The sequence below is a fragment of the Budorcas taxicolor genome, chromosome 6 (assembly GCF_023091745.1).
Source record: "Budorcas taxicolor isolate Tak-1 chromosome 6, Takin1.1, whole genome shotgun sequence".
Taxonomy (NCBI): Eukaryota; Metazoa; Chordata; class Mammalia; order Artiodactyla; family Bovidae; genus Budorcas; species Budorcas taxicolor.
The window spans coordinates 85,159,254-85,220,201 of NC_068915.1; the positions used below are offsets into that span (position 1 = coordinate 85,159,254).

Here is a 60,948-nt window from a genome sequence, read left to right on the forward strand (position 1 = left end):
ATGCCCACCACGGTGGAGTTCATCCAGAATAACCTTTAAATTAATCCAGTGACTAAAATCCATGGGCCATACAAGTATCTTTCCGGTCCTTCCAGAGTCAAAGAACCATAGATGCAGCATGAAAAGGACATAGAAGCCTTTCACAGTCTTCATAATCAACTCTCTGAAACTAAATCTGGGCTTGAACCAAGTGTATGAAACTCAAAATCCAAACATCTTTCCTTGACTCTCCCAATCAATTTATACTAGGTAGGACTGGACTTTGATTTATGTACTTTGTATTAAAGATTAAAGCCAAATGAAACTGCCTTGATGGGGAAAAAAAAAAAGAAACAGTCTATAATGTCAATAAAATAATTAAGGGGAAAAGAGAAACACCTCAGAATGAGTTTCAAAACTTCTTTTATGAGCTTCTCTGGTGATTCATATGGTAGACAATCTGCATTCAATGCAGGAGACATGGATTCAATCCCAGGGTCAGGAAGAAATAGCTACAGAAAAAACAAAACAAACAAAAAACTTCAGAATGAGATTTTCAAAATTTCTTTTCATGGATATCAAACACAGGGGACATGAAGTTAGACATCAATTCATAGTAATTTCTAAATAATGTTAAGAAAGTTCATCATTATTTGATGAATATTCAATTAAGACTAGATTTTTTGGATCTTTTCCTCTGATTTGATTTGAATGTTCATTGAACAGAATGGTCTCTCTAATATTTCTTTTACTGATGGCAGATTCTTTATCCACTGAGCCACTGATATTTGTCTATAATTTTGTACCCACTCATATTTTGATGGTCTGGGAACTAATTATGTCTTCTTATTTAAGAAGGAATTCACTGTCAAATAAAATATTTTAGGTCACATATTTTGTCTTTCAGAACTTTGAATATACCAAACAATTCTGTCCTGGCCTGCCAAGTCTCTACTGTTGGACACTCAGTTGTGTCCATCTCTTTGCAACCCCATGGACTACAGCACACCAAGCTTCACCATCCTTCACCATCTCCCAGAGCTTGCTCAAACTCATGTCCATAGACTCGGTGATCCCATCCAACCATCTCATCCTCTGTCATCCCCTTCTCCTGCTGCCCTCAATCTTTCCCAGCATCAGGGTCTTTTAAAATGAGTCAGCTCTTTGCATCAGGTGGCCAAAGTATTGGAGTTTCAGCCTCAACATAAGTCCATCCAATGAACATACAGAATTGATTTCCTTTAGGATGAACTGGTCGGATCTCCTTGCAGTCCAAGGGACTCTCAGGAGTCTTCTATGACACCACAGTTCAAAAGCATCACTTCCAGGGCTCAGCTTTCTTTATAGTCCAACTCTGACATCCACACATGACTACTGGAAAAACTATAGCCTTGACTATATGGACCTTTGTGGGCAAGGTAATATCTCTGCTTTTTAATACGCTGTCTAGGTTGGTCATAACTTTCCTTCCAGGGAGCAAGCGTCTTTTAATTTCACAGCTGCAATCACCATCTGCAGTGATTTTGGAGACCCCAAAATAAAGTCTGCTACTGTTTCCACTGTTTCCCCATCTATTTACCATGAAGTGATGGGACCAGATGTCATGATCATAGTTTTCTGAATGCCGAGTTTTAAACAGACTTTTTCACTCTCAGCTATCACTTTCATCATCTGCTTCCCTGGTGACTCAGAGGTTAAAACTTCTGCCTGCAGTATGGGAGGCCTGGGTTTGATCCCTCAGTCAGGAAGATCGCCGGAGAAGGAAATGGCAACCCACTCCAGTATTCTTGCCTGGAGAATCCCATGGATGGAGGAGCCAGGTGGGCTACAGGTAATGGGGTCACAAAGAGTGGGACACGACTGAAAGAGGCTCTTTAGTTCTTCTTTGCTTTCTGCCATAAGGATGGTGTCATCTGCATATCTGCTGCTGCTGCTGCTGCTGCTGCTGCTGCTAAGTCACTTCAGTCATGTTGGACTCTGTGCAACCCCAGAGACAGCAGCCCACCAGGCTCCCCCATCCCTGGGATTCTCCAGGCAAGAACACTGGAGTGGGTTGCCATTTCCTTCTCCAATGCGTTGAAAGTGAAGTCTCTCAATTGTGTCCGACTCTTCGCAACCTCATGGACTGCAGCCTACCAGGCTCCTCCATCCATGGGATTTTCCAGTCAAGAGTACTGGAGTGGGTTGCCATTGCCTTCTCCGCTGCATATCTGAGGTTATTGATATTTCTTCTAGCAGTTTTGATTCCAGCTTGAGCTTCTTAAAACCCAGCGTTTCTCATGATGTATTCTGCATATAAGTTAAACAAGCAGGGTGACAATATACAGCCTTGATGTACTCCTTTTCTATTTGTAACCAGTCTGTTATTCCATGTCCAGTTCTAACTGTTTCTTCCTGATCTGCATACAGGTTTCTCAAGAGGCAGGTCAGGTGGTCTGGTATTCCCATCTCTTGAAGAATTTTCCACAGTTTATTGTGACCCACACAGTCAAAGGCTTTGGCATAGTCAATAAAGCAGAAATAGATGTTTTTCTGGAACTCTCTTGCTTTTCTGATAATCCAGCAGATGTTGGCAATTGATCTCTGGTTCCTCTGCCTTTTCTAAAACCAGCTTGAACATCTGGAAGTTCACAGGTCATGTTATTGTTGAAATCAGGCTTTGAAAATTTTAAGCATTACTTTACTAGCGTGTGAGCTGAGTGCAATTGTGTGGTAGTTTGAGCATTCTTTGGCATTGCCTTTCTTTGGGATTGGAATGAAAACTGACCTTTTCCAGTCCTGTGGCCACTGCTGAGTTTTCCAAATGTGCTGGCATATTGAGTGCAGCACTTTCACAGCATCATCTTTTAGAATTTGAAATAGCTCAACTGGAATTCTTTCACCTCCACTAATTTTGTTCGTAGTAATGTTTCCTGAGGCCCATTTGACCTCTTATTCCAGAATGCCTATCTCTAGGTGAGTGATCACACCATTGTGTTATCTGGGTCATGAAGATCTTTTTTGTATTGTTTCTATGTATTCTTGCCACCTCTTCTTAATCTCTTCTGCTTCTGTTAGGTCCATACCATTTCTGTCCTTTATTGTGCCCATCTTTGCATGAAATGTTCTCTTGGTGATGTAATGAAAGTGAAAGTGAAGTCACTCAGTCGTGTCCGACTCTTTGCGACCCCATGGACTATAGCCCACCAGGCTCCTCTGTCCATGGGATTCTCCAGGCAAGAATACTGGAGTGGGTTGCCATTTCCTTCTCCAGGGAATCTTCCCAACCCAAGGATCGAACCAAGGTCTCCTGCAATGCAGGTAGATGCTTTAACCTCTAGGGGTCCAAATTTCATTTTCCTCCATATGATTATCCAGTTTCCTCAGTACTATTCATAGAGGAGATGACCATTTTCCTATTGTTTTGGGGTTTTTTGTCAAATATTATTCAATTTTATAGGTGAAGGTTTATAATCCTATTCATTCATCTATGTGTTTTTTATGATAATACCATATTTTTAAAATGTCTATAGTTTTGTAATAGTGTTTAAAATAAGAGGTGGCATGCTTCCAGCTTCATTCTTATTTCTCAGGATTCCTGTGGCTATTTCAGTTCTTTGTGACTTCAAGAATATTTAGGACTTTTTTTTTTTTTCCACTTCTGTGCCCCAAAATGCTTTAAAAGCTGGTCATTCAACTCACTCTTCCCAGCTAGGTTCCTAGAGGAACTCTTTCTAGCTGTGAAGTTCTCTCTTGGAGCTAAGCAATGCTGGCTTGAGAATATGATGATGCAGCCAGGAGCAAGCTGTCTTCTTCATTCCAAACTGTGTGACTATTCTCAGGTTTGTTTCCTTGTTTTTGTTCCACAGTGTTGCTGAAATATCATAAGTGGACTTTACATCTCTCAAAGATGTTTTTGTTCATGGATAGCGACTAATTGTTGACCTTAGGGAATTAGTGAGGCTGGGTTATTCTATGTTTCCATTTGTATCTCTCCATTTTACTTCATGAACTTTCTCTTCCTTTAATTTAAATATGTCAATATAGAATATTTTAAATAATTATTAAGTAGCATTGTTCCATTTTTATAATTATTTCTTTTTTCTTTTCTATTTATAAACTAGCACAAAAATATCTAAATTAATATTTCTATACTGGTAATTGGTTATACCTACATGAGGTGAGTTAAGTGACTTTTTTCATTTTTATTTTTCTATATTTTTGTCATATTACCTAAATTCTTTACAGTGGTAGTATCTTTTAAAAAATAACTATTAACAATGAAAAAATATGTCTGTTTAAAAATAGCTTAGTTTCTTTAAATTTCTTTGAGGTTGGAATCTAATATCTAGTAACAGTAGTAAATCTAAATGCTTTCATAGAAGTTAAGACATACAAGACAATTCCATTTGATTTTAGCTATGTCCTGGAGATTATGTAAAAGTACGAAATTTAATTGAATGAAATGAATTATCCTTCTAAAATACTGATGCTTCTCAGAAAAGCATACATCCTATACTCACATAAGGTTGTTAATAACTTCATTCAAAGCATTAAGCAGATCAGAACTCATCATTCTTTGCAAGTCTAATTCAACAGTTGTCCTTTTGGCTTTTACTCAAGCAACATTATCAAGCTGATCACCCAACAAGGGAATTCCCACCATAGGGACCTATGGTAAACAGTTTCATAGATCCCATTGGTTCCACAGTGAGTGATAAAAGCTCTGGTTTTGGAATGGCCTAAAAAGAAAAAAAAAAAAAAAAAATATATATATATATATATATATATATATATATATATACACACACACATATATATATACACACATATATATATATACACACACACACATATATATATATATATACAAGTGTTTAAATGGTAAATGGTAATAGCTCCACAAACAGAAAATCATGGCACCCGTATAAATCATTAATTCAATTAAGTAACATCTTCTATATAACTCTGTGCCATGAGGCCATATATAAATTCCTATAAGCTCCAAAGAAGGCAGTAATTGATTGGCTAAGCATCATTTAGTAATTCCAGCAGTTAAGTAATTCCACTAACCTCTGAAAGTTTTCTGTAGAGTTAAATGTGGAGAGTACTTGCCACTGGACAGGTTGTTGGGGTGAGGATACTTTAATAAACAGGAATGGAGGAATTTAAGTAAACAAATGCTTGTGTGAATGGGAAATTGAAGGTGAGATATGCAGGGTTTCAATGAGAGAATGTTGGCATCACAGGCTAGAAAGATCAACTAGTGAAAGTTCACGAAATACATGTTTAAGAAAACAGGATTTTGTATTTGAATTTATAGCAATCTGGTCACTAGGTCATGTCCAACTCTGTGACCCCATGGACTATATGCATGGAATTCTCCAGGGCAGAATACTGGAGTGGGTAGCCATGCCCTCCTTCAGGGAATCTTCCCCACCCAGGGACTGAACCCAGTCTCCCACATTGTAAGTAGATCCTTTACCAACTAAGCCACCAGGGAAGCCCATAGGAATCTGGAAGCATTTATAATGTGATAGATAATAAAATAGTGTTTCACTTTTTTTTTTTCCCAGATACTTACTGTGGGGAGAGTGCAGAGAGGTGGGAGAGAATGGATACAGACAGTCAAAGAGTGCTGCAGTATTCTGTACAAAAGTTAATGAGAACCTGATTTAAACATATTTTCCTTTACCCTGATGCTGGAGTGGGAGAGTTTGCATCATAAATGGGAAAATTATAAATTTCATATTTATGTTAAAGCTTGATAAATATTCTGTCCTTGACCAAAGTCTAGTCAGGCTCTTCTGAACTCTCTTCTCAACCAGGTCCTGATTTGGAAGCTTGATTGTTAATCCCTGCATTACTCAATTTTAGCAAACATCCTACTGAGTCAGTTTAGCTAGACTTCTCCAACCTTGATATTTTATCACCTTTTTCGCTGTTGATTCATCCTTACCATCTTCCACCCTGGCCTGCATTAAGCATGCATCTGATTAGGTTGGTTTTTGCCAGAGTCCCCTTCTCTGTGTCAGTCGTTCAGTCAATCAGTACAACTCTTTGCAACCCCTTGGACTATTGCCCCATGAAGCTCCTGTGTCCATGGAATTCTCCAGGCAAGAACCAGAGTGGGTTTCCATTCCCTTCTCCAGGGGATCTTCCCAACCCAAGGATTGAACCCAGGTCTCCTACATTACAGGCAGATTCTTTACCATATAAGCCACCAGGGAAGGGAGTAAACTTTGAGCAAACTCCAAGAGATGATGAAAGACATCATGGTCAAGGAAGCCTGGCATGCTGCAGTCCATGTGGTCACAGAGAGTCAGACACGACTGAGAAACTGAATAACCCATATCTCTGATGTTTCCTCTCAGGAATTTTCTATCTGGTGACTCCCCACTCTGCACTTTGACCACTTTTCCCTTTTGTACTCAGTTGAATCCAATCTCTTCGACTTACTGTAGTAGTAACTATATTTATCATAATGGTCTTGAATAAAGTGTGCCTTACAGTCTTAGCAAGTGTCATGAATTTTTTTTTCTCTAGAAGAAATGTGAAAAAGACCAAAAAAAATTTTTTTTGCTTATTTTGAATGAAAATTTGTTGAATTTATTTGTTATTGAGCAATTGTTCACATTATCCCTCATTCAGTTCTATTTAATATTCTTTTCTTTGGTCTTACTGAGAAGACCATTCTGTAGAATCCATTCATATAGCTGGGTATTGGCTCCTAATATTTCTGATTTCTTTCCTGTGTATCTCCACAGAACCTGTTAAGACAAATGTCTTTACACTATTAGAAGATTTTTAGGTTTTTCATATCCTATCAGAGGAAGCCAACTAACCTAGAATTAATTTGGTTCAATAACTCCAAGTAATACACAAGCAAACTGAGGCCCTATGTAAGCAATTAATGTTTTTAAATATTGACCTTATAGACATATTTTCAAGTGCTTGCAAAAATCTTAATCATTAGGCTGTCATCATCAGATTAATTCTCATTTAGGAGATAAAGAATAAAAAGGTAATCTGTACCAGAGGGAGATCTGTACCTTTATCAGGCTTTTGTATCAGGGTGAATCTGATCTCATGAAATTATTTAGAACATGTTTCTCTTAAATTTTTTTGAAGATTTGAAAAGGATTAGTTTGATTATTTAATTTTTTAATAGTTTAATAGAATTTACCAGTTATATTATCTCTCTAGGATTTTTCCTTTTTGGGAGACTTTTACTTATTTATTAAATCTCTTAATTTGACATAAATCTGTTGAAGTAATTGACTTTTTACTCAGACTCACAGATACAGAGAACTAGTGATTGTCAGCGAGATAGGGGGTAGAAGTGATATATGAGTAGGGGGAAGGGGGAGGCACAAACTGTTGTGTAAAAGACAGACTCAAAGATCTCCTGTTCAACACAGGGAATATAGCCAATATTTTGTAATAACTGTAAATTGAAAGAAACCTTTAAATTTGGACAAATTTTTCAAAAGTTAATTAATTTGAGGATTCTTGAGTTGGTAGACAGGTAATTACATAATTATGATGCAACCATTTTGTTTTATTTCTACCAGTATAGAAAAAACACTTATAGTAATAATAAATATAATACTGGATCTAACACTATTATGTAGATGGATGATCAAAGCAATTCAATAGTTGCTATACAAATAAATTATTATAAATAAGCAAAAAGCTTAAGTAAGGTGAGTTTTTCAAGGTATTTATCCATAGCCTTTAGCTTGTCCAATTTTGTTGTACAATTTTTATAATAGCCTTTTTTCTGTTCTAGTTGTATTGATATATAACTGACATACATGCATGCTAAGTCGCTGAGTCGTGTCCAACTCTTTGCGATCCTATGAACTATAACCCACCAGGCTCCTCTGCACATGGGATTCTCCAGGCAAGAATACTGGAGGGGAGCCATTCCCTTCTCCAGAGGATCTTTCTGACCCAGGGATTGAATCCACATCTCTTATGTCTCCCACATTGCAGGCAGATTCTTTACTAGCTGAGCTACCTGGGAAGCGCCATCTGTCATGTTATATAGGTACAAATTTGCAGAAATAATTTTTTTTTTCCCTTGAGATGAGAACTCACTCTCCTAACAATTTCTGTGTATAACATACAGCAGTGTTCATTAAATTTATGGTGTATATTGCACCTTTGGTGTTTATTTGGTTTGGAAGTTTGAACCTTTTAGCCACCTTCTTCCAGTTGACCCTTCCCCAATCTTCTGCCTCTGAGTGCCAAAAATCTGATCTATTTTTCTCTGAGTTTGTTTAATTCTTTCTTGTTTTGAAGTATGATAGCTCAGTTGGTAAAGAATCTGCCTGCAATGCAGGAGACCCTGGTTCAATTCCTGGGTCTGGAAGATTGGAAGATACCCTAAGAAGGGATAGGCTACCCACTCCATTATTCTTGGGCTTCACTTGTGGCTCAGCTGGTAAAGAATTTGCCTGCAATGCAAGAGACCTGGGTTCGCTCCTTGGGTTGAGAAGATCCCCTGGAAAAGGGAAAGGCTACCCATTCTAGTATTCTGGCCTAAAGCTGAACACAACTGAGTGCCTTTCACTTTCACTTTCTTTCACAGCAGTATGTTTCTGGTAGACAACATAGTGATTTGGGTTCTCTATATATTTCAAAATGATCACAACAGTAAACCTAATTACAATATATAACAATATTACATAGTTACTGTGTATACTCCCCTCACTCTGCTTGGCAAAAATATACATATATATGTAAAAGATATGATTATTTTGAGTTCAAATGCATTTTAAGAATCTTGCATTTTTACTCCCCTACCACACTTACTGTTTTTGAAATTGCATTTTAAATCTTACTCTTTTCTGTATCCCTTAACTACTTATCGAAATACACATGATTGTACTACTTTTGTTTTTTAACCTTCCTTCTAGCTTTATGCTGGCTGATTTACTAGCACTATGGTATATTTCTCTTCACCATGAGATGTTTGCTTTTGTAATTTTCATGATTCTAGATGTAGTCTTTTCTTTCTCACTTAGAGAAGCCCCATTAACATTTCTTGTACACCTGGTTTGGTGGTACTTAATTCTCTAAGGTCCGTCTAGTCAAGGCTATGGTTTTCCCTGTGGTCATGTATGGATGTGAGAGTTGGACTGTGAAGAAGGTTGAGTGCCGAAGAATTGATGCTTTTGACCTGTGGTGTTGGAGAAGACTCTTGAGAGTCCCTTGGACTGCAAGGAGATACAACCAGTTCATTCTGAAAGAGATCTACCCTGGGATTTCTTTGGAAGGAATGATGCTAAAGCTGAAACTCCAGTACTTTGGCCACCTCATGCGAAGAGTTGACCCATTGGAAAAGACTCTGATGGTGGGAGGGATTCGGGGCAGGAGGAGAAGGGGATGACAGAGGATGAGATGGCTGGATGGCATCACTGACTCGATGGATGTGAGTCTGAGTGAACTCCGGGAGTTGGTGATTGACAGGGAGGCCTGGCATGCTGCGATTCATGCGGTCGCAAAGAGTCAGACACGACTGAGCGACTGAACTGAACAGAATTCTTTTAACTGAATTCAGTTAAATTATGAATAGAATAATTATTATGAGCATTCATAGCTTAAAATTACATGTAATTCTTTGTTTTAAGTAAGGGTAACGGAAAACAGGTCCCCAGTTGTTTAAGAACATCACTTAGTTATAACATAAAAAGGTATCAATAAGACTTTTAATTTGTCAGAACATCAGAGTGAACTGCAGAACTCTTTACTGTATAATTAAAGTTTTCAATTGTTTATATACAAGTAGAGCTATTGAGGCATATTCTAGTAGTCTAAATTGTCAGTTTCAGGCTCAAACAGGGCCTGGTTCAAATTCATTAATTAAAAGGGAATACAGTCCCAAGGTATTCTGTGAACCAAAATTATATTTTAAAATATCTATTCCTTAATTACCCATGATGACAGTTGTAACTTGTGTATAGGTCTCACATTTGAAAAAACAAATAGGAACAACAGAACAATATTAAATTACACAGAAGCCTTAAAACCTAGGCACAAAGCTTACTGATTAACAGTAGTGAATGATAAGCTTCATTCATTATGTAAAGAAACCTCTGCAATATGCTTCTTATTTGTAATGCCAAGTTTAAATTAGGATACAAATTAAATATCCTGTTTTAACATTTAATACTTTTTTTTTTATATTTTAGTTAAATTGACATTGTATGTATGTGCTTAGTCTTTCAGTGGTTTCTGACTCTTTGTGACGTCATGGACTATAGCCCACCAGGCTCCTCTGTTCATGGGAATTCTCCAGGCAAGAATACCTGAGTAGGTTGTCATGCCCTCCTCCAGGGATCGAATCCAGGTATCCCACTTTGTAGGCAGATTCTTTACCACCTGAGCCACCAGGGATAATGCCAAAAACTTTTCCTACATTTTAAGCTCAGTTTTAAGGAGAACTTCATGGATGTTAAAATAACCGCCCCTCAGAAAATAAGATTATCTGACTTTTGTGGAATCTGGGCAAGGGTTGATGCAATCATATTAGACTTTTTTCTGTGAGGTTTTGGACCACTGACCCCAGAGTAAACATCATGACTCCATCTTTTCCAGAGTTGTGCACAAACTCTTGTAACTCCTAGAAACTAGCCCATGAAATATCAAAGTTTATGTTATAAGAATGAGTCACACACTTTTCACAATGTGTCTGAATTATTAGAATAACCATTTAGGAGTATAAAATATGACCTGAAATCATTGGTTTTTAGGAAAATTCAGTTCAGTTCAGTCATTCAGTCATATCTGACTCTTTGTGACCCCGTGAATCACAGCACACCAGGCCTCCCTGTCCATCACCAACTCCTGGAGTTCACTCAGACTTGCGTCCATCAAGTCAGTGATGCCATCCAGCCATCTCATCCTCTGTCATCCCCTTCTCCTCCTGCCCCCAATTCCTCGCAGCATCAGAGTCTTTTCTGATGAGTCAACTCTTCACATGAGGTGGCCAAAGTAGTGCAGCTTCAGCTTTAGCATCATTCCTTCCAAAGAAATCCCAGGGCTGAGCTCCTTCAGAATGGACTGGTTGGATCTCCTTGCAGTCCAAGGGACTCTCAAGAGTCTTCTCCAACACCACAGTTCAAAAGCATCAATTCTTCGGTGCTCAGCCTTCTTCACAGTCCAACTCTCACATCTATACATGACCACTAGAAAAACCATAACCTTGACTAGACGGACCTTTGTTGGAAAGTAATGTCTCTGCTTTTGAAAATGCTGTCATTTAAGTTAGATATATTATAACCTTCAGAGATATGTATATATTTGCAGATGAGAAAGCTATCTCAGAAAAGTTGAGTAATTTGTCCAAGGCTACAGAGCAGTAATTGGCAGAGGCAAATTTCTAAGTTAAGCTTGTTTTTTGTAAAGCCAGTGAGTATATTCAGTACACATTATTCCATTCTGACACTCTCTCCACAATGCCTGAATGAAGAACTTTTGATTTCTGCTTTAAGTTAAATAGTTCTGGTGCTGCACTTTGTTAGCCTTTGGATGTTAATAAGATTATATTTCTTTCATTTTTCAGTTTAGTCACAGTGAGTATAATGGCATACTTTTGAGGTATTTACATTTTTTCTGTTGTCTAAGTTTCAATTGAGTCTACATTATTTATACTTCTCTCTTTGTGTGAGCTACCACAAACACAGTTAGAAACAAAGTAGCCATATAATTACTACAGAGCTTACAATTGTATTCATTCGTGCTAGCAAGGTTATGCTCAAAGTCCTTCAAGCTAGGCTTCAGCAATAAGTGAACTGAGAACCTCCAGATGTACCAGTCGGCTTTTGAAGAGGCAGAGAAACCACAGATCAAATTGCCAACATTCCTTGGATCCTAGAGACAGCCAGGGAGTTCCTGAAAAACTTCTACTCCTGCTTCATTGACTATGTTAAAACCTTTAACTGTGTGGATGACAACAAAATGTGGAAAATTCTTAAAGAAATGGGAAAAACAGACCACCTTATCTGTCTCCTGAGAAACCTGTATGAGGGTCAAGAAGCAACAGTTAGAAACAGTTATGGAACTGACTGGTTCCAAATTGGGAAAGGAGCATGGCAAGGCTGCTTATTGTCACCTGTCTAATTAATTTCTATACCGAGTACATTATGTGAAATGCCAGCCTGAATGAATAACAAACCAGAATCAAGATTGTTGGGAGAAATACCAGCAATCTCAGATATGAAGATGAAGCCCTGATACTTTAGCACCTGATGGGTAGAGCCAACTCACTGGAAAAGACTCTGATGCTGGGAAAGATTGGAAACTAAAGGAGAAAGGGAAGCAAAGAATAAGTTGGTTAAATAGCATTACTGACTCAATGGACATGAATCTGAGGAAACTCTGGGAGATAGTGGAGGACAGAGGAGCTTGGCATGCTTCAGTCTGTGGGGTTGCAAAGAATCAGACACGACTTAGTGACTGAACAACAATAGGAGCCACTCTACTGAAAGAAAGTGAAGATGAACTAAAGAGCCTCTTGATGAGGGTGACCAAGCAGACTGGAAAAGGTAGTTTGAAACTCAACATTCAAACAACTAAGATCATGGCATCCAGTCCCAACACTTCATGGCAAATAAAAAGGGGGAAAAAATAGAAGCAGTGACAGACTATTTTCTTGGGCTCCAAAAATCCCTGAGGATGGTGACTGCAGCCAAGAAATTAAAAGATGTGTGCTCACTGGAAGGAAAACTATGATAAACCTAGATAGTGTATTAAAAACCAAAGACATCACTTTGCTGACAAAGGTCCTTATACTCAAAGCTATGGGTTTTCCACTAGATATATATGAATATAAGAGTTGGACCATAAAGAAGGATAGTTTAGTCACTAAGTCATGTCCAATTCTTGTGACCCCATGGACTGTAGCCTGTCCATGGGATTCTCCAGGCAAGAATATCAGAGTGGGTTGCCATTTCCTTCTCCATGGGACTTCCTGACCCAGGAATCAAACCCGGGTCTCCTGCATTGCAGGCAGATTCTTTACCAACTGAGCTATGAGGGAACCTCAAATAAGAATGAGCACTGAAGCACTGATGCTTTTGGACTGTCATGTTGGAGAAGACTTGAGAGTCTCTTGGACTGCAAGGACATCAAAACAATCAATCCTAAAGGTAATCAGTCCTGAAAGTTCATTGGAAGGAGTGATGCTGATGCTGAAGCTCCAATACTTTGGCCACCTGATGGAAAGAGCTGATTCATTGGAAAATAGCCTGATGCTTGGAAAGATCGAAGGAGCAGGGGCTGGAAGAGGATGAGTTGGTAAATAGCATCATCAACTCAATGGACAGCAATTCGAGAATACCCTGGGAAATAGTTTGAGGAGCTTGGCATGGTACATTCCACAGGGTTGCAAAGAGATTGACAGGACTTAGCAACTGAACAATAACAAGTCGACAGAGTAGCAACATTGGGACACATCCTGTTGACATCACAAAGGATAAGAGAACTCTGGAGTATCTAGCGAGCTAAGTCGCTTCAGTCATGTCTGATTCTTTGCGACCCTATGGACTGTAGCCTGCCATGGGATTCTCCAGGCAAGAACATTGGACTTTGCGACCCTATGGACTGTAGCCTGCCATGGGATTCTCCAGGCAAGAACACTGGACTTTGCGACCCTATGGACTGTAGCCTGCCATGGGATTCTCTAGGCAAGAACAACTGGAGTGGGTTGCCATACCCTCCTCCAGGAGATCTTCCCAACCCAGGAATCGAACCCAAGTCTCCTGTAGCTCCTGCATTGTTGGCAGATTCTTTACTGCTGAGCCACCGGGGAAGCCCCTGGAGTATCTGGACCTAACAGTTATGTGTTGGACCTGGAAGTGATACATGCCACTTCAGCTCATTTTCATTGGTCAGAGAATTTTGTACAATTGTACTAAATTCAAGGACTAGGGGCATTATTGTTGTCAAATATCTGGCATATTTGTTGAGCATAACAAATGATTACCACAATAATGAATTAAATACTTCTGGTAGCATAACAATCTAAGGTGGATAACTCCCATTAATTCCTGTGCCCAGGTTTTCAGTTTGAGTGTTAAATACTAAAATAATAAACTGGAAATCATTCCAGGAAGTAAGTACTCAGAGAAGTAAAAAGAAGCATGGTTAATTACCTTAGGCAGGGGCTTTGCAGACTTGTATTGCAGTCCTCCAACAAATTCAATGTTAGGTTAAGTAAGGGTATGGAAATTCAAAATTCTGTTCAGATCAACATTTCAGCTTTTTCCCATAATCTCACATAATGTGGTAGGTTTGCCTGAACAAAAATGAAAGATGATAAAGGGAAAACAATCTGATACATGTATTGCCATCAAATTTTCTAAGTCTTTAAAGAACCTATATTAGTCTTAGGCAACCCATGAAAAATCAATAGTTCTTCTCCCACCAAGAGTACACAACACTGAGATTATGAAGAAACAAACGCTGAATTTGAGCATGGAACAAACCAAAAGCCTGCTGCTTTCTCTCTGTTTGAGCTAAACCCGAGCCCCACTCCATGCTCAGAATCAGTACTTGCTTCTAGCAATGAACAAGAAACTCAGCCAGTGATCCTCAGCCCTCTATGGTAGAAGCTCCTTCTCTTCTGGAATTCCATTTTATCTCATCCTCCTCACTCCAAAAGCCTTTGATAGCTTTAATAATGACTTTTGTAATTGACTTTTTTTCTTTCTTTCTTTCTTTCCTGGTGTTTGGGAATGTGCTGCCACAACTAATTACATCCTATCCAGAGAGGAAATCTTACAATAAAAATTTTAAAGTAATTCTTTCATTTTATACAAAATGAAAGTTTCTGTTTCCTACAGCTTTGTCCTCTTTTGTGAAAATAGAGTATTGCATCATAATCTGGCTGCTAAATATTTGCTCTTTTGACATATTTGCTAACAGTACAAAAGAGTTCCCTTCCAAATAAAGTGGAAAGCAAATGAATATTTACAGAATAAGAATGCAAGTAAGTGACTCTGAATTAAATCACTTTCCTTAGTTTGCAGCCTGAGCTTCATTTCTGAATTCTGTATAACTACTGTGGTGTAAGGAACCTTACTCAGAGTTGGTGTCTTTTTGAAATATGCATTCTGTATCACTGAGAGGAGGAAACCGTAGCTCTCTGGTTTCTCACCATAAGGCTTTTTGAATATTTTCCTTGGTGTTCCAAGTGTGCTAAAGTTTTAATTAGAAAATGTGAGGATTTTGATCTGTCAAGAAAATCTATATACATAAGAGATCACAAGCAAAACTCTGTAGTTTAGTGGTTTGATTCTGGTAACGTCAAAAATCAAAACCCAATTTCAGACTCAGTATATATTGCATTTTGGAGCCTTATTGGTGTCAGCCAAGGGTATAATTTATTCTCTTTGTGAAATGATTTATTCCCATGCCTTTAAGCCTATGAAGGTTTTATTAGGATAGAATTGAAATATCATGTAATTATTCCTTTTATCTAAACATCTATATAGCTTTTTGTATATTTATAACACCGTGAAACCATCACCATCGTTATATTTTAGAAAATTTCATTACTCCCCAAAGAAATCCTGTATCCATTGATGGCCATTCCCCATTTCTTCCTCTTCTCAGCCCCTGACAACCACTATTCTACTTTCTCTCTCTCTTTTCCTATTTCAGAAAACCCTTGTTTCACTTAGTATAAATGAAAGCATACACTATGTGATCTTTTGTGCCACTTTCACTTAGCATAACATTTTCAAGGTTCATAGTGTGGCCAAATGTATCAATATTTCATTACTTTTTGTTCCTGAATACTATTTTTGCAAGGATAGTGTACATTTTTTTTCATCCACTCATCAGTTGATAAAGATTTGGGTTGTTTTCTTATTTGGCTACTAAGAATAAGGCAGCTATGAGCATTCATGTATGTGTTTTGTGTGGGAAAATGGGTTCATTTTTCTTGGTTATAGACCTATGAGTAGAATTGTGGGATCATGTCATTGATTTGCTTTATTTCATATCAGGATACTTTTTGGTTGTTGTTAAATCTCTGCTGCTGCTACTGCTAAGTCGCATCAGTCGTGTCTGACTCTGTGCGACCCCATAGATGGCAGCCCAGCAGGCTCCTCTGTCCCTGGGATTCTCCTTAGTAATCCACTGTGCTTCAAACATCTTATTGAAATGAAGACAATATAGTAGGAAAACTAAAAACTATATCAATTATTGATATAATTGATCTGGATAAAGAAATTGTGAGAAAAATATTTCAAATTTGGAAATGTATTTCCCTATTTCCAAAAGTACATACCACTTTTGATACTATGCTAGGGCATTTGTGGAAGAATGAATGATTGAAAGATATTTTACATTTATAGAAAAGTGCACCTATGTTTTATTTTGTATTTATTATTGATTTCATGCAGATTTTTGTGTTTAGACACTGTGAAGTTAAATGTTAACTTGCATATTTCTGTCTGATAAAAAAAATCATCCCTTAAATTATGATTTATTGCCCTATTAGACATCAACTATTTTTGTGTATACCCTAATAATATTATCTTTCAGTCTTTTTTCCCCAAGGTGTTTATAGTTCCTCAAAATATTTTTTGAACCACATGTTATCCTACTTGTTTCTTCCTCAATTATTAGAACATATTGGTACATATTTTAATAATTATATAAATTATAATTTATATCTTTAAATTTTAAAGATATACTTGGAATACATTATATAATGAAGATTCTAAACTGATCCTGAATGACAATCTATATCTAATAGTATTTTTTAATTTAAGAGAGTAAAATAAATGTTTTTCTTCTATTTTACAAGACTGTATTCTTCTTTCTCACATTAATGATATATTTCTCAAAGAATATTTTAGGGGAGAATAGAAAGAGCTAGGAAAGAGAATAGATAAGAATCAGAATCTTATCTCATTAGAATAGATAAGAATCAGAATCTTATCTCATTATTAATGCTTCACTATAAAAGAGGTTCCAAAACTGAGTACCAAACTGCTGGAACCAGAAGTAAACAACTTAGATCCAGGTATAGGTCAGTCACTGGTTGGTCCATGACTCAGAAAATGTCACTAGGATAAGATTTTAAGTCATCTGTTTTCAGTTTTGCCTCTTGTATCGTGGACTCTAAACATGAGTGAGCAATATATGCAGCAGTTTTCCCCTACATTTTTTAAGGGTAAAGACTAGAGAGACAGCACCTATTTCTGTCACAAAATTTCAGGAAACTGTCTCAATGCAACAAGTCAACCTTGATTAGGTCATATGCCTTTTGAACTTATTTCATATTTCTTGACAGCATACTTCATTAAAAGCTTTCATGTTGTTTGTGAGTCTTTGAAGAAATAATTCCTTACAGGAAATTTAGAACAGATACTCAAAAAAAATGGAAAAGGGAAATGGCTATAAAACAAGATGTTGCAACTATCAGGTGCTGATAGTTTAATTTTTGAGAAATAGGTTGTTGTTGTCTTTTAGTAATGATATATTATTAGAGATACTTTTGTCAAAAATATCAATAAATAAAACAATGTTGAAATTCATATGAAATTGAAAAAGACCTCAATAGACTAAGCAATCCTGAGAAAAAAGAATAACCCACAGGCATCACACTTTCTTGTTTCAAGTAATGGTATAAAACTATGCTAATCAAGGTCATATGATACAGGTATAAAAACAGACACATGAACCAACAAAACACAATCAGAATCCCAGAAATAAACTCATGTATATATATACGGTCAACTAATATTTCACAATGGAGCCAAAAATACTCAATGGAAAAAGATAGTCTTTTAAATAATTCTTCCTGAAGAAATGAATATTCTCATGCAAAAGAATAAAAACAGACCCCAATCTTATTCCACTACAAAAATTAACTAGGAATGGGTTAAAGACTTTGATGTATGACCTGAAACCATCAATTTCCTAGAAGAAAATATGGTAGAAATTTTCTTAATACAGATCCTAGCAATGATTTTTTTTAATTAACACCATAAGCATAAACAATAAAATTAAAAATAAACAGGTGGGACTAATTCAGACAAAAAAGACTATGCATAGAAAAAGAAATGATCTGCAAACTGAGAAGGCAACTCATAGATGAGAGATAATACTTGTAAACCATATATCAGATTCAGGGTTATGATTCAAAATGTCTAAAGAACTCAAATACAATTCAGTACCAAAAGTCAATTTTATAAAATTAGCAAAGAATCTGAATATAGAATTTTTTTCCAAAGAAGATATTCAAGTGGGTAACAAGTACATAAAAAGATGCTCATCATTGCTATTCAGGGAAATGCAAATTAAAACCACAGTGAAATATTAGGTTGGTGGAAAAATAATTTCAGTCTTGCATTGTTTACCTTTGACATTTGATATTGGAATACATTCTTAAATGTGGTTATGATATACATCATTTTAATATGTATTTCTTGCTTTATTTTGTGCTAATGAATTATTACTTGCTATTTATTTTATGTATGTTTTAGACTATGGAAATAATGTTAGACAAAAAGCAAATTCTAGTGATTTTCTTATTTGAGTTCAAAATAGCTCATAAAGCAGTGCTGACAACTCACAACATCAACACTGCATTTAGCCCAGGAACTACTAATGAACGTACAGTGTAGAGGAGGTTCAAGAAGTTTTGCAAAGGAGGCTGGAGCCTTGAAGATGAGCAGCACAGTAAGTGACCTTCAGAAGTTGATAATGACCAATAGAAAGGACCAGGAAGCTGATCGTCTTACAACTACACAAGAAGTTGCCTAAGAACTCTGCATCGACCATTCCACAGTTGTTCTGCATTTGAAGCAAACTGGAAAGGTTAAAAATCTCAATAAGTGGGTGCCTCATGACCTGACTGCAAGCCAAAAAAAAATCATCATTTTAAAATGTCATCTTCTTTTCTTCTATGCAGCAAAAAAGAACCATTTCTGTATTAAATTGTGATGTGCAACAAAAAGTGAATTTTATACAATAACTAGCAATGACCAGCTCAGTGGCTGAGAAGAAGCTCCAAGTCAGTTTCCAAAGCCAAACTTGCACCAAAAATGAGCCCTGGTCTTTGTTTGGTGGTCTGTTGCACAACTGATCCACTACAGCTTTCTGAATCTTGGTGAAACCATTATATCTGAGAAGTATGCTCAGAAAATCAATGAGAGGCACTGAAAACTGCAACACTTGCAGCCAGCGTTGGTCAACAGAAAGGGCCCAATTTTTCTTCACAACAATGCCTAACCACATGTTGCATAACCAATGCTTTAAAAGTTGAACCAATTGGGCTACAAGGTTTTGCCTCATTTGCCATATTCATTCTTGCCAACTGACTATCACTTCTTCAAGCATCTCCATGACTTTTTGCAGGAAAAATGCTCCCACAACCAGCGGGATGCAGAAAATGTTTTCCAAGATTTTTATGCTACAGGAATAAACTTACTTTTCTTTGGCAAAAAATGTGTTGATTGTAAGTAACTTTGTGCAATGATGAGTGTTAACTAGAGTTCTTGTGGTGTTCATTTCACAGTGTTGTTGTTTGCATCCTAAGCCACTTCAGTCAAGTCCAACTCTATACAACCCATGGACTATAGCCTGCCAGGCTCCCCTGTCCGTGTGATTCTCCAGGCAAGCACATTGAAGTGAGTGTTGTTGTTTAGCCACTAAGTTGTGTCCAACTCTTTTGTGACCCCTAGGACTGTAGCCTGTCAGTCTCCTCTGTCCATGGGATTTCCCAGGCAAGAATACTGGAGTGGGTTGTCATTTCCTTCTCTAGGGGACTTTCCCAACCCAGGGACTGAACCCATGTCTTTTGCATTGCAGGCTAAGTCTTTATCACTGAGCCAGCTGGGAAGCCTTCATTTTACAATAGGACACATATAAAATCATTATATCATACATCTGTGATAAATGAAAATGATTTTAAGGCAGGACAAGGAAAATTTAATACAAAATTTCCTCTGTCATTTGTGATAATACTCCATCCCCTCCTTCAATTTATCTGCATTATACATTAACTAAATCCCCTTAGAAGATTCAGAGATGCCTACTCACCAAAAAACAAAACAAAAAACTTCTTCCTGCTGCCAGAAAGTTAATGCCTCGGAAGGTAATACTCCTTTCTTAATCACGTAAAGGGTCACAATGACACACCACTTGCCTTGTTGGCCTATGGAATCTGTCAATATTACTCTGATGTATAACCCTTTATATCAAAAACCTATACAAATATTTTTCTGACTTCTAATGGGCAGAGAAATTTCCTCAGTGCTTTCTGAAAGACTATCTTCTGGGTTATAATCCTAAATTTGACTTGATTAAGATTTTCAATCTATTTTGTATACTGGCTATTGATTAATTTTTCACTGACACCTGAAACTAATGCAATGTGTTATGTTAAATATATCTCTAAAACATCAAACTTAGTATAAGCAGGGAACTGCTTTCTCAAAGATATTTTAGGCAAAATCATTCCTAACACAATTATATATAAAAGATCAATTATGCAAAAGGAAAAACAAAAGAGTAAACAGATGTGCTAAAATAGAGGGAAAAAAAAATGTGCTCAGGGTTACAGCTCTCTAGTGGACTGCTAATGCAATTATGAATAGAACACCACCAACAAGAAAAAGGGGCTTCCCTGGTGGCTCAGACAGTAAAGATTCTGCCTACAATGTGGGAGGCCTGGGTTCAATCCCTGGGTTGGTAAGATCCCCTAGAGGAGGGCATTGCAACCCACTCCATTATTCTTGCCTGGAGAATCTCATGGGCAGAGGAGCCTGGCAGGCTACAGTCCATGGGTTCGCAAAGAGTCAGACACGACCGAGCAACTAAGCAGGAGCAGGAGGAATAAGGAAAAATGCAATTAGATTAAAAGTTTATAAACATAGTCCTTTACAGAAAAATCATAATTTTCTTTTCCCTTTTCTAAGACAAGAACAGATGAAAACAAGATATATTTATTTTTTAGTTTCATACTCACCACATGTCAAGCCCTACAACCAGCCAACCAAGTCTAGATAGGATGCAAAAAAAGCCTGAGAAATAGGTTAATCAGAAAGAAAGCAGGCTGTAGAAAAGGAGACGTAAACAAAAAAGAAGTAAACCAAGGTTATAGAAAATAAGCACACTGTAAGGTTCGGGTTTTTTCAGATTTTTTTTTTTTTAACTTAGCAGCATCAAGCAGGTTTTACTCATAAATAGAGAGAGTATTCCTTCTCTGATATGTGTTCAGTACTCAATCATATAAAACAAACACAAAAAGAAAAAGAAAAAAGAAAAAGAAAAAAAGAATAAAAAGAAAGTTAAAAAAGAAAAAGTATTTTCTTCACTCAAAACAATTTAGCAATAGGACCATGTGAGATTTCACTTAAAAATCTTTTCTAAATTTTCATACAATCAGATAAATATTTACACTATACATATGAAATAAGAATCATTCTTACACATAAATTTCTTTTGCCTAAAACCTTGCTGTAATACTCATTCCATTGTAGAAATACATAATATGAGTAAGTCATATCACTCATTGTATACAATAAACAATTAACCAGTCTCTGTACAAAAGTTATGCCATCTGTCAGTCTTGATGCACTGACAGGAACATATGAAAATGGCATAGAAGTCCAGGACACAATTGCTCAATGATATTCCCAAAGGAAACCCGAAAAGATTTTTTTTTTTTTCCGAAAAGATTTATATAAAGGGAATGTTGAGGAGCTCAGCCACCAACTCTCCACAAAAATTTAAAGGATCAGCAATACAGATATCAAACTTAGCTGCCTGTAGCGTGCTAGGTAATTTCTATTTGTGATAGCACTATCACATACTCTTTTGGCTTTTGCTAATAAAGTATTCATTAGTTTTTTCCGGTTTACTTGCATTTTTTTCAAGTCCCACAGTGACAGTTTGGGCAGTTCAAAAGAAACTGTATAGAGATCAGTATTGAGCCCTTCCATGAGAGTTTGTTTACTTACTGGCCATTGGATAATCTCTACATTAAAAGGAATCTTGGTATGATCCATCAGAAGGCTTGGTGAAGGTACAAGAAAGGGTATCTCGTGTCTAGGAAGGTGGAGTTCTTCCAGAATAACTTTTAATCCAATCAACTAAAATTCTCAGGCCTTCCAGTACTTTCCTCATCCTTCCAGGGTCAAAGTGAAAAGTGAAAGTCGCTCAGTCATGTCTGATTCCTTGCAACCCCATGGAATATACAGTCCATGGAATTCTCCAAGCCAGAATACTACAGTGGGTAGCCTTTCCCTTCTCCAGGGGATCTTCCCAACTCAGGGATCAAACCCAGGTCTCCCGCATTGCAGGCAGATTCTTTATGAGCTAAGCCACAAAGGAAGCCCAGGAATACTGGAGTGCATAGCTTTTCCCTGCTCCAGCAAATCTTCCTAACCCAGGAATTGAACCGGGGTCTCCTGCATTGCAGGTGGATTCTTTACCCACTGAGCTAGGAGGGAAACTCTCCAGGGTCAAAGAGACATAGAATCAGCATGAAAAGGACACAGAAGTCTTTCACAGTCTTCGTGACTAACTCTTGCTCAAACTAAATCTGGGCTTAAGCCAAGTGTGTGAAACTCACAATTCAAAGATCTCTTCCTTAATTCTCCCAATGTTTATAGTAGGTTGGGCTGAACTTTGAATTGTGTACTTTGCAATAAAGACTAAAATGAAATGTAGGTGTTATTGATTGGAAAAGTGTTGATTACAGTTAATAAAAAATAAGAGAAAAAAACTCAGAAGAAGAGTTTGTAAGTTTCTTTCAGAGAATATCAAAAGAAAGGGCTTAAAGTTAAACATAAACCCATAATAACTTTTAAATAATGTTAAGAAAATTCATCATCAGGTATGCATATTTAATTAAGACTGGATGTTTGGGATCTTTTTCTCTGACTTTATTTAAATGTTCATTTGATCAAAATTGTATAAATATCTCTAGTATTTCTTTTAGTGATAATTATACTAGATATTCCACATAGAAAAGAGAACATCACTTACTGCCATAAGGAAAGAATATGCCCACTTTAAGAGGTGTTAAGGCAGAGACACTTTCAAATAAATATTTTGATGTTAAATAAAGTGCTCTTTTCACTAAATGACATATATCTTTATGAAAAAGAGATAAATATATCTTTCTACTATAGCTGTAAATATGAATTAAAGTTCAGATTCTAGGTCTGATTCACATTATGTTGTGAAAAGATATCTCACAGTGGAAAAGGTATGTCATAAAGATATCTTGATAATTTTATCCTTCATTTGAAGGGTATCTGCTTCTATTTCCTTTACTTTCTGTTTGAAGATATTTCTTATAAGGTAGAATTCCTTTATTTGGGAGGGGAGGGGCTTGGATTTTTACACGTGGAAGCCATGATCTAGTGTAAAAATGGATTCAGTGATATTTAGGGCAATAACTTCATCTATAACTTTTTTGCTTAAAAAGTTAACTTTCTTCAAGTGAATAATCAATAAAAGTATGTGATGATAATAGTATCATCTTAAAAATAATTGGCTAATAATGAAAATATAATTCAGTAATTATCCAAAGATAAAGTTATGAAAGAACTGTGAAGAAATAAAACACCTCTTTTCATACAAAGGAAACCCTATAGGGATATTCCGGCTTCCCAGGTGGCACCAGTGGCAAAGAACACTCCTGTCAGTGTAGAAGACTTAAGAGACATGGGTTTGATCCCTAGGTCAGAAAGATCCCCTGAGGGAGGGCATAACAACTCTTTCCAGTATACTTTCCTGGAGAATCACATGGACAGAGGAGTCTTGAGGGCTATGGTCCACAGGGTCATACAGATTCGGACATGACTGAAATTATATAGCATGCGTGCACAGGGATATTACTGACTTTTTTAGAAGAAAGTCCAGGCCAAAACAGAGTTGGTTCATATATTCAAAGTTCTTAAAGAAGAAGCACTATCCCTAATAATTTTATGTGAAAATGATGTTCTTCAGAAATAAAAGAGAGGTCAACATATTGTCAGACAAACAAAATCTGAGTACAAAATTACAGACCAGGATCTTTGATGAATGAAGATGTAAAATTAGCAAATCAAATTCAACAGCACAAAAATTGGATCATACTCCACGATCAAATAGAATTTGTCTATGGGTTTCAAGGATGGGTCAACATACATAAATCAATAATGCGGTACTCATCATTAAGAGAATGAAAAACAAAACTAAAGGTTCATCTTAATATATGTGAACAAATTTGGAAAACAGAACAACTCTTCATGATAAAAATGCTTAACAAACTGGATATAAAAACAACATGATTTACATAATAAAGTCCATCTATGACCAACCTGGGCTTCTCTTACAGCTCAGTGGTAAACTCCCTCTGCAGTGCAGGAAACACAGAGATGCAGTTTTGATCCCTAGGTTTTTGGGAAGATCCCCTGGAGGAGGGCATAGAACCCACTCCAGCATCCTTGCTTGAAAAAAAACCCATGGAGAGAGGTACCTGGGGAGCTATAGTCCATGGGGTTGCAAAGAATCATACACAACTGAAGTGACTGAGCATCACAAGCGTATAGCTAGCATCATACAAAATGAAGGAAGGCTGGAAGTTTTCCTCTAAAATTCCATCAGGAACAATGCATGTGTGCTACTCAATAGAATAATAGATGTCCTAGCCAGAACAATCAGGCAAGGGAAAGAAATAAAAGATATCCAAATTGGAAAGGAAGAAATACAATTTTCTTCCTTTTCAGATGATATGATCTTATATATAAGAAATTCAAAGATTCCACAAAAAACTGTTAGAAGCAATTAATGGATTCAGAGTGTTTTTAGGGTAAAAATCACCATACAAAAATAAGTTCCATTTCTATACACCAACAGCAAAACATCTTAAAAATGATGAAAGGAAACAACCTTATTCAAAATAAAAACAAAAGCAATAAAGTACTTGGAAATAAATTTAACAAGGTAGTGAAAGTTCTGAACACTATAGACTTTCTTTGAAATAAATAGAAGAAACATAAAAAGTTACAATGATATATATATATGTGTGTATATATATATTCATGGATGAGTAGAATTAATATTGTCAAAATGTCCATGCTAATCAAAGGTGACTTTTTTCAATGCAATTAATATACTAATTACAAAGCATGGTTAAACAAATAGAAAAAAATCTGAATATTTGTATAGGCCACAGAACACCCTGAATTGTTGAAGCAATTCTGAGAAAGAAGAACAAAGCTGGAAGCACTATACTTCTTCTTCAAATTATGTCACAATGCAATAATAATTAGAACAGTATGACATTGGCATAAATTATGCACATACGCCAATGGAACAGAATTGAGAGTTTAAACAAGTGTCAAATATAACATCAGCTAATATTTGATATAGGGTCAAATAACACTAAAAGGGAAATGGATAATATACTCAATTAATGGGATTGGAAAACCAGTGGCTCATATCACTTTTATATATCCCAGTCTTATGAACAGCTAAAATTGCTAAAATGTCAGGTTAATGGTATGTAACCATTTTGCTGAGTTCATGCAGATAATAAAATAAAATCATTCCCAGTATATGTGACTATTCCTATCAGGGTAAATAGCCACTGTGAAAGAGATCCAGTTAGAAAGTAGGTGCCAAGTATCCAGCTGATATACTCAAACTATGGTGCCATATCAGGAATTCAGTGTTTAATTAGATCTCTAGCAGATGTGATCCTCCTGACACTCAGTTAGGGCATAGTTGTTAGGAGCCGCGTTAGGCATTACTGACAAAATAGAGGCACGGCCCTAAATCCCCTCCCTTTGTTCCATAGGCACAGACCCAGACCTGGAATGAAGAAGTTAGGCTTTGTGATTCTGACTTGTTTTTTCCTTTCCTCAGCTGAGTTGACTGTAGAGAATATTAAGGTGCTTATTGTTTTTGAGAGGAGCATGAGAAGGCATAAAGCCTTCTGCAGCTGTGCTCAAAGAATAACTCATAAAGTTAATCACTGACATTTGTTCAAGAACTTTTACAAAAAAGTATTTCAGGGTGAGCACACAGGCTACAGCTTGAGGCCATGGGAGGGATTGCTATCTGAAGCGCATTTGTGAGAAAAGTGTTTATGGCAAAGGAGTTTGCTCAATTTAGGGCTTAGAATAATTAAAATAGAAGCTAAAGATTTAAGGATTGCTGTAATGTTACAATATTCTACTATAGCTTATAGAAATGAGGGACGTTAGAGATATTATCAGTTAGAAGCCCTTTCTAAGAAATAGTGAGCTTAGGATAGTAGGGGCAAATAGGACTTAGAAAGATAAGAATTAAACTGAGGAATGTGGTATGCAGCCCAGACATTTAAGGACACATGAGAAAAAGTAGATAAGAAGAATCACTGAGGAAGGAACTCCTTTTGAGGGGCAACAATGATTTTTGGAGAAAAACAAATCTGGGTCAATGGGAACTAAAAATATCAAACCTCTGACCTAACACTTTTGTAAAAGTATAAAAGAGAATCATAAGCTTGAAATAAACAGGCAGTCCAAGAAAAATGAGAGGCTGCCTCACTTTTTGCCGACACCCCTCACACCTTCAGGTTGAATCCCTGGCTGCTGGAGCTTGACTCTGGCACACAGTTACACGAGTTTGGTGAATAGGAGTCCGAACATTGAGGACCATGTATAGCTTCACTTGCCATTACCACAGCCATTTGGTTAATTTGTTCTAGGGACTGTCACTGGGGTAGATCATGATAGAGGCTGTCTGTTGTGGCCTGGCTGGGTAATTTGGCTTATGTTATTGCTTGATGCCTATCCTATGATGGATGGTTTATGGTGGGAAATAACAGTGTCTCAGAGCCAAGGAGGGCTTCCCTGGTGATGCAGAGGTTAAAGCGTCTGCCTGCAATGTGGGAGACCTGGGTTCAGTCCCTGGGTTGGGAAGATCCCCTGGGGGAGGAAATAGCAATCCACTCCAGTATTCTTGCCTGGAGAATCCCATGGACAGAGGAGCTTGGTGGGCTACAGTTCATGGGTCGCAAAGAGTCGGACACGACTGAGCGACTTCACTTTCACTTTCAGAGCCAAGGAACACAATGCACTATCAGTAGTCAACAGACAAGAATAAATGGATTCTTTCAAAAACTCAAAAAATAATGAACTGTGGCAACACCTTGATTTGAGATTTCTGGCTCCCAAAACTGTGAAAGAAGAAATTTCTGTTAAAGTATACTTTACCATCTGAGCCATGGCTTCCCTGGTGGCTCAGATGGTAAAGAGTCTGCCTGCAAGGCAGGAGATGCAGGTTCTATCCCTGGGTCTGAAAGATTCCCTGGAGAAGGGAATGGCAACCCACTCCAGTATTTTTGCAGGAGAATTCAATGGGCAGAGGAGCCTGGTGGGCTACAGTCCATGAGGTCGCAAAGAGTCAGACACGACTGAACAACAAACACTACAGTACGCTACCAAGTTTGTGGCAATTTGCTATAGCAGCCCTAGAAACCCAATACAGAGTATTCTACTTGATTTTTTCTACTCTTTTTCCACAGGCCAGGAATACAATTTGGGTTTGGGCCAACATCAAAGTGTATCTATTATATTACCCATTTGGTAATTGAGAAAATCCTTGGTTGTGACTGTGATACTACTGTCCTCTTGAGAAATGATTGAGCAGATCATTAGCATGTCCAGCAGGGAAGCCCTTGGTGACTCAGATGGTAACATCATAGTGTACATGCTAAAGAAGCTGTCTAGTAAACAGGAGATCCAGGGTTTGAATCCCAGCAGTGCCTGACAGTTGACTACAGTATATTATTGTGAATTTCCAGGTGGCTCAGAGGGCAAAGAATCTGTCGGCAATGCAGGAGACTCAGGTTTGATCTCTGGGTTGGGAAGATCCCCTGGAGAAGGGAATGGCTACCCACTCACTCCGGTATTCTTGTCTGGAGAATCCCATGGACAGAGGAGCTTGGTGGGCTAAAGTCCATGGGGTCACAAAGAGTTGGACATGACTGAACGACTAACACTTTCACTTCACTTTCACAGGATGTTACACCATTCTTCCTCTGATGGACCCAGTCTCCTCATTAGTCAATGGATCAGATCTGAAAATTCTCAGGCCTAAAAATGTGGCAAATGATTATGATTTTAGGGTAACAATGGTCCTCATCATTCTGATATTTATCCTTGAACTCTTCCAGTAGTATATGCATAATATATGAATTATAAATTAAACATATATTTTGTGAAGAGCGGTGAGGAAATAGAAATACGAGAGTTTCTTAATGGATGTTTTTCAACCATTATTGAGAGTTTGTACAAGCAACCTAGAAGTCTTTGAGATTTTCGACCTTGCTCTAATTTGACATTGATCAACTATGTTAATATTTCTTAGGTTTGTTTCTTTAAAGTGTTACATATGTATCAGTTATCTTAAATCATAATATCTCTGTTATATATTGCTGTATAATCAAACAATCCTAAACTTACAGTTAAAATAGCACCATAGTATTTGTTCATGAACCTCTGTATCAGCAATTAGGGCTGGGCCCATGGAAATGCCCTCTTTATTAATTTCCTGAGCTTATTCTTTACTATACAGTTAACCATAAGCTTAGCTGGGGGAGAATGATCGAAGAAGACATCATTCTCTTGGCTGTGGTTTAGCAATAATCCTTGATTCTCACCTTCCTGTGGCCTCTATGCAGACAACCTTGGGCTTTTCCCATGATAACAGAATCCTAGACCAGCTTGCATAAAAGTTCTAGCCCTGAGTTTGGAAGTCATGCAATGTCACTTCTGCTTCTTCTATTGAGTTTTAGAACAAGTCATTAGTCAATTCCAAATTCAAAAGGTGGAGAAAGTAGCCTCCACCTCTTGATGGGAGGAGATATAAAGCAAACAGCCATTTATCATGTATTATGGTCAGAAGCTTATGAAATAGAAAAATCAACAAAGCCAAGTTAATTTGATTCATAACAGGAAGGGTGTGAAGTATTTTGACAGGGCTTTACTACTGCCTCGGAACAGGGAAGTCTGGGCCAGATAATTAGGGTGTTGAGGCCTGGAAAGTGAAATCGAGGGGAACTTTGTAATGTAAGGAAGAGGTTGGCACTGAACAAGGCTTATGACATTAATTTATTGTTTTATTTTTTTATGGCATAACTTTAGATTGCTGCACACAGTGAAGTGAGAGTCTTGTCTTACTGAGCAAGCTAAGTGTTTTAATAAGTATACTACTTTAGTTGGTCACATCTTATCACCCTGGGACAAATTAATATGCTATTTTTTTTCTCGTTCTCAATATTATCTAAGAGAGGACTTGGGGGAAAAAATTGGTTCTGATATTTTTTGACATGTCTAATAGAATACAGATGTTTTTATTACTCATTTTAAAAAAAATCCTGCTTTGCTGCAATATGGCAAGTTCTTTACAAAACTTTTCTCTTTACTGCCATCTATTGTTGAGAATTGAGAAATACATCACACTATGTGCTAACTGAATGGCATCACTGACTCCATGGACATGAGTTTGGGTAAGCTCTGGGAGTTGGTAATGGACAGGGAAGCCTGGCAGGCTGCAGTCCATGGGGTCGCAGAGTCAGACACAGCTGAATGACTGAACTGAACTGAACTGAACTGAATTCACTAACTGCCTCATCCAGAAATTTTATTAATTTTTTGATTAGTCTTCTTTACCCCATACCATTTTATATCAGACGGTCATTAACACATCTGTCTTGGTGCTTTACCTCTAAGACGATATAAGAAAAGAGCACTACTTTTCTCTGGTACAAATCTATTTCATTGAATTGAGGGCCTTTTTTAGGATAACTGTTTTTTATTTAAAATGTATAGGAATAAATGTGATGTTTATTAAAAATTTCATAGTAGTAAAAACCTAAACTCTCATAATTCTTAAAAACTTTGATATATATTTTTTTAATTTTGCTGTGTTTTTAATATCAGCACTTAATGAACCAATTACAATACTCAGACTGCTGCATTGTTAAGCTGGTGGTTAAAGTCTAAAGACATACAAACCAACTCCAAGTACCAGGATATTTGCCAGTAGAATTCAGAACAGGAAAAGCAAGCTCTTCCAACAGGAAAGGATTAAGTCAGTTGTGATATTTTTATTGTCAAAGGTCAAGAGAAATATTTGATACTGCATTGGAGAAGGAAATGGCAACCCACTCCAGTGTTCTTGCCTGGAGAATCCCAGGGATGGGGGAGCCTGATGGGCTGCCGTCTCTGGGGTCGCACAGAGTTGGACACGACTGAAGTGACTTAGCAGCAGCAGCAGCAGCAGCAGCAGCGGCAGCATTGCCTCTCTAATATTGAATAAGTTACATGACAAAACTTGCCTTTATAACTTTATTGATTTAACTACATATTTGCAACTTTTACAGTAGTCCAGCCCTTTTGTAACTTTATCTTCTGTGCTCTTTAAACCAGCCTTGCAAAATGGCTCAGGTATTTCTTGTGTAACACCATTCTTCCACATGCTTTAAGATTAAGAAAATCTGCATGACTTACTGGAATCCTGATCTAAGTTTTTCTCCACTGCTAAGGAAGAAACTACTTGCATACCACAGTGTATGCTGCTGCTGCTGCTGCTAAGTCGCTTCAGTCATGTCCGACTCTGTGCGACCCCAGAGATGGCAGCCCACCAGGCTCCCCCATCCCTGGGATTCTCCAGGCAAGAACACTGGAGTGGGCTGCCATTTCCTTCTCCGATGCATGAAAGTGAACAGTGAAAGTGAAGTCGCTCAGTCATGTCCGACTCCTAGCGACCCCGTGGACTGCAGCCTGCCAGGCTCCTCCGTCCATGGGGTTTGCCAGGCAAGAGTACTAGAGTGGGTTGCCATTGCCTTCTCCAACCACAGTGTATGGTGTGGCCTAAAAATAACTGCAAGGAACCTATCTCTGTAGCTGTGTTTCAAATATGCATATTTTACTTAGGGCAGGCACGTTGAGTATCATGCTAAGATAATGAAATTTTCTTAATTTTTTGAAACCAATTGTCACTTATAACTTATGCAGTAAATTCTAAAAATTAAAAACACATTTCTAAACTGATTTCTAATTAATTCCAAAATTGTTCTACTTAATTCTAAAAATTAAAAAGGCAGTGTCTTAAAATAAAGTTAGTTAACATATTAATATTTTTAATATTTGCAACATTTATACTGGTTTATTTGAATTTAGGAACTTCTCTGTTATTAAGAACTGTCTTGTAAAGAAACAGTGAAGGAGAAAATTAACCCTATAAAGCTCAAAACATTTTCCACTAAATACTGTCAGCTAAAAAATATAGTCACAACTTGAAAGTAGAGAGCTATTTAATGAAAATTAACCCTAAAAAGCTCAAAACATTTCCCACTAAATACTGTCGACTAAAAAAAATAGAGTCACAACCTAAAAGTAGAGAGCTATTTTATTTGGTGGGCATGTTTAGGACTCCAAGCCCAGGAGACAGCATCTAAGGAGCTCTGAGAAAACTGTTCCCAGGAGGCAGGAGGGAAAGTCAGGCTGTGTACCAATTTGCAATAAAGGGTGCAGGCAGTCTGATCATCAAAGATCAGGTATCAAGCTAAGGAATTTAGCATTCTATGTACGGGAAGTTGCAAGTCTCTGGGCTCCCTGAACTCATTCTTTTCATATGCACCTCAGCTATCTGGGCCAATTCTGTTTTCCTAGTTTACCTTGCTTCTTGCATCCCCCCAGCTCCTCAGCAGTCACTGTGGGGGGTGGCAGCATCCATGTGATCACAGTTTTGGGAGTCCTCATTCTCATTTGGAGGCCAGAAATTGCTGATGGCTGTGACATTCTTATTTATTAATATGGAAGTTAGATATTTTCATGTCACAATACTAATGTAAATGTGAAATGAAGATTATAAAAAAATATATTCATTTAAATTTATACAAACTATTTTAAACTCAAATACTATTTTAAAACTCAAGTATATACGTAAGATGAAGAAAATAGACTGAAAGAGAATATATTGCAACAGCCTAGACCGTACTGTTAATTATACTATGCTGCCTGAAATAACAGGCAATCTGGGCTTGGATTACAATATGAAGCAGGTCAAAGGCTAACAGAATTTTGTCAAAAGGATACACTGGTCATAGCTAAGACCCATTATCAACAACCCAAGAGATGACTCTACACATGGACATTACCAGATGATCAATATCAAAATCAGATTGATAATGTTCTTTAATGCCAAACATGGAAAAGCTCTATACAGTCAGCAACAAAAAACAAACAAACAAACATGTAATTGACTGTGTCTCAGATCATGAACTCCTTACAGCAAAATTCAGGCTTGAATCTAAGACAGTAGAGAAACCACCATGCATTCAGGTATGACTTAAGTCAAATCCCTTATGATTATTCAGTGGAGATGATGAATAGATTCAAGGGATTAGATCAGGTGACAGAGTGCTTGAAGAACTATGGATGAGAATACATAACATTGTACAGGAGTTAGTGACCAAGAAAATGAAATGCATGAAGGAAAATTGATTGTCTGAAGAGGCTTTGCAATATCTGAGGAAAGAAGAGAAGCAAAAGGCAAGGGAGAATGGAAAAGGTGTATACAACTGAATGCAGAGTTCCAGAGAATAGCAAGGAGAGATAAGAAGGCCTCCTTAAATGAACAATGCAAAGAAATGCAAGAAAACAATACAATGGGAAAGACTAGAGATTTCTTCAAAAACACTGGAGATATTGAGGGAACATTTCATTCAGGGATGGGTATAATAAGGGAGAAAAATTATAAGGGCCTAAAAGAAGCAGAAGAAATTAAGAAGAGGTGCCAAGAATAAACAAAGCTATTAAAAAAGGTCTTAATGACTTGGATAATCACAATGGTGTGGTCACTAACTTGAGCTGGACATACTGGAGTGTGATGTAGTCCATCAAGTGGGCCTTAAGAAGCGTTACTATGAACAAAACTACTAGAGGTCATGGAATTCCAGCTGAGATAATTAAAATCCAAAGAGATGATAATATTAAGTGCTGCACCCAATATGTCAGGAAGTTTGGAAAACTGGGCAGTGGCCACAGGATTGGAAAAGGTCAGTTTTCATTTTAATCCCAATGAAGAGCAATGTCAAAGAATGTTCAAACTACCAAACAAGTCTTCTCATTTCACATGTCAGCAAGTTTATGCTCAAAATCCTTCAAGCTAGGCTTTAGCAGTATGTGAGCCGAGAATTTCCATATGTACAAGCTGGATCTGGAAAAGGCAGAGGAATCAGAATTCAAATTGCCAACATCCATTGGATCATAGGAAAAGAAAGAGAATTCCAGAAAAACTTCTGCTTCATTAACTGTGCTAAAGTCATGAATTGTGTGGATCACAACAAACTGTGCAAAACTCTTAAAGAGATGGGAATACCAGATCATCTTACCTGCCTCCTGAGAAATGTGTATGCAGGTCAAGAAGTAGCAGTTAGAACTAAACATGGAAAAATGGACAGGTTTTAAATTGGGAATGGAATAGGTCAAGGATGTATATTGTCACCATGCTTATTCAACTTGTATGCAGAGTACATCATGCAAAATGCCAGGCTGGATGAAGCACAAGCTGAAAGCAAGATTGCTGGGAGAAATATCAATAACCTCAGACATGCAAATGACACCACCCTTATGGCAGAAAATGAAGAGGAACTAAAGAGCCTCTTGATGAAAGTGAAAGAAGAGAGTGAAAGAGTTGATTTAAAACTCAAAATTCAGAAAACTAAGGTCATGTCATCTGGTCCCATCAAGAAGACATATCAAAGTGAAAGTTGCTCAGTTGTGTTCAGTTCTTTGCGATACATGGGATTCTCCAGGCCAGAATACTGGAGTGGGTAGTCTTTCCCTTCTCTAGGGGATCTTTCCAACCCAGGGATCAAACCCAGGTCTCCTGCATTGCAGGCAGATTCTTCACCAGCTGAGCTACAAGGGAAGCCCAAGGGAAGATCCGGTCCCATCACTTCATGGCAAATAGATGGGGCAACAAAGAAAACAGTGAGAAAATTTATTTTCTTGGGTTTCAAAATCACTGCAGATGGTGAGTGCAGTCACTAAAGTAAAAGACAATTGCTCCTTGGAAGAAAACCTATGACAAACCTCAGTTCAGTTCAGTTCAGTCGCTCAGTCGTGTCTGACTCTTTGCAACCCCACGAATCGCAGTACGCCAGGCCTCCCTGTCCATCACCAACTCCCGGAGTTCACCCAGACTCACGTCCATTGAGTCAGTGATGCCATCCAGCCATCTCATCCTCGGTCGTCCCCTTCTCCTCCTGCCCCCAATCCCTCCCAGCATCAGGGTCTTTTCCAATGAGTCAACTCTTCGCATGAGGTGGCCAAAGTACTGGAGTTTCAGCTTTAGCATCATTCCTTCCAAAGAACACCCAGGGCTGATCTCTTTCAGAATGGACTGGTTGGATCTCCTTGCAGTCCAAAGGACCCTCAAGATTCTTCTCCAACACCACAGTTCAAAAGCATCAATTTTTCGGCACTCAGCTTTCTTCACAGTCCCACTCTCACATCCATACATGACCACAGGAAAAACCGTAGCCTTGACTAGATGGACCTTTGTTGGCAAAGTAATGTCTCTGCTTTTCAATACACTATCTAGTTTGGTCATAACTTTCCTTGCAAGGAGTAAGTGTCTTTTAATTTCATAGCTGCAGTCACCATCTGCAGTGATTTTGGAGCCCAAAAAAATAAAGTCTGACACTGTTTCCACTGTTTCCCCATCTATTTGCCATGAAGTGATGGGACCAGATGCCATGGTCTTCATTTTCTGAATGTTGAGCTTTAAGCCGACTTTTTCACTCTCCACTTTCACTTTCATCAAGAGGCTTTTTAGTTCCTCTTCACTTTCTGCCATAAGGGTGGTGTCTTCTGCATATCTAAGGTTATTGATATTTCTCCAGGCAATCTTGATTCCAGCTTCTGCTTCTTTCAGCCCAGCATTTCTCATGATGTTCTCTGCATAGAAGTTAAATAAGCAGGGTGACAATATACAGCCTTGACGAACATGACAAACCTAGACATATTGAAAAGCAGAGACATTACTTTGCCGACAAAGATCCATTTAGTCAAACTATGATTTTTCCAGTAGTCATGTATGGATGTGAGAGATGGACTGTGAAGAAAGCTGAGCACCAAAGAATTCATGCTTTTGAGCTGTGGTGGTGGAGAAGACTTTTGAGAGTCCCTTATACACCAAGGAGATCAAACCAGTCAATCCTAAAGGAAATCAATTCTGAATAGTCATTGGAAGAACTGATACTGAAGCTGAAGCTCCAATACTTTGGCCACCTGGTGCGAAAAGCTGACTCAATGGAAAAGACCCAGATGCTGGGAAAGATTGAAGGCAGGAGGAGAAGGGGGCTACAGAAGATGAAATGATTAGATAGCATCACCCACTCAATGGACATGAATCTGAGCAAACTCCAGGAGATAGTAAGGGACAGAGGAGCCCCATGCTGTAGTCCACGGGGTCAAGAGAGGGACATGACTTAGCGACTGAACAATACAGCAGTACCCTACTTCTTTATGATTGTTATGTTAGAATATTATGAATACTCAAAGTTGCTATGTGTATGTATTTAAGTATAATCTTGTATTCCTTAATTCTTTTAAATAAAAGAATGGAATATAAATACATTATATGTATACACTGTACACTAAACACTTTTATACTCAGATAATTTCAGACTTAAAATTAAGTTTAGGATTCATGTTAAGGCATTGTAAAATAAACAATTTCAAGTATTTTTTTGGAATACTCTAAGTGTATTTATAATTTTTACAGCAATGCTTCCAAATCAACAAGAAAATTATAAGCCTTTAATAAAGAGAAGTAGAATTTTTTAAAATTATAGAATTTACCAATCTGATATTCAGTAAAATGAACTAAATTATCAGCAATTAACAACTTGGTAACAGCAAAACAATTAGACATCAAGATCATCATTTCTGAGAAACAAAATATCATAGCAAGGCCTGATGAAGCTTCTTAACTCCCTTTCCTGCTCTTGATGAAATTTACAATGTTATGAAAATTATGACTTGAACACATATCTAGACAAAAATCTTTGGACTAGAATATGGGTGGGAGTGGAAAATGGACCACAAGGATGACTTTTCAGAATGCACACATGGCAAATCTTGAGTGTCTTTCCTTTGCAAATGAATACATTGACTTCTTTGTCTAGAAAGGCTTGTCTCTAGAGCTTTTAGCAGGTGGTTTTCACAGACTACCTCCTCTAGAAAAGCTGCACAATATTTCATTTGAGTGTACCTCCTACCTCCTGATGTTCATGTTTCAGTATGTGCATGGAATGTTATAACTATGCTCCGAGACTTGTGTCTGAATAAAAACAATTGAGTCTGAGATAACCTGGAAATACATTTTAAAATATGGTATCTATCCACATTTGCAGCAAACAAACACTGAAAGCAAGATGAAAAATGTGGCCTAACAACAACTTGCACAACATTAGGGAAAAATACATAAAAATGAAGAACTTACAATGTAATTGGGCATTACACAGAATTCAAAAGAAGAAGAGAGTTTAAGTAAAGTGAGAACTTGAGAGTTGAATAACACCTCAAAGATCAGACTATGAAACAATCGGAGGTAATGAAAGATATTTTCAGCTATTTTATAACTGGTATGAATGCCAATTACTCTCGTGCATAAAAATACAATTGAATAGAGAGGGTCATGAACATAAATTTCTTCCTTATTCCTTTATATTTTGAGAGTGACTCCTTCCCTGATAAGCTACAAGACATGACGGTTGTATTCCACAGCTTCAGATAGCCCCTGCTTTCTTGAAGTCGACTCTGTACTTCAATTCCCAAATGGGACAATACAAAATATTTTTCACTTTCATCTTATTCTTTAGTTTAATTTGTGATTATGATCAAGATAGCATAGTACTTTATCAAGTAGGATTTTATTCTAAGCAGAGCTGCAGCTCTCTGTGCCTAACCGGATGAAGATCCAGTGGAGGAAAATCTGATGAGACAAGATAAAGGGTTTTTTTTTTTTCTTTTTTTTTTCACTATAGTAGCCTAAAATGCTGACTCTTTTGTTTCACACGTATTGGCTCCAAGAAGTGAGGCACATCCCAGACAGGAAAGTAGGCATGGCTGGAGCAGAACATCACTAGTGCCATGAGCAAAGTACCTGGGGGCGCTGACAGACAGAGGGACTTAACATCTTAGCCAGTAGGGTGAGCACGCATGCCCTCTAAATTCATCCTGCTCTGCCCTGAATGACCGGCAGGTGGCGCACAAACCCTCATTTCTTCTGTGTGAGTAACCCCGCTCACATATACTTGTAGCCGGTCTTACTTTCTGTGATAGTTGAGAAAGTGAAAGTGACAGTGAAGTCACTCAATCGTGTCTGACTCTTTGCGACCCCGTGGACAGAGTAGCCTACCAGGCTTCTCCGTCCATGGGATTTTCCAGGCAAGAGTACTGGAGTGGGCTGCCATTTCCTTCTCCAGGGGATCTTCCCAACCCAGGGATGGAACCTGGGTCTCCTGCATTGCAGACAGACGCTTTAAGGTCTGAGCCATTTAGTTTGAGAGAACTAAAAGTTGAAGAGGAGCATATCAAAACAAAAGAGGTAGTTTGCAAACATTGAGATTAAATTTTAAAAAATTAAATTAAATTAAATTAAAAACATTGAGATTAAGTAAAACTATTTGTCTTTTTTTTTGAAGGGCTTTCGAGAGTGGCATTGTAAGTGAAAAATAGAAAATACACAGGATGAGTTTAGACAGAAGGTGAGTGTTACAAGGCATTAAAACAAACATGATTACTACTTGTCGTGAGGGCATCTGAACTCTTAAGTTTCAAATGTAATGTTTTCCAAAAATATAATTAGCTTTAAATTTTTATTGCCTGCTTTTTGATTGATTTGCTGTGTTTTCCCTTCCCTCACTTCCTTCCTTCTTTTTCTCTCCTGTTTTCTCTCTCTCTCTCTTCCTGTCTCTCTCTTTTTTTAAGATGTTTGAATCATTTATTGAATCTGTGCTTCTTAAATCACTAGAGGTAAAGCTTATTTTAATAAGTCTGTTTATGGGGACTTAAGCTGTTAAAACAATTCTCTTGTTAGTTTTCTTAAATAATACTATTCTAGTCCATTTCAATGTTGTACAGATACTGTCAGTTTGGCTTTTATAGGGGGATGAGATAGAGGATTTGCTTATACTCTATTATTTAATGAAGCATCTTGTTAGTAAGAGGGTAACAAGCAGGAAGGCCAGAGGTCTCTAAACGGAGGAAATAGTCTACAAGTGTCAGACATATTTTATCTCTCTCTTAAGTGGCAGGACTGACTTCCCGGTGGGTCAGACGGTGAAAGTGTCTGCCTACAAAGCAGAAGACCCAGGTTCAATCCCTGGGTCAGGAAGATCCCCTGGAGAAGGAAATGGCAACCCACTCCAGTATTCTTGCCTGGAAATTCCCATGGACAGAGGAGCCTTGGGGCGATAGTCCCGAAGAGTCGGACACGACTGAGTGACTTCACTTTCACTTTAAGTGGCAGGAGGAAACATACAAGTGTTAGATTTTTCCCGCTTCTCCGCACAAATTTAAAAAGAGGTTTCTTTTAAAATTCTGTGTTGCCATAATGACACCTGGCTCCACTTAAACTTAATTTTTCTCAAACCTTGAGCTAACCAATGCGTTTTTCTTAATCATTGTTTGGAAATGTTTGTCTTAAGCTATATTAACGAACTATGCATTTACCCTAGACTCTTGTCTTCAAGTCTAAGACTTGAAGTTCGCCTAAGACTCAGAACAAACTTGACAAACAAGTATGTTTTACTCATACATTGTTCTCCTAATCTATGTTAATGGAACTCTATATATACTTGGAAACCTGCCTTTCTTCAAGATTCATGTCAATCGTTTTATGATCCTGGATGACTCACCTGATGCCAATGTTATCACAAAAAGCATGTTGTGGGTGAGGGGACTAGTGCCAGTCTCTGAGTTTTGAGACGTTGCCTTACTCTAATTAGCAGACTGCTAGTAGCTGGTAGGCTGCAGTCCATGGGATCGCTAAGAGTCGTACATGACTGAGTGGCTTCACTTTGACTTTTCACTTTCATGCACTGGAGAAGGAAATGGCAACCCACTCCAGTGTTCTTGCCTGGAGAATCCCAGGGATGGGGGAGCCTGGTGGGCTGCTGTCTATGGGGTCACACAGAGTCGGACATGACTGAAGCGACTTAGCAGCAGCAGCAGCAATAGCTGTATAACATCTGGCTAAAGACTAGCAGGGTGGCACTCTTTCTGCCCTCTTCTGATGTCTATGTCAGAAGTTTTCTCCATTTCGTTTATACTTCAATAAAACTTTATTACACAAAAGCTCTGAGCGATTAAGCCTCGTGCCTGGCCCTAGATTGAATTCTTCTCCAGAGGCCAAGAATCCCGGCATCTTCCGTGGTTCAGCAACAACTTTTCATTAGGATGCTAATTTTTTGTTACATAATTTTTTTCTTTTTGAAACTCTGCATGAAGAATTTCAGATTAAATACTAATAGGTAGCAAACTTTTTAATAGAACAGTTAAAATTAAAAATACAGAGTTTTAACAGGCCTAATTAGTACAATTATAGGGTTTTATGTATTTAGTATAAAAATATAAAGATAGGGTATTTCATGAATGGGAATATATGAAGAGTAGAAATTTAGAATAAACAAAGTTAATTGAATGCAATAAAGAAGAAAATATACACTGTTTGACATTAGCATTAGGATTTTTAATTGTTCTAACTATAGAAAATTCAATTTAGAAAGATTCAGTCATTTCAGTTCAGTCGCTCAGTCATGTCTGACTCTTTGCAACCCCATGAATCGCAGCACGCCAGGCCTCCCTGTCCATCACCAACTCCCAGAGTTCACTCAGATTCATGTCCATCGAGTCAGTGATGCCATCCAGCCAATCTCATCCTCTGTCGTCCCTTTCTCCTCCTGCCCCCAATCCCTCCCAGCATCAGAGTCTTTTCCAATGAGTCAACTCTTCTCATGAGGTGGCCAAAGTACTGGACTTTCAACTTCAGCATCATTCCCTCCAAAGAAATCCCAGGGCTGATCTCCCTCAGAATGGACTGGTTGGAAGATTAGGCTTCTATTTCTAAACCAATTACACTTTAAGTCTTAATAAAGCCTAGAGACATAAAGAATATTCTTGAGTATGATTCCCCTCTAGGTGTTACCTCTCTTTTCCTGGACCTTGGAGCTGACACCTCTGAGAACTTTTGGAAAGAATCAGTACAAGTCATGAGATTTCAAACAATAAAAAGTTACTAGAATCTTAACATTTTCATCTCTCCTTCATTGAAAATCAGTGATTTCCTAAAAAGATGTATTTTCATAGTAATGTGAAGACTCAGAAGGCAAATGGTAAAATGCGCCCCATATACATTTGAATGTTTTGAGACATTTTTACTTAAAGGTGGTACTAGTTCCACACAGTAAAGGATGAGTTACAACTTTCATCTGAAAAGAGTACTATTAGCTACACATTCTCTCCAGTTTGCAAAGTGGCTTCTCACCAGGATTGGAGTTTGAACTAACCTTCTCTAGAATCTGGGCGAGCGCTCAGGCAATGCAAATGGTCTTTTCTTCTGTGAAGTATGTGACCACTGACCCCAGAGGAAACATCACAATACTATATTCGCCTGAACTTCGAGCAAATTCTTCCATTTCCTGCAGGGATAAATTTCTCTGTTACACAAGTGCAGGATCCTAGTGGGAAGAGGCTCTCCTACATCTCCAGATAGGCAGACTTGAGAGATTCATGAGAGACACTGTTAGACTGATTCTGTCTCCTGCCACCTAGAGCCATCTAGTCTGCTTAAGAGGAAATTAGTTTCTGAAAATGATGGCTTAAGTATATAATGAGTGATTACACCTAAAAACATGGAACCAAACCATTATCCAAAATGAATAAGTGATAAAAACCAGATGTTCTCATGGTGTGTGTTTTAGTCATTCAGTTGTGTCTAATTCTTGCAAGCTCATGGACTGTAGCCTGTCAAACTCCTTTGTCCATAGAATTCTCCAGGCAAGAATACTGGAGTGGGTTGCCACTCCCTTCTCCAGGGGATCTTCCTGACCCAGCGATCGAACCCAGGTCTTCTGCATTGCAGGCAGATTCTTTACTGTTCAAGCCACCCGCCTCTCAAAATTAATTTTATGAACCAACAGACCTGTTCGCAAATTTGTAAGGATATTCCTTATAAGGAAGCCCAAGAAGAGTTTCAAACTAGACTTTTAAAATTTGTAGCATACCAGTTTATAGGCAATATATTTTAAGTAACTTGATCTAACTTCTATTAGTTCAGGATACTTTACTCACATTTATTGCTTCACTTATTAATAAGGCTAAAAATGATCTTTTAAGAAATGGAATATATGTGAATGTCACCCTCTAGAGATGTGTTATCTCTCTGTAACTATTTGTAGTCACCCTACAATTAATGATGTTTCTTAATTTAAAGCTAGTAAAATTACCGGGGGAAGGACAGTGCCATAAACAAATGTAGACTGCTATTTTTAGCTTAGCTAATGTTAACAGAATATCTGGTATCCTATGAATTGGTGTTTACCATTTTGATTCATCTCCTTAAACAGTAGTGGAAAAAAAAATTATACACACACACAGATATATTAAGACTTACACACTTATACCATGTTTCAATAGGAGTCTTGATTTAACTCGCAGTGCTTTTCTATTTGACCCAGTGTTTAGTGACTGGCATAATTTTTTCATCAGAGACATAAGCCATGATTGGTATTCATATTATGCAAGTATCTATATTAATAATTGGGTTTGGGATAGAATAATTTCCCCCTCTTATGAAACATGTCTGAAATTGCATGTGAAAAGTTGGGGGTGGAAGGATAAATGTAATAGCGTGGCATGGTGTTATCTGGTAAGCCATGGAATACATCATGTCTCTTTCTGTTCCTTCAACTATTTTAGATAATGTATTATTATCTCCAGTAATAACACTCAATAGAGCTTGTCTTCAGCTATAACATTGGTGTGAAAACATATTCAGAATCCTGAAGTGAAATTTGTCGACTAAAAAAGATGTACAACTTAAGAGTTGTGAGTTAAGTTTTATTTGGGGCAAAATGAGGACTGCAGCCCAGGAGGCAGCATCTCAGATGGCTCTGAGGGACTGCTCCAACGCGGCAGTGGGGGGAAGTCAATACATAAGGTTTTGGTGAAGGGGGAGTTCAATATCATGAAGCACTCAATTTACAAAAGGTTTTTGTAAGTCATAAGGGTCTGATGTCACCCTGAAGGGATTTAGTGCTTTTCTAGCTATGAGGAGATGTAAGGATTGAGATCATAAAATCTGTTCCTAAAAACATCCAACTATCTAAAGACCTGTCCTACTAGAGTCCCTGGAGCGCAGAGTGCCTCACTCTACCCTGAACTCCCTCAGAGCTTGTTGAAGGTCAACAGCTATAGCAGCATGGGTTTCAATCTCAGTAGAGGCAGATGGCAACTGCCTTGTTGTTCAGTCATTGGCAGTGCTCTTGGTAAGTGCCGATTTGTAGTTAATGAATTTCATTAAAAAAAATTTAATGTCATATTTTATATTGCAATATAGCAGACCAAAAATATTGTTATATTTTCAGGTGGGCAAAAAGGGACTCAGCCACACACATATATGCATCTGTTCTCCTCCAAATGAAGTGAAAATTTAAATTTCAGTATCAATATTACCCTTAACAGAAATCAGGAACTCTCTCGGGAATATCTCTTCACCTGCTATCTCCTACACAGATTATGCTCAGTTACCTGTGCTGTGCTGTGCTTAGTTGTTCACTCATGTGAGCAACTTTGTGACCCCATGGACTGCAGCCCACCAGTCTCCTCTGTCCATGAGGATTCTCCATGCAATAATACTGGAGTGGGTTGCCATGTCCTCCTCCAGGGAATTTTCCCAACTCAGGGATTGAACCCAGGTCTCCCACATTGCAGGCAGATTCCTTAGCATCTGAGCCACCAGGGAAGCTCAGGAATACTGGAGCTTATCTCTGCTCTGGGGAATATTCCAGACCCAGGAATTGAACTGGGGTTTCCCATATCATGGGCAAATTCTTTACCAGATCATTTACCTACACCCAGGTTAATGAATAACTGTCTCCTCACTGCCTATTGACATAGTACAATATTCTTTCTATGTTTACCTCTTATTTCCTTTTACTTCTAAATATTGTTTCCTTCCAATATTTCTGGCAGCTCATATTTATTCTTTAATAACATTGAAATATGGATATATGATTTTCCTTTTCACTCCAAAATACCCAGATATTATGGTCATAAAGAACCAATTCAACATTTAGATTTCTCAGTTTTATGTTTTCTAATTTATGTTGATGACTCCTGATTTATTTCTTATGCTCTCTGATGAGACTGAAACTTTGTATTAACCAGACAGTTTCTAGAAATCTTCTCTAGAAAATTCTTTTCACTTCTTAAAATGAATTTGAAATTGAACTCATCGTCATATCAGAAAACTTTTCAACTCTTTCCTGGCTGAGTAAAGTCCATTGCTCTCCAAGAAGCCCTGTCTGATTTCATGTCTTCCAGCAACACTTAACTTCTTCTTACTGACCAAAGTCTGTAGTACGAGTCTGCTCAAGACTCACTGAAGCAACTTATCACTCAGCTGATCATAATAAATACCCTTATTCATAAGTCCATCATGCTTGTTAGGAAGACTACAGCAGGCTCCTTAGTGATTTCCAAGGTTCTTTCAACCCAATATCTGCAAATATATGAACACACTTATATTTTTTAACATGTCACTTGGAAGACTTCATTCTTTTGCTTAAATATCAATGCAAGGGGGGGAAAAAAAAGGTAACAACATTCATATGAGACCCCAATGGTTTTGAAAATATATTTGGAGTAGTAAACTGAAGACATTAAGCAGCATATCTCTGTTATTGAAACATAAACTTTAAAGAACAGTAAAGATTTTATCATGAAAGACTCACAAAAAAATCCCTTTACTGTAATAGACTTACCTTAGGTAATGGTTTGGCAGATATACAATACAAACCTACAAACTCAAAATTCAGTAAGTATGGGCAAGGAAATTCAAAATCCCAGTAGGTCCTGATAAGCCAAATTCTGCTTTTCCCATGGTCTCACAAAGCATAGTGGGTCTTCCTGGAGAAAATAAAGTTTTCTCCAAGTTATTAGTGTACATACTTGCTGGGGGGAAATTGCAGCATTGATTTTCTGATGTGCTACAGGGGAAAACAATAAATGTGGTTTCTCTAGATTTCTTATCACATCTAGATGTTAAAAGGAAAGGAAATGCAAAGGAATAAGGAAGAAGGGAGGGAAGGAACAAAGGAAAAAGGATAGAAGACGAGGATGGGAGGTGGGAAGGAGGCAGAAAGAATGTTTGGGTAGTGAAAGAACAGTAATGTGTAAAATAAAAATAAATTCAACAAAATCAAATAAAAATGCAATTCTTTGACAAAAATAAGTTCTTTCAGGAAATAAATTCAATCAAAAATTTTAAACACTACTCCAAGTACCGGTGGATTTAATACTCATTGTTTCTCCCCAGTTAAATGCAGATGACAGAGTAGTTCTAGCTTATTAACACCAAGTCAACTCTCAGTGGTTTTCTCATTTCCATTCAGCCTCTATTTCTATTTTTCAGCTTGTTTCAGCTTCCACTGCTGCTTGTTCACTTTCACTGTTGAAGAATCTCACAAATATCAGTTTACCTTAACTTGCTGAGTCAAATATCATCACTTCATTGATTTTCCATTGTTTTCTCAGTAGGAAATCACTGAGTAACTTATACCTAATACAATCATCTCTGGAATGTAGAGCACACATGTATGCATTATTAATATCACACAAATATCTGAGTGTTATCTCTCAATGATGTTTTTGAAAGAGACAAATTCCAAGTATTAATTTTAGAAAATTATGGAGAAAAAAACATGTATTTGCAAGTATCCAGTCAATCACTTATATACAAGGAAAACTTGTTTTACATCTAAGTAAAGAAAATTGAATGCTCCTTTCTTGAGGGTTTTATTCAAAATTGGTGATCAAATATTCCCTAGGATGGATTACCTGTTTTTAGAATTGTTACTACTTTGTAGTGTTTGGTTATATGTCTGAAGTAACATAGGCAATGATTTAATTTGATAGTAAAGAGGCAATTTCCAAGGATATTGAGCTTGAAAATGTCAGAGATTAGATGAGAGCACTGCCTTAGTTTTCTTACCAATATGTTTATGTTCTTCTCATGTCTTGTTCCATATGTGTGACATCCTGCTTTGATTACTAAGTCCTTAGGTAAAGTTATTGATTAAAACTGCAGGCCACATTTTAAGAAAGACCAAGCTTAAAGTGTTCACTAGAATTTTCTATTTGAAGTAGTTATGCACAGTGTGAAATGCAAAGTCAATCGAATGTGAAAAGAACAAAATTGTGCCAAAGTGTGCAAAATTTGTTATATAATTTCCTAAGACATTCTAAATGTCATATTGAGGACTGGTAAAAAAAAATTATAGAATTAAAATTTACTGCTAATCTTTTTCCTAGAATTATATTACACAAAATGAGTTATGAACACAGTGGAGAATTATATAAATAATTGATTAATGGGCACTAAAACCTTCCCAGGTGGTGTTAGTGGTAAAGAACCCATCTACCAATGCAAGAGATGTAAGAGACATGGGTTCAATTCCTAGGTTGGGAAGATTCTCCTGGAGGAGGACATGGCTACCCACTCCAGTATTCTTGCCTGGAAAATCCCATGGACAGAGGAGACTGGGAGGCTACAGTCCATGGAGTTACAAAAGAATCAGACAGCATTTAGTAACTAAACAAGAACAACAATTCTCATAAAATGTGTTAGAAATTATTCCCTCAACTTCTGTCCTTTAAAAAGAGACATGTGTACCCCAATGTTCATCGCAGCACTGTTTATAATAGCCAGGACATGGAAGCAACCTAGATGTCCATCAGCAGATGAATGGATAAGAAAGCTGTGGTACCTATACACAATGGAGTATTACTCAGCCATTAAAAAGAATACATTTGAATCCATTCTAATGATGTGGATGAAACTGGAGCCGATTATACAGAGTGAAGTAAGCCAGAAAGAAAAACACCAATACAGTATACTAACACATATCTATGGAATTTAGAAAGATGGTAATGATAACCTTCTATGAGAGAGAGCAAAAGAGACACAGATGTATAGAACAGCCTTTTGGGCTCTGTGGGAGAGGGAGAGGGTGGGATGATTTGGGAGAATGGCAATGAAACATGTATACTATCATGTAAGAAATTAATCGCCAGTCTAGGTTCGATACAGGATTCAGGACCCTTGGGGCTGGTGCACTGGGATGACCCAGAGAGATGATATGGGGAGGGTTTTGGGAGGGGGGTTCAGGATTGGGAACTCATGTACACCCGTGGCAGATTCATGTCAATGTATGGCAAAACCAATACAGTACTGTAAAGTAAAAAAAAATTAAAATATATATATATATATATATATATATAAATAAACTTGCATTTAGCTTTTCCTTGGAAAATAATATAAAAATGACTGTATAGAATTAGTATAATTTCATTCTTGAATTCATTTTTGTTACAATGTATTTATCTCTTTTTTGGTTTTGCATGTCTTTGCTTACAAGGTGATCTATTCTTACGTACTGTCTACTTTATCCATTAGAACCCTTAGCATATTACTCAGAGTTGTTGTAATCCTTGCTTTGATAATTACAACATTCTTGGCATTTCTGGTTCTGATGATTGCTCTGTCTACTCAAAATGTGTTTTTGCATTTTGATGTGCCTTGTAATTTTTTTCTTGATACCCAGACATGATGTACTGGGTAGAATTGTAAATGGACTTTTTAAAATGTGGTGCTAAGTTGGGGAGGGAAGCATCCTAGAGTCCTAGGATTAGTCTCAGTATTAGTCTAAGTCTCTGGACTCTTCACAACTATTTCTCAATTTTTTTTTTCCACTTTATATGGAGCAAGATAGCCTAGAGTTAAAATATCCCTTTTCCATGAAGTAGTCTAGAGGGACCTAGAGTATGGTGTTTTTCTTGCCCCAGGTCAGTTAGGCTCTGATAATTCTCCCAGCACGTTGTGCACCCATTAACTAATTTACTCTGAGGACAGACCTTGTTGGTAAGAACAGTGTTCTGGCTTCTTTCAGAATGCTTCCTTTCTGCCTCCCCTCACTGAAAGGAAGAGATTTTTTTCTGATATTTAATATGGAAATTGCTTGAGTTCCTGGAAGTAAAACTTACTATATTTTGGGGACCCCCATAGGACTGGATCCCAATGGATTTTTTTCTTTCAGAATTATCCACAGTGAATCTCCAGCAATTCATCAGTTACATTTCAGGTGTTCCTACCCAGGCACTGGTTCCTGTGGTAATTTCCCATCCTGAGTTTTTGCTCTTGAGTGTCTGTTTAGATAATCTGAAATTATCTGTTTATTTCAAAAGAATATACAGATTTGTTATTAGAATAAATGTGACAGTCTGTCATTTCAATGAATACAAAAAAAGATAAAATGACAACTGCAATTTTTGTGTATGAATAAAAGAAAATATAACTAAAATGTATACTTTGACTTATAATTCCTGAATAGTTATAAAAAAGATATGCAAACTTTATATAATTAGAATTATAATGTCTTACCATTATAGTAAAATAAAGAGCTATCACATTCATTGGTAGGAAATCAAAAATCATAAAGATGACCATTCTTTTCAAATCAGTATACGGATTCCTTGTAATTCTTACTAAATTTTCAAAACCCCAAGCTTCATGAAATTTGATGATTTTTGTAGAATTTTGTTTTTAATTTTTAAAATCCATAATAAAAGAGCAGAAAGCTAAGAATAATCCAGAAGAAATACAAGGGAAGGGAGTATTACCCTTCCAAATATTTTGAGCAGGATGACCAAATAAGATGTGTCTCATGTACTCTCCCCAGCAATGATTTGGTGTTTATTCACAGACCTATGTGTCTTTGTGGGAGCTCTGGGATCCAGATAGGAGATTGTGAAATTTGGGTGCACTCCAAAACAGAAAATGACATTTGAGAAGGGAAGTTTGCACAAGGTTACAGACCCAAAGAGTCTGTTCCTGGCTGCAGACATGGCAAAAAGCTTTGTATCTCTGAGAACTCAGTGACAGGCTGTTTCTTTTTGATTGGTATCACCCACACCATATGCCAAGGCACACAAGAAGAGTCATTCCCACCTCCATGCTGGGTAGTAAATATCCAGACCTCAGTACCAGCTGTGGACCTTGAAGTGGCTCATGAACTGGCAAAAGCCCCTGTATAAAAATTTACTCAATTTCAGGAATAACCAAGGGAATCTAAATAAAACCTAAGATACCATTTCAGACCCATCTAACTAACAAAACTTAAAAAAAAAAATCATTTCTTGGGGGCATTACAGAATTAGAACATGGAGACAATGGTTGAACTTTGTAAACATAGTAAATATCACGGTTTGTGGGGAAATTTTATGGTATGTCAATTATTTCTCAAGATGACCATTACTAAAACTCATTCAATAATATGCTAAAAGTAATGATGTGGCATTTCGGACTCTTTTGTTGACCATGATAGCTACTCTATCTTTTCTATGGGATTCCTACCCACAGTAATAGATATAATGGTCATCTGAGTTAAAGTCACACATTCAAGTTCATTTGAGTTCGCTGATTCCTAGAATGTCAACATTCACTCTTGCCATCTTCTGTTTGACCACTTCCAATTTGCCTTGATTCATGGACCTGACATTCCAGGTTCCTATGCAATATTGCTCTTTACAGCATCGGACCTTGCTTCTATCACCAGTCACATCCACAGCTGGATATTGTTTTTGCTTTGGCTCCATCTTTTCATTCTTTCTGGAGTTATTTCTCCACTGATCTCCAGTAGCATATTGGGCACTTAACAACCTGAGGAGTTCCTCTTTCAGTATCATTTTGCCTTTTCATACTGTTCATAGGGTTCTCAAGGCAAGAATACTGAAGTGGTTTGCCATTCCCTTCTACAGTGTACCACATTCTGTTAGACCTCTCCACCATGACCCATCCATGTTGGGTGGCCCCACACGGCGTGGCTTAGTTTCATTGAGTTAAACAAGGCTGTGGTCTGTGTGATCAGATTGGCTAGTTTTCTGTGATCATGGTTTCAGTGTGTCTCCCCTCTGAACCCTCTCACAACACCTACCGTCTTGCTTGGTTTTCTCTTACCTCGGATGTGGGGTATCTCTTCATGGCTGCTCCAGTGAAGCGCAGCCGCTGCTCCTTACCTTGGATGAGTCACCCCTCCTGACATTGAATGTGGAGAGGCTCCTCTCGGCCCTCCTGCGCCCGTGCAGCCAATCCTTGCACGTGGGGTTGCTCCTCTCAGCCGCTGCTCATAACCTCAGCCATGGGGTAGCTCCACTTGGCCGCTCCTGTGCCGTCGCAGCCTGGTGCTCCGGTCACCGCCCTGACTTTGGCTGTGGGGCAGCTCCTCTCAGCCATGCTTCCTGCATGGTCCGACACAGCCATCACGTTTTCTGTAATGTCCATAGCAGCCACCGGATGATCTCTGTTCGTTTCCAAGGCAAACCATTCAATAACATGGTAATCCAAGCCTATGCCCCAACCAGTAACACTGAAGAAGCTGAAGCTCAACAGTTCTATGAAGACCTACAAGACCTTTTAGAACTAACACCGTAAAAAGATGTCCCTTTCATTATAAGAGACTGGAATGCAAAAGTAGGAAGTCAAGAAACACCTGGAGTAACAGGCAAGTTTGGCCTTGGAGTACAGAATGAAGCAGGGCAAAGGCTAATAGAGCTTTGCCAACAGAACGCACTGGTCATAGCAAACACCCTTTTCCAACAACACAAGAGAAGACTCTACATATGGACATCACCAGATGGTCAACACTGAAATCAGATTGATTATATTCTTTGCAGCCAAAGATAGAGAAGCTCTCTAGAGTCAGCAAAAACAAGACCAGGAGCTGACTGTGGCTCAGATCATGAACTCCTTATTGCCAAATTCAGACTTAAATTGAAGAAAGTAGGGAAAACCGCTAGACCATTCAGGTATGACCTAAATTAAATCCTTTATGATTTTACAGAGGATGTGAGAAATAGATTTAAGGGACTAGATCTGATAGACAGAGTGCCTGATGAACTATGGAATGAGGTTCATGACATTGTACAGGAGACACGGATCAAGACCATCCCCATGAAAAAGAAATGCAAAAAAGCAAAATGGCTGTCTGAGGAGGGTTTACAAATAGCTGTAAACAGCAAAGAAACAAAAAGCTAAGGAGAAAAGGAAAGATATAAGCATCTGAAAGCAGAGTTCCAAAGAATAGCAAGGGGAGATAAGAAAGCCTTCCTCAGCAATCAATGCAAAGAAATAGAGGAAAACAACAAAATGGGAAAGACTAGAGATCTCTTCAAGAAAATTAAAGATACCAAGGGAACATTTCATGCAAAGATGGGCTCAATAAAGGACAGAAGTGGTATGGACCAAACAGAAGCAGAAGATATTAAGAAGAGGTGGCAAGAATACACAGAAGAACTGTACAAAAAAGATCTCCACAACCCAGATAATCACGATGGTATGCTCATCTTGGAATGTGAAGTCAAGTGGGCCTTAGAAAGCATCACTATGAACAAAGCTAGTGGAGGTGATGGAATTCCAGTTGAGCTGTTTCAAATCCTGAAAGATGATGCTGTGAAAGTGCTGCACTGAATATGCCAGCAAATTTGGAAAACTCAGCAGTGGCCACAGGACGGGAAAATGTCAGTTTTCATCCAGTCCCAAAGAAAAGCAATGCCAAAGAATGCTCAGACCTCCGCACAATTGCACTCATCTCACATGCTAGTAAAGTAATGCTCAAAATTCTCCAAGCCAGGCTACAGCAATATGTGAAACCGTGAACTTCCAGATGTTTAAGCTGGTTTTAGAAAAGGCAGAGAACCAGAGATCAAATTGCCAACATCCGTTGGATCATGGAAAAAGCAAGAGAGTTCCAGGAAAACATCTATTTTTGCTTCATTGACTATGCCAAAGCCGTTGACTGTGTGGATCACAATAAACTCTGGAAAATTCTTCAAGAGATGGGAATACCAGACCACCTGACCTGCCTCTTGAGAAACCTATATGCAGGTCAGGAAGCAACAGTTAGAATTGGACATGGAACAACAGACTGGTTCCAAATAGGAAAAGGAGTACGTCAAGGCTGTATACTGTCACCCTGCTTATTTAACTTCTATGCAGAGTACATCATGAGAAATGCTGGGCTGGAAGAAGCACAAGCTGGAATCAAGATTGCCAGGAGAAATATCAGTAACCTCAGATATGCAGATGACACCAACCTTATGGCACAAAGTGAAGAGGAACTAAAAAGCTTCTTGATGAAAGTGAAAGAGGAGAGTGAAAGAGGAGAGTTAAAAAGTTGGCTTAAAGCTGAACATACAGAAAACTAAGGTCATGGTATCTGGTCCCATCACTTCTTGGGAAATAGATAGGGAAACAATGGAAACGGTGTCCGACTTTTTTGGGGGGGGGAGGGGGCTCCAAAATCACCGCAGATGGTGATTGCAGCCATGAAATTAAAAGATGCTTCTCCTTGGAAGGAAAGTTATGACCAACCTAGATAGTATATTAAAAAGCAGAAACATTACTTTGCCAACAAAGGTCCATCTAGTCAAGGCTATGGTTTTTCCAGAGGTCATGTATGGATGTGAGAGCTGGACTGTGAAGAAAGCTGAGCACCAAAGAATTGATGGTTTTTAACTGTGGTGTTGGAGAAGACTCTTGAGAGTCCCTTGGACTGCAAGGAGATCCAACTAGTCCATCCTAAAGGAGATCAGTCCTGGGTGTTCATTGGCAGGACTGATGCTGAAGCTGAAACTCCAGTACTTTGGCCACCTGATGTGAAGTGCTGACTCTTTGGAAAAGACCCTGATGCTGGGAAAGATGGAGGGCAGGAGGAGAAGGGGCTGACAAAGGATGAGATGGCTGGATGGCATCACCGACTCGATGGACATGAGTTAGGGTTAACTCTGGGAGTTTGTGATGGACAGACAGCCCTGGCATGCTGTCATTCATGGGGCTGCAAAGAGTCGGACATGAATGAGCCACTGAACTAAACTGAACTGACTGATGTGGCACAATGAGGGCTAAAATGCTGTATTGGCTACGGCAAAAATCTGTATAGATTTGGTTAGGGTATAATTTCTTTGGAGAAAATGCCAAAATCATCTAGTAGGGGAAAATATAAATATAAATATACAGTTTATATCCTATTGGTACTATTTCTCTTCTACTACAGAGGAATATACAGGAATGTTGATAATAGTCACGTCATCTAAAATACTGTAAATAGTTGTCCATGCACAGAATGTCATGTTATAATCACACAACAGAGCACTGTCCGTAGAGCTTAAAAAATTAAGAAAACACATGATTACATTACAGAGTATTCAGCATAAGTAGCACATCTATGATTCCACTTGTATAGTATTTTAGAAAATCTAAACAGTAGAGTGTTGAGGAAATCACATATAATGATAGACATAAAATTTCTAAGAAAATGTTCACAAAATTCAGTCTGGTAGTTTCTATTGGAAGAAAGGTGTTCTTAAGAAACTTGTTAAGGAACAAGAAATAGCTTGTTAAGAAAACAAACTATTTCTTAACTTGTTTATAGGATATATAGAAGTTTATTTCCTTGTATATTTCAACTATATACTTGTATTTTTTCACTTTGTATTGGTTTGATATTTCTAAAATCTGAAATCACATGTATAAGACTTTAAAATATTTATAAAATATTTTGTTGATATAAATTAGTTAAAATTTCAAAGTCAATTAATGACTTAGAAAGATGTTTGTAATACATGTCATTAACAAAAGGCTTTAAATTCCCTAAATGCCAGACCAGACCAGTTAGAGATCAAAAAGATAAACAGCCCATCAGAAAATTAAATAATTGGGCTTCCCTGGTGGCTCAGATGGTAAAGAGTCTGCCTGCAACACAAGAGACCAGGGTTCAATCCCTGGGTTGGGAAAATCCCCTGAGAAAGGAATGGCAACACACTCCAGTGTTCTCTGGAGAATTGCATGAACTGAGGAGCCTGGTGGGCCACAGTCCATGAGGTCTCATAGAGTTGAACACGACTAACACATGTATGTAAAGGTCTGAGGATAAGAGCTAAATGGTTCAAAAATGTTAGGGGGCATTGTGCCTGAGATAAAAGTACAATGAGTTTAGGGCAACAATTTATTTTGGTAACACCAGAGCTGGAAAATATAAGTATGGGCTTTCACATTATATCAACTCAACGATCTGTTATATCCATTCATATGAATATTGCTGCATCAATTTAAAGAATAATGTAGATTTTAATATGTTGTGAGTAAATATATCAAATCCATATTAAGTGAAAAAATAGATGAAGATGATTAGTCATTGTTCTTATTGGTAAAAAAGAAGAATATATATATATTTTAATAATACATAGACAATATCTTGATGAAAATCAAGAAAAGTTAAAACTTTTTATATAGGAAAAACATGAAACTGATTCTCATTCATTATATATGCTTTTGTTCTATTCAATTTTTTTAGCAATTTATATTAGCTATGTTTATCATTATATCAAGAATGAAATGATACTCATAGTGCATTCAGAATTGCTTAATAAAGAACATGATAGAGTACAGCAATGAAAATCAATGGTGGTGTGAAATTGTTAGTTGTTCAGTCATGTCTGACTCTTTGTGACCCCATGGACTGTGGCCCACCAGACTCCTCTGTCCATGGAATTCTCCAAGAAAGAATAGTGGAGGGGATTTCCATTCCCTTCTCCAGGGGATCGTCCCAACTCAGGAAGAGCCTTGGTTTCCAGCATTGTAGGTGGATTCTTTACTGCCTGTGCTATCAGAGAAGCACAGTGCTTACAGTAAAAGAAAGATCTGTTAGAGATAACAGAGTTAAAATTTTCCAGTTGTTACTAAGTACTATATTTGTTTCATAATATATATCCATACAAAATCATACGAAGTGAAGTGAAGTGAAGTCGCTCAGTCGTGTCCGACTCTTTGCGACCCCATGAACTGTAGCCTATCAGGCTCCTCCATCCATGGGATTTTCGAGGCAAGAGTGCTGGAATGGATTGCCATTTCCTTCTCCAGGGGATCTTCCCAACCCAGGAATCGAACCTGGGTCTCCCGCATTGCAGGCAGATGCTTTACCGCTGAGCCACCAGGGAAGCCCAACAGAATCATATACCTTCCCTATATTAATGAGTAATAAAACAAATATCGCAGAAAATTATTGAGTGGAACTAGGACAGTATCTCTAATTATCAGAATATATTTCTAATTCTATGTTTTACATGTATTTCTGAAAGAAGAATTGAGGTCAAGGCCCTGGTCTTCTTTACCTTGAATAAGGTACCTAACTCAGTCTACACCAGGAAGTGCTTACATATTTCTAATTCTATGTTTTACATGTATTTCTGAAAGAATTGAGGTCAAGGCCCTGGTCTTCTTTACCTTGAATAATGTACCTAACTCACTGTCTACACCAGGAAGTGCTTATTGGTTGTTATATTATCTATTGTGAAATAAATGCAATGTAAATTCAAAGTCATGTGTAAAGCTAAGGATGTTTAAGCATTTTTTTTCATCTTAGCTCTATTAAACAATGTATCTATTAAAAATCAAAATTATGGACTGAATTATGTTCCTCTAATATTCATATATTGAAGTCTGAGTATTTGAAGGTAGGCCCTTTAAAGAAGTGTGTGTGTTAGTCACTCAGTTGTGTCTGACTCTGTGTGACCCCATCGACTGTAGCCCACTAGGCTTCTCTGTCCGTGCAATTTTCCAGGCAAGAATACTGGAGTGAGTTGACCATTCCCTTCTCCAGGGGATCTTCCCTACCCAAGGATCAAACTCAGGTCTCCTGCACTGTAGGCAGATTCTTTACAGACTGAGCTACAAGGGAAGCCCTGTAAAGTACTGAAAAATATATTCAATATTGTAAGATAAATTATAATGAAAAAGATGACAAAAAATGTATACTATGTAAAACTAAATCATTTGGCTATACAGCAGAAATTAACACAACCTTATAAATCAACTATACTTTATTAAAAAAAAAAAAGAATTTGGAATGAAATCCAGCCTCAGTTGATGGAATCAGATATAACCTAGATATGTGAAAATGGCAAAAGAAAATGATTCTTTATTAGCAAAGGCAAACAATTACAAATAGAATAGATGTAACTACTGTAGTGAAAAATAAGCTCTTTTTAACAATTAGAGCTACAAACTCTTTCAAGTTTATACTTAATTTTTTAGGTTTCTGTATCATACTCCCCTAAGAAGTATAACAGGCTTCCCAGGTGGCTCACTGGGTAAATAAAGAATCCACCTAAAATGCAGGAGATTCAAGAGACATGGATTTTATTCCTATGTTGGGAGTATCCTCTGGAGGAGGGCACGAAAACAGACTCCAGTATTCTTGCCAGGAGAATCCCATGGACAGAGAAGCCTGTGGGCTACAGTCCATTGAGTTACAAAGAGTCAGACATGACTAAAGTGATTGAGCATCCACACAAGAGTATAACATACTAGGAAACTTTTCAATATGACCAGCTATGATGAAGCAGTTCACATAGGACTTACTACATTTTCATCCCAAATTTAAGAGAGACATAGGAATAGAGGGTACTATGGGCAAACAGAATGATGGTATAAATTTTAATTCTAATGTGATTTTCAAAAATTGTAGAGAAAAATTCAAATAACAAATTTAATCCCTTTCAGTTTATTACTGGAATCAGGTAAGGAGATTATCTTCCTCATTTAACAAACATTACCTTTACTGAGCATTCCCTTGGACTGCAAGGAGATCCTACTAGTCCATCCTAAAGGAAATCAGTCCTGAATGTTCATTGAAAAGAATGATGTTGAAGCTGAAACTCCAACACTTGGGCCCCTGGTGCGAAGAACTGGCTCATTGGAAAAGACCCTGATGCTGGGAAAGATTGAGGGCGGGAGGAGAAGGGGACAACAGAGGACGAGATGGTTGGATGGCTTCACTGACTCAATGGACATGAGTTTGAGTAAACTCCAGGAGTTGGTGATGGACAGGAAGGCCTGGTGTGCTGCAGTCCATGGGGTCACAAAGAGTTGGACACAACTGAGCAACTGAACTGAACTAAGCAGAAGTCCAATGTCCTCCCCTATGAAAACTCGCTGTGTGTTTGTGCTCAGTTGCTTGGTTGTGTCTGAATCTTTGCAACCCTATGGACTATAGCCCAACAGGCTTCTCTGTGCATGGAATTTTCCTAATAAGAATACTAGTGTGGGTTGCCATTTCTTCCTCTGGGGTATATTCCTGATCCAGGGATTGAACCTGCAATTCCTGCATCTTCTGCATTGCAGGGAGATTCTTTACTGCTGAAAAGCTCAATGTATTAGACTTGTGATATTCTGCATGTGACAAAAAATACATCTTTCATTGGATTGACCCTTATTAGCAAATTTTATCGGAGAAGGCAATGGCACCCCACTCCAGCACTCTTGCCTGGAAAATCCATGGATGGAGGTGCCTGGTAGGCTCCAGTCCATGGGGTCGCTAAGAGTCGAACACAACTGAGCGACTTCCCTTTCACTTTTCACTTTCATGCATTGGAGAAGGAAATGGCAACCCACTCCAGTGTTCTTGCCTGGAGAATCCCAGGGACGGGGGAGCCTAGTGGGCTGCCGTCTATGGGATTACACAGAGTCAGACACAACTGAAGTGACTTAGCAGCAGCAACAGCAGCAAGTTTTATATTTATTTTGTTTTGGTAACAATCGTTTAGGTATTGAAGTATTCTACAAGATAGATAACTGTAAAGAAAGAGGAAACATAGCAAGACATTTCTTGCCTCCCTTTCCCAATTAATTGTTGAACCACAGTTCATTGATATTAATTGTGGAATTTGGGGGGAAGTGACAGTTTTAAAAATATATTCCTTTCATCTTCCTAGATTTTTCTTAAACCTCCTTAGCTTTTTCTGATAATTACTTTAGAATGAAAAGCAGTCTCTTACCTAACACTTCACTTTAAAACTAGTCCCAAAGCTGAGTGTCATGTGGTTGGAGCCAGAAGTCAAAGAAAATGGAAAGCATTAAATTTTTTACCCTTTGCATAAAGGTCATTTTGTATGTTAGTCCTGCCATGTCAACAGGCATGTAGGAAGGTTAGGATGGAATTTGCCCACAGTATTTCTCCATCGTGCCACCCATGGAATGCCTTAGTGTGTATACAGAAGGGTTTCCTAGAATCTCAACAATCAGCTCTCCACAGGGCATCATAGGGTCTACAATCATAACATTATAGTTGGTGTCCTGGAGTTTCTTCAAGATTGTCCACTTGTAGACAACACTCTCACAGACAAGTTTTAAATATCCACTCATTTGAAAAAAAAAAAATTCTTGCAGATTTTGCTGATTGCCAAGGTGACAATGAAGGCATGACATTAACTGATAGGTCTAAAAAGTCATTTAGTCTATTTTCATTAGCTTCTCTGTCCTGTGGCATGGGGAGAATCTTGAAGTTCATGGTGGAAGGCTTGCTATAGTCAATGATAAAATTTTGTGGAGACACCAACACAGTCACTTCGTGGCCTCTTTCCATGAGTTTCTCCAGAATAACCTTCAGATTGAGCCAGTGGCTCATGTCAGGGGCCACACCAAAGCTTTCTCACAGAATCCACAGCCAGCATAGCAGAGCTGCAGCAACGGAATTGCTGAAACCCACTTCTCAGATGCCATAACAGCAGCTCCCTCACACACTGCTCTGCAAAGGATGAATGTTTGCTGGGCCCAGAAGTGAAGTGGCCATTTAGACAAAGATCACATTAAAAGTTAATTTCTGGAGTTTGGAAATGGCACTTACATGCAGAGAACTTTGACAGTTGTTAACTGGCACAGTATTATATAGTATTTATTCAGGAATAGATACGTAATAAGTATACATTTTGGAGGAAATAATTTTGACATTCTAGGAGCTTGCTTTAAATAGGTTAAAATAGAAAAATGATATTTTTAATTGACAATTTTAAAGTATAAAAATTCATTTTAGTAAGTCTACTAAATGACATGTTCTATGGAAGTTAATAAATTGGGAAACATCAAAATAAGATTGGTCATATGCTAATATGTGAATAAAGCACAAATATCACATGATATAAGAGAAATATACTAAATACTGTACAAAGGTACAGTGTTTCAGAGCCCCAGAAGATACTATACTGCAATATGAAGAAAATCAGTCAAAACTTCAAAGTGGAGGGAACATTTCAACTGAGTCCAGAAGCAAAGATTACAGAAAAAGGGTTCTGAAAGTGTATGGAAGAAAAGGAGAAAAAGATGAATGATATGTAAGTCATGGTCATTTAAATATACAGATATCAGTTCCATATATATAGTCATAGGCTAACACAGAGCTGTGCAGAAAAAGGAAATATTAATTAAAATAGGACACTTTGGAGAGCCTTGGATGCTATGTTCTGGGTTTAATTACCATAAAAAGATGTCCACTCAAATTTTCAAATGAGGTACAGAAAATGATCATATATATCCTTTAATAAAACTATTCTGGCAACAAAAAGGATTTGAGTTGTAGAGAAAAAATGAATATGTCATTGATTAAAATTAGGTGGCTCAGACAGTAAAGAATCTGCTTGCAATGCAAGAGACCTGGTTTCTATCCCTGGGTCAACAGGATCCTCTGGAGAAAGGAATGGCTACCCACTCTAGTATTCTGGCCTAGAAAATTCCATGGATGGAGGAGCCTGGTGGGCTATAGTCCATGGGGTTGCAAAGCATCGGATATAACTTTTCGACTAACACACTTTTCTTTCCTTTTTAAAAAATATATATTAAGAAAGCAAGATTTGGTGAGATTATCAGTAAGAGTGTGCTCTGCTTAGTGGCTTAGTCTTAACTAAGTAAGAATATAATATTGAAATATTGATTTGTGAATGGAGAGCAAACAATGAGTCTTATGACTGATGGGAAGTGAGAGGTGACCAAGAGTTAACCAGGAAGTGTTTGGTTTTTGCTTTAAGCAACCAGAGTGTGATAATGACTCTAGCAAATTCATGAAACACTAAAGGAGTAGCAACGGAAAGTGTTTTTGACCTGCAGTGTGTAAGTTAAAGACAGGACATGTCTGTGAATCTCAAAGGACAGATGAATTTAGAAGTACTCATTTTATATTCAATCACTCACATGCATTTCAATTTAATTCCACTTCCTCTCCAAATTCTTTATATTTCATACCTTTAACAAGCAACTTTTAGTACCGACTGTATACTAGATTCTGTATTATGCACAGGGCATAAAGAAACAAGTAAAATACAGTTCTAATTCAAAATGATTTAACAGACTATTGGACAAAATAAGTTAGCCAGTTAGCCAGTACTTATTCTGCAAGCTTAAGAGAGAAGGATCAGAGAAGGTAGAGATGAACTGAGGAATTGCAAAGCCTATAAAGGGGATTCTTTGGTAGAGGAAGGGAATGATGGACTTAGCTGTCTTTAAGAGTCTGTTTAGCAGGTGGAAAAGCACCACTTAGAAGTAAAAGGAAATATCAATGTATCTGTATTCTAAGAAGTGTGGCGTAGTTATATGAAGGGTTATATTCAGTTTCAAAATTATATTCATTTTAATAATTTGGAAGAGACATACTGAAATTTCAAATCCCTTAAGAATTTTTTTTTCCTGTTTTGTTTGCTAAAATGAAAACACCGGGTAGGTTTGCTTAGAAGATGCCAAGACAAAACCTTGACCAAGGATTAAGAGTTGTGTCCTGTTGCATAATTAGGGTTTATATAAGTTCTGTATTAATTGGTAAAAATCAGAATCCAAAAAAGAAAAAAATTCACAAAACAAGAAGATGGGACAGAATCATGAATCCACTAAAAGAAAATTGATATAACAATATAATCTTAAAAAAGGAAAGTATTTTTATATATGGTAAATAACCTAGAAGTGATTTGGAAAAAAAAAAAAAAAAACTGGTAAATTTATCTAATCACTATGACAAAGTTCACATGTTGTAAACAATTTAGTGGAGAGATATAATATAGCTCAGAAATTGACCTCAACATACTTGTGTAAACTGGGAGAGAAATATTTCTAAGTTATTTTATTATATGAGAAAACTAAAGCAGAGCTCAGATTTCAAATAAGGATTTATTCACATAAATTTAAAAGTATAGGAGGCGTATGTTTGCTTATATCCAACTGAAATATTAAAAATCTAGATAAAATATAAAATTGCCTCATAAAAATTTGTTTTTGATTTGGTAAGAAAATAAAAAATCAGAAGAATCCCTAATCAAAACCAAAGCAGGAATTCTGATGTTCACCCTTGCCATTTCTTTGTAGAACAGACAATATATGGCATGAGTGGAGAGATCAAAAATCTGAAGATTTGCCCAAGATCATGTAATGCTAGATTCTCAAGATAAGATCTCACTTTTACAAGTGAATTCCCTTATACAGAAGTTTACTGCAAGGAATATCGCTTGTTTTGACTTAGTACTCCCTGGATAAAAGAACTCTTCCCTTAGAATTTTTAACACTATAAGCCTTGGTATGGGTTTACAGTTCAAAGTAGAAAAACCTCTTTGAAGAAACTTTGCCCCAAGCTTCAGAGTTTCCTATAGATAAAATTTCAAGTTAAATAAGCACCTCCCTGTTACAAGAAAAGAAAGCTTCAAGACTGGGAACCAGCAGAAGTAACAGAAATATTAACTCAATGAGGTAAAGTAGTTTTATAGTTTGAAATGGAAAATAAATTAGATTTTACAATATGTTTAAGGATAT

General features: G+C 37.6%; 1 protein-coding gene, 1 non-coding gene and 1 pseudogene across 2 annotated transcripts in view; all 3 read right to left on the bottom strand.

The window, feature by feature from the left end:
- Positions 1 to 153, bottom strand: part of LOC128049381 (UDP-glucuronosyltransferase 2C1-like) — a 26,365-nt gene extending 26,212 nt beyond the window's left edge. The window contains exon 1 of the mRNA XM_052641582.1: positions 1 to 153. This exon is cut by the window's left edge and continues 568 nt beyond it. Coding sequence (XP_052497542.1) covers positions 1 to 153 — 153 coding nt within the window.
- Positions 154 to 3,717: 3,564 nt separating this feature from the next.
- LOC128049539 (UDP-glucuronosyltransferase 2A3-like) lies at positions 3,718 to 57,885 on the bottom strand (annotated as a pseudogene).
- TRNAC-GCA (transfer RNA cysteine (anticodon GCA)) lies at positions 54,253 to 54,323 on the bottom strand. The gene has a single exon. It is a non-coding gene; the product is annotated as a tRNA-Cys (tRNA).
- Positions 57,886 to 60,948: the final 3,063 nt, after the last annotated feature.